At 46.0% G+C, this 72,089-nt stretch overlaps 1 long non-coding RNA gene across 1 annotated transcript; it reads left to right on the plus strand.

Annotated features, from left to right (window-relative positions):
• The first annotated feature begins 15,712 nt into the window (after nucleotides 1–15,712).
• LOC146817871 (uncharacterized) lies at nucleotides 15,713–16,246 on the plus strand. The gene is made up of 4 exons (XR_014962591.1): nucleotides 15,713–15,768; nucleotides 15,862–15,950; nucleotides 16,040–16,099; nucleotides 16,208–16,246. It is a non-coding gene; the product is annotated as an uncharacterized LOC146817871 (long non-coding RNA).
• The last annotated feature ends 55,843 nt before the right edge of the window (nucleotides 16,247–72,089 follow it).

Raw genomic sequence — 72,089 nt, forward strand, 5'->3', positions numbered from 1 at the left:
CCTTGGAGATCACTTGGAGGGAAGGCAGAGTCCAACTCTCCTTCAGCCGAGTCAGGGAGAAGCAGGCAGCAGGGCAACAAGCGTAAAAGCATTCCTTAAAGAAAAACCATCCAGTTGAGTCCTTTAAGCAGCACAGCAGTCCTCTGACAGAGGTTCAGTCGAGATCTAGAAATGTCTGATTTTAGGGGGTCAAAGACCCTGCACTTATACCCAGAAGTGCCTTTGATGTCGGAGGTGACTTCAAAGCAGCTCTCTGAAGCGCACAAGGATCCCTTTCAACCCAGTCGTGTCTGCCAGGCTATCTGTGGGTGGTAAGTCAGTGTGTGGAGACAACACTACCAATTGAAGTATGAGTAAGCCCCTCCCATTTCTCCCTGCCCAGGAAGACCCATCAGAATGCAGATAAGTGGTCAGAATGTAGAAGAGCCTCATCTACCTGTGTTTGTGGCTGTCTAGAGGTGATGCACAAAGTGTCGCTGTCATCCAGCCCAGACGTGTAATGTAGACAGGCTGTCAGGCACATAGAGCAGTAAGTGCAGAGAAATGTCCACTTTCAAAAAGTGGAATTTCTAAAACAGTAATGTAAAATCCAACTTCACCACTAAGGAGGAATTATCATTACCATTCCAGAGTTATGAAACATGAAAAAGCTACTCCTCTCTGATCAGGAATTACAGCTTTAACGTGTAATAAGGAATTACCAATACTAGCTTTGAGAGGAGTACGCCTCACAGTAGTGAAAAATAGGCTGCTTGCCAATACCAGGACATGTTAAACATACAGGTACATGTCCTAGTATTTACTTACATAGCACCCTGCCCTTAGGGTTACTTAGGGCCTACCTACAAGGGACTTACTAGTACATCAAATATGCCAATCAGGTATGCACCAATATCTTCATGTTTAGGGGAAGAGCACATGTACTTTAACATTGGTTAGCAGTGGTAAAGTGCTCAGAGTCCCAAGGCCAACAAAAAGAATCAGCTAAAACAGGAGTACAAGGCAAAAAGTCTAGGTGGAAGACCACCCTAAGGGTGCCAGGTCTAACATTGCATGATTTACATGCCACTAAAGTGTGGGGTGTAAATATTACTCCCTGTTAAACAAAATCAAGAATGACCACATCTAATGTGGAATGCTGAGGTATTTTTGAAAGCAGTTTTGGGGTTTGTAGCCAAGACTATTGTAAAAAATCTGTGAGAAAGGCCAAACCTTTTGTTCGCAATATATTATCCACCAGTGGATAGCTGAGCATGCACCCATAATAAATAGTTGTAATACAGTTTACCAGACAGATTCTATGTAGCGAGGAAGTTTTAAAAGTGTGGATGTTTATTTCCAGACATTCACTGATGATTTTGTGGCTTTGGAGAATGTTGAATAATGTAGAATGTAAAGGTGCCCCACTTAAAAGTGGTTTATTTTTGCGTGGGGATGGCAGAACTCTAAGGTTGTGCAATACTGTGCCCATCTCAGGAATGTGTATATTGTATCCGAGGAGTGGTTTCCATAAGGCCTAGAAAAAAAGTATCTTTACAGTGGTAAGTGTACACCTGTCAAAATCTTCACTTGCAGATCATGTGAATTATTTAAGTGGGTATTCGTATAAAAGTGAATGGAAAATTTTCCACGCCTGTAGTGTGTAAAATTATTTCAAGGCCTAAACACTATTGGACGGTGTCACAATGATTGTATGATGTGACCAGTCATATCATCAATGATGTAATTTAACCTGTTATTAGTGATGTAATATGTGAGGTCATCAGCAGAGCATGGAGTGATGTGAGTAATAGTTATCTCAGTAAACTATAATTGGTAAATTTCAGTGTGTGTGTTTTTTTAAAATAATAGTTTTTATATCATTACCATACCTTACTATAACATAACTTTAACCTCTGTTTTTTCAGTGAATTTCTGAGGTCATATTCATCACTGAGCATGACCATGCTTAGTAGACTGATAGACGCAGGGGCTATCCCCGCCACTCACAGCCTTTAGACATGCATGATTTTGGCTTGCTGTAGGCCAGGCCCTGCATTTACCCCTGCAGGCGCCTAGCCCCTCTCACGCATAGAACTTAGCATTTGTTCAGCTTGTGGCCAGGCCCTGTGCTCAAACCCCCACATGTGCCCAACTGCACTCGTATGGCCAATGCCCTATTGTTCACCACCCATTCCCTGTTCCATAGGACCACACAGGAAGGCTACTATGGGTCCTGCATGAGCTCTGTGGTTCCTTGCTGGGACTCGTTGCAACCAGCAGAAGTACCATGGGACCAGAGGCACAAAGAAAATAATTTGCCTAAAGCGTGGCTCCCTCTGGGCCTCCACTAGAGCCAGGGTGTCATGGTACCCCTATCCTGCTCCTGTAAGGCTTATTTTTCGTTAACCTCAGGACATGGAGATCGAGTACCAGTGTTTGAAAAAACATTTAGGAAATACAATGACAAAGTGGACCTATAGATATACAAAAACATATGTGAACAGTCAAAAGTGATACAGTATCAAAAATGTATGTTTATTTATGCCAATTGTAAATGTTATATTTTTTAGTAGAACAGAATAAATAACAATATATCATAAAAAACAGAGTTACTCAGCTATGTGCAATGTAATTCTTCAATGTCTAGCACATTTGTGAGGCCATGGTCACTACTTTAGGTATGCAGGCATGCTAACGCACTCATACTCTACCTCTTGCTTCCAATTATTTAGTGAAATTCTGATATATTGTTTATATAGCGGTAGTGACACAACATGGAGAAAACAGTAGAGTAACTATGAAACAATTGTCATCATAGCAGTTTTATGAATGTGAAGTATACATATTTATCATGGCTGAAGTTTTACATGTCCTACGGGCGATTCGGCGTTGCGCCCTCATCAGGTAGCCATGTGTGAAAAGATACCTAAAAGGATATATTTAAACAAAGAAACCTTGTAAATCACATATGGAGGGTCCTTCATTAAAATTCTGCTTCAAAAAGTAGTCAGATATGATACATAAAGAAAAAAAGCAACTTGTCACAGAAAAGAGATGATAATAAAAAAGTCCAAAAAATTGTCTAAATCATAAGAAACCTTAAAATCACCCAAAGATGTGTGTAATAGGAAGACGAATAAAAAGAGTCAAGGTGGAGCCCGCAAGTTAGGAAAGCACCGATTACATAGAGGGAATAGGAGCATGCATAAATACAAGGCCCTAGGAGTGTACATGTGGCACTTTAGTTACATTTATCATGATGCCATTGTCGAGCCAGATATGTAGTGGAGATGACCAAAGTGTGCCCCACGATTACTGGGAGCCACATATCCGAGCTAGAAGTAGATATCAAATCTAATGATGGAAAGGTGTACCTTATCAGAAATGCGGTGTGAACTAGCCTGAAAGGAACGGGGGGCTGATGGTTCCAGTGCTGGAATATAAATTGTACCTCTTTAGAGAGCCAAACAAGATCTGTTTATTGCCAAACAGAGAGAGAAGGATTAAAGAGAATGGAGTCAATCCTGCTTACCTCTAAATACGATATATGACCGCGCTCAGTATACATGTAAATAGTATGGCGGTGCAAGACGATCAGTTTGGATAAATCAAAACGATAAACTACAAAGTGAATGCGGGAAGAGTATGTCACTAAATACAATGACATGAAACTATGCAAAGAAACTATGTGAAGGAAAGTGAGCAGGCTTACCTCACTCAGGTGTAGGCATGTATATATAGTATCCACAGCTATGCACTGTCTTAAAAGTGAGAAAGACAGCATCCCACACTAAAAAAGAAGAAGAAAAAAGAAACCTGATAAGGATACTGATAGGTATCCCTAAATGATTAGCTGGTGGCTAGACGGTGAGGTCAGCTTTGGGACCGAGTTAATGTGCCCAGGCAGGGGATCGAGTTAGCAGCTCCCTTCCTGCTGGCCCTTACCTGCGAGACAAGAACAGATGGTGGTGTGCCAGTGGGGAGCCACTGTCCTGGATCACTCGACCGATTAATGCGGTGACGTCTTTGACCATGCAGGAGGTTCCATTGCCTGCTTAGAAGTGTCTCTAGCACTGCACGGCATACCGGGGAGTATCGATGATCGAGTACCAGTGTCCTGTAATGGCGGCTGCAACATTTCTGTTAATTTTGCCACCAACAATCGAGAATGCTCTGTAGCTTAGGAGGGGTACCAGTCCTACACTACCGAAGTGGTCAATTGCAAATCAAAATGTTCTAAATTTTCCAATCTGCGGTATGGCAGAAGTATCATGGGACTCCCACTGTACCAACCATCCGGCATAGCCTATTTTCTGAAGCCTAATTTCTCAAAAATGTCTGAACAGGCTTACACCAGATCACAACAATCTTGCTTTCTGACTAAAGATCCAGCAGCTTTCTGCCAAATTATCTTTTTGATATCCAATTGTATTGATTTCAAAATTGTATATAAGAAATCAAAAACAATATGATTATATTGCCAATACCCATGCCCCCACTTCGACATCCTGCAGAGGAATACATGCAGGGTAATCTATTTAAAGGCCCACAGTCCATAGTGGTCCAGCCATTTCACCCACACTAGTTCATGTTTATAAGGGCAGACTTGTGCTCAGTTGATGAGTTCTTCCTGTGAGGGACCCCAATTCATTCCTTTTCTCCATTCAGTGATCGTCGGTGTGTTTGTCAGCCTCCATCCATGGACAATGTCTCTTTTTACCACAACAGTAGCCATTCTGAATAAGTGGCTCATCACTATGGTACACCATCGTAACCTGAAATAGCACTGCCAGATTATGATGGCGGGGGGCTTCCCGGCAGACGCAAAGTCCGTCTGCCGCTTTTCAGCTGGTCGGCAATTGTTCCGATTGCCGGCCGGGCAGGGCTGGACCAGTAACATGGTGGAGGTGCCTAGCAGGTACCGCCCGCCATAATATAATGTGGCTTGCGGACAGGCCTTTCCTTGGCGGCGATGCCGCCATGAAAAGGCTGGCAGGGATTGGCTTTGGGGGCCCATTGCAGGCCCCTGTGGGGTGTGAGGGTGGGGGGGGTGCACTTGGGGGTATCCCCCTGCAGTTCCCTGCACCAAGTGGCAGGCACCCCGTGGTGCCTGCCATGTGGTGCACGGAAGTGCCAGGCATGCGATTTTGACATTGCAGCGGGTGCTGCTGTAAACAGCACCCGCCACAATGTTAAAATGTGGAATGCGGCCGCCAGCCTGGCGGTCGCATCCTACTTCATTGTGCAGGTCCACTGCGTGTCTAGCAGCCGGTCCCAACACAGTGAGAATGGCGGGCGGACTCAGGACCGCCCGCCATCCTAATAGGCCCCTAAGTGTTGTTCACTCCTAGCATTACTGAGGTCATCTATACCCAACAGTAGGGCCTCTTTGGGTGGCGAGGTGAGTGTGTATCCAAGGACCCGGGAGGACATGATTCGCTTCCAGTAGTCAATGATTAGGGGACATAGCCATGTCATGTAAGAGAAGCCTGAGTCTGGACCAGAGCAATGGGAGCTGGTTGAGGACTTTACCTTCCCTGCTCGCCATAGTTTCATGGGCATGATATATATACAAAGAAGGTAGTTTAGCTGTATCTGCCTTAAGTGGGAGGGAATGGCCATCTCGAGGGGTGCCATACTGGTTAAATGCCAGATAGTGTCCTCCAAGGGGCGATCCAGGCTTCCCATTTCCTCTTCAAGGAAGGTCCGGTATCGGAAGCTTTGTACTTAATGGTACCGTAAATGCACAATGCTCCACCTCCTCTAGTTTACCCATCAGTAGCTGGGCATCCAGTGGGTTGTATTCAAGGAGTGCGTCCAGGTCTTTTTTTTTTACACAGCTAGGGCATGTCTAACTTGTTGATTTTTGTGGAATTGGGCCTTGGAGAGGGGGTATTGTGTCTCAAGATCTTGGAAAGACCTAATATGGTTTCCTCTCCAGATGTCGCATCGAGTTGTTATGCCAATGTTGTCCCATGCCTGAAAGCCCCGAAGGCTGGAGGTGTGTCTAAGGCAACAACCATGCCATAGTGGGGTATGTTAGGCAAGTGTATCATCATGGCCTTCAGTGCCACCCGCCAAGTCAGGAAGACCACTCAGGTTACTTTGGGGAGGTGTATAGGGATGAGAGCTCTATAAAGTAGTCTCATTACTCTATCCAAGTGTAGTAGAGCTAGTTCAGCTCGAATTGTAGGGTTGCCCCACCCACCGGTCATCAAGTCATTGATCACCAATAGTTGTGTGGCTCAAAAGTACATTTGGAGATCCTCCATCATACATAGATTGCTTACATTCATTCCACCCATTACGAGGTGGATTGGTGACCCACAAGAAGTTACGGAGCTTGGAGTTGAGGTCTCTGAACAACCAATTGAGGATCAAGAGCGGGAAAGTTTGAAGGACATAAAAGAAGCACAGAAAGACCATTATTTTAAAAGGGCCACACTGCCCAATATGTTAGGCGGGAGGGCCACCCAGCGTAAAAGGTCTGCCTTCACTCGGGCAAGAAGGAGTGTCACATTAAGGCCCCAGCTCAGGTAAGGAATAAGAGAAATATGGATCCCCAGGTATTTAATGCTCAGACGCTTTGTTGGTAAGGAGGATTGCCATCACATAGTTTCATTGTCTCCACGGATCAGTACAAACAAGGATTTGCTTGAGTTCACCTACAGGCCAGAGCAGCCGCTACCCGTGCAGGTAAGAGCAGTGGGGCCGAGTTGGGGGGAGGGTTTGACAGACGACCACAAGGGAAAATTGAATAAATGATTAATTTTTCCTCATCATCGTCTGTTGAAATCTCCCCCCACTGTGCCTCACTGCCCCACCGCTTTTACCTGCACGGGTCACGGCTGGGCCAAAGGGCTCTTACTCTCTTCACATAATTCGGGGATACGGAGACATTGCGGTCCTATCAGATCAGAGTCAGCCAAATAAATGAGAACATCATCCTCATAGGGTGCGATTCTGTCCTCCACAGATCCCTCCAACCTCATCCCCACTTCTGGGCATCGCATCTCATAAAGCAAGCAAGGGGCTCGATGGCAAGGGCAAACTGAAGAGGTAACAGGGGGCACCCCTGTCAGGTCCTTTGACCTGTGGGGAAGGACTCTGATAGCACTCCTTTGACTAGCATTCAGGGCGAGGGCTGGAAATAAATAAGGTTGATGTAACAGCAGATTTGAGGCCAAAAACCCATATTTGATCAGCACTGCTTTCATGAAGTTCCAGTTCACTGAGCTGAAGGCCTTTTCAAAATCTAGGAGTAGAGCCCAGAGTGTTTGGGCATCTCCTGAGTATGGGCCAGTGCAATCTGTAGTCTGCGACTACAATGCTGAGTATTTCGGTTGTAATAAATAAACATGAATCCTGTGGAACTCATTCCAAATCTTGGCTACCTCTCAATGATTCAGAGGGATCCACCATCTAATGCAACATAGAATTCCTTCATCATTCAATGAATGTTAAAAAAAGAGAGCAATGGACTGTGTGTAGTTTCTATCAAATATCTATATCACCAATCTGTGTGCAATAGTATGTGAACAAATGATATTAGTGCAGACGACGCAGTGGTTTAAAAGTGAAGGAATATTTACAACATATATGACATAAGACACTGTACAACTCCCCCTGTTTTTTCACATAATTCATAATCATACACAGTAAGGTGCTGTAAAACAGTCAACAGTCCCTTTCAACCTAACTTTGTATATAAACCAAAAGGGACGGGTTGGGCGACATTTCAGCTCTCTAGGAATGTTAGGGTCTCTTCAGGACCAAGTCATCCGACAACTGAACCTGAATACAATGGAGACAGAAACCGGACAAAATCCTCAGTTCCATATTTAAATATTACTCTAATGTGCAATGTATCTATATGTTCCAAACTCACCAACATATGATTCCTGATATGCGTTTAATGTGATCCCCAGAATTTCCTTAGCAATGCTCACAGCCTAAAAAGGTATGAGATTAAAAGGTAATTCACTTTACAAGTACATTATCCTAGTTCACAAAAGCAGGCTCAATGGGTGCATCGTGTTAGTCATACATCATCTAAATCGTGATCTAAACATGCCCATGTTGGTCACCTTCCACAATCAGAAGCCGTACCACATCAGCCGTGATTGTCACCACTGGTGAGAACCAAACATAAGAAAAACTATTATCAACCGTGTTTCAAATGATGGTAGATACGAAGGGGCATATTTATGACAGGCTTGCATTGCATTTGCACCATGCAACGCTGGCACATGCGTGATCCAAACCTCTAAGTCAGATTTTTTAAGGCGCTCAAAGCTACTTTCCGTGACTCTGAGTGGCTTAAAAAAACTGGAGTAATGCAATGCAGTGAAATTTGCTGCGTTAAGACATTTCATGGGCGTTGCATGGGTGTTCCTACACATCTCCCATGGATTTTGATGCATTCCCAGATTTACAAGAAATTGTAAACCAGGGAATGCACCAATATATTACATTTTCAACTGAAAAATATAACTACATTAATATTTTTAATTTATAGTTTTTTAAAAGTAATAACATAAAATATAAATATAAATTCATCCAATCACATTTGGCTCCACCCGTCTACTAGGTGGCGGTCCAACAGGGCAAATTAGGATGTGACTGCCACTGTGGGGGTCGCATTGCCCATGTTTTGCATTGTGCCGGGTGCTGCAATCTGCAGCACCCGCCGCAAGCCAAAACAGACATCCCACACGTATCCTTGCACTAAGTGGCAGGCACCATGCGGTGCCTATCACATGATGTAGGGATATATAGGGGGCTCCATATGTGCCACCAGGGCCTATATCTCTGGTCCAGAGGGTTTGGGGGGCCTGCTACGGGCCCCCAAATCCGTTTCAACCTGCCGTTTTGCTGCGGGTTGACCGCCGTAGAACGACCGCCGGAAAGGGATATTGTAATCCCTATGGCGGTGCCTGACATGCACCTCCGCAATTCTCGGATTCCAGGGACATTCTTGTCATTTTAATTATAAGTATAGGGAGTCGATATTTTTAAATTGGATATTTTTGTCTCGGTATTTTTGTATGCAGATGTTTTTTCACTCTATATTATGTCAGTGAACCTTCAGGGTGGACTAGGCTAGTGATAATTCATCTGGGTCTAGTAGTGATGATCTTCACAAATATCTTCATCTCAGTGTTTATGAGTGATATAGGCCTGTATGGTCCATAGCGAGGTGGTGGTTGGCCTGACTCCAGGATCACTGCAATCGTCTCTGTGTCAAGGTTGGGCAGGAAGCAGCCACTTAGGGTTGTCTCCGTATAGGGGTTGACGAGATGGGAGGGATGTCTCTGAACTTACTATAGTATTCTAGGGAGTAGCCATCCGATCCAAGGGGTTCCCTGGCTGTAGTCCATAAATGGCCACCTGAATTTCTTCTACTGACAAGGTTTTGTTCAGATTTGATCTTTGGCTTGGGTATGTCTGCCAAAAGGGACTGTTGTTGCTTACATGGAGGGTGGGGGGAGGTCAATTTGATTATGGCAGAATTGGAATGAAGAACTCCAGCCAAGTCCAGAATTTTTCCGGATTACCGTAGTGCCAGTGTCTTTAGTGGCTAACCAGTAGAGGAGTTTATCAAATTTGTCTCTGGCCTCATTTGCCCATTTGGTGGAAGCCCTCCAACATTGTCAGACCTTATCAAGAGCTGTCTCTCTATGAGCAGACCAAGTCAGCTCCAACAGGCGTCTAATGTTCTCGAAAGGGTTGGAGATCTGTTGGCTCTCCAATGTGTCTTTTTCGATCCGTCGTATGTAGCCGTTGGCAACCGAACATTTGGTGGCCTATCTAGCAGCGCACAGTATGCTTGTGGAGTCTATGGATCCAGCATTGCCCTCAAACTAGACCTGTAGCTCAGTGGCAAGGAACTCCATGCAACAGTTCTTTTGTTGGAACCAGGAGTTAAATCTGTCCCCCAAATCGACGTTCAACAGGGGAGTGATTGGAGTTGCCACTGGGAAGGATGTCAGCCTGCGTGGCTTGTTGGGTGTGGGTCACAGGTATAGGAAGAGATCAATGCAGTAGAGTGTCTTCAGTGCCACTAACATGTGAGTGTGGCTGTGTCATGAGGGTGCCATAGTCTGATATGTCGCAGAGGCCTAATGAGTCTAGCCACCCTGTAAGTTGCTTTGTCCATGCTAAGTGATGTTACATGGGAGTTCCAGTAATGTCTATGTGAGGGTTTGGTGTAGCATTAAAGTCGACCTCTATAATTGGTGTGCTTGTGGGAAGGGCCAGGAGAAAATCTGTGAGGACCACAAAGGTTTGGGTCAGCAAGTGCAGTGGAACGCATACATATTTTATGGGCATCCCTCAAGAAGACCTTCTACCCCAACGTACCTACTTAGGGGGTCTGAAATCATGTGTATGACTAGGAGAGGGAAGGATTTGTGCAAGATTATAGCTACTCGTCTGGAACTTCTGGCAAACCCTGTGTGGTAGACCCTGTCATACCAAAGCGTTTCAGAAAAGGACAGTTTGAACCCAAGAGGTGCATCCCCTGCAGCAGCAGGATGGCTGGTTGGAGGTGTTTGGTGTGGCGAAGAGCAGCAGCTATTTTAATGCAATCTTGGAGCCTGTTAATGTTCTAGGTTAGGGCCATATGAACCACTATGAGTCTTCAATGTAACTGATGTGCATTAGTCTCCCACTGGCAGAGGACTAGTGGAGATAGGGAGGGGACCGAGAGGCTCTGTAGGGGATATCTCAGGCTGTCATCTTGCAGGCATCGTGTGTATGGTGCATAGCAATTTGGCAAGGCAAACAGAACCAAAACCTCCCAGAATTACAAACACCCCCACACCCCGTACTTCCTCCCTCAAAGCATCTGTGGCCTTAAAACAATCAAACTCAATTTTTTCTCAAAATAGGCAAAGAAGAAAAAGAGAGTTTTACAAGTTTCTGGGCTGACTCTTTCACTTGCTTCCCTACGTTAGATGGATTTGTGTATGCCACTGGCATTGCATGTTTACATATGACATTAGTGGTTAATTCGGGTCATTTGCTGACTGCTCAAGAATTATGCTGGTGGGGTCATGGCATTGTCTGAGTTATCCCTCCTCCAAAATTCGTCGTTCGGATGCCCAGTCACAAGATGAGTCTAGGCTATCTAAGAAAGAGGAGTGGCCATCTTGGAGCACCTCGATTTTTGCCAGGAAGAGGAACATGTGTTGGAAGTTGAGTCCTGAGATTTTGTTTAGCTTCGTCAAAGGACAGCTGTTGCTATTGTGTTTCCTAGGAGCAGTCTGTGAAAACTGTGATGCGAGATGCATGCAATGGTAATGACCCAAGCTTCCAGGCCTCACAGAGGATGCAATCTCTGGCCTGGTATTTAAGTATCTTGGCTATTGGTGGACACGGGGCATCACCCAGCAGGGATCGCTGGGCCGGGGAACGGTGCACTCTTTCAATCACAAACTATTGCAAGAGGGTGTCTGTTGGTAGTCATGGCTGCAGCTATTCATATAGAAAGACCAGAAATCATAGGTTCCGGACCGCTCATGGAAGCCTACAAATCAATGATTGTTGCGAAGAGGTCTATTTTCAGCATCTTCAGTACACCGTTCAAGAGGGAAACTAGTATTGCTACTTTGGTCTTGAGGGAAGTTACATCGTCTTCCACTGTGGAAATTCTCTCCTCTGTATCTGTGACTCTGTGGGCCATGTTGCGAGGGTCTTGACCGATGAGCAAGATATTCCCTTTAACCTCTCTAATTTTGGTTGCAACCACCTCTCTAGACACTTGAATGGCTTGCAGCACAGTGGCAAGATCAGTGGGTTCTGTCGAACCTGGGTTTGGGGGGACAGCTCCTTGTGGTCTCATATTCGTGGCCAGGGTGGTATTAAATCTCTCCATCTTCATTTAGGCATTTGTCACCGGCCTTCATATTTCTTCATGGCAGTGTGTGTGTGTGACCTTGAAGGCCACTGGGAAGGCCAAATACATTTCTCTGCATGGCCCGCTTGCCTGTTGGCAGTGGGGCCAGCATGAGCAGCCGAGGGTGGCCTTCAGGGTTGCGTCAAAATGGAGCCTCCTGATCATCAAGGAATTAACCAGCTGCTGAGCAGACTCAGGGTCACTATGTGCTGAAAACATTATATATATACGGGTTGCGACACCTTTCTTTACACAATTCATCCGAATTTTTGAAAGTCCTTCGTGACGTGGCGTGCTCAATGGTGTCGTGCCCAGCCCAACAGGCACGTGTTTGACTGAACTCCAACAATTGGGACAACTTTCTGCCCCTGACCACTGGCACAGCGAATTGCATTTGCAGTACATTTTCTTATTATCTTCATTGCTAAATCACTTTCTTTTCCGTCGTTTATTCACTCCATTTATTCACCACTCTTGTACTCAGAAACTTTCCAATCCGCATGCAAGGTATTATGGCACTTTCCCAAGTTTCTAATGCTCCTGCTGGGCCATCCGCACCTCTCATCAAGAACACGACATAAGCCAAATTCATCGATAGCAGTTTATTCAAACCCAATGTATTTCGGGCTTAAAGAGGCCCTTCGTCAGGGAAAACTGTAAATGACAATTGATCAACAATTAAAATTCCATACTGCCAATGTATACACAAACGTCTCATTTTTACAAATTTTATTTCTGGTCACAGGCTCAGCTATTCATGACCTTTTAATGTATTATTGACATTACTCGACACACTCACCCCCTCGGTGCCTCTGTCCAAAGCTCGGTCTCTTCACTTTAATATTATAAAACTTGGTTTCGCACAGTGATAAATTACTATATTACCCCGACTGCTTGTACCTCCAGTCTCATCCTTCCCCATCAGCTCTCTCCCAACTAAACCTTCCCTTTCCTCTCCCCCATCAAAACATCCCTCTTCACACTTCCCTTTGCTCACTCCACCCCGCTTCCTTTCATATCTTCATCACATACCTGCTAACAAACAAACTTCCTCCACTCACCATCACAGAAAATTCTCCTTTTCCTTTTCACCCACCTGTTTTTAAACAACTTTCGCTCCTCCCATCTAGCAGCCTACCCCCTAATCTCCACACAATTATCACCTGCGCCGCTTTCAAACTCCCGAGCCTCCTCAAAACAGGTATGTGATGAAGATATGAAAGGAAGCGGGGTGGAGTGAGCAAAGGGAAGTGTGAAGAGGGATGTTTTGATGGGGCGCGAGGAAAGGGAAGGTTTAGTTGGGAGAGAGGTGATGGGGAAGGATGAGACTGGAGGTACAAGCAGTCGGGGTAATATAGTAATTTATCACTGTGCGAAACCAAGTTTTATAATTTTAAAGTGAAGAGACCGAGCTTTGGACAGAGGCACCGAGGGGGTGAGTGTGTCGAGTAATGTCAATAATACATTAAAAGGTCATGAATAGCTGAGCCTGTGACAAGAAATAACATTTGTAAAAATGAGACGTTTGTGTATACATTGGCAGTATGGAATTTTAATTGTTGATCAATTGTCATTTACAGTTTTCCCTGACGAAGGGCCTCTTTAGGCCCGAAATGCATTGGGTTTGAATAAACTGCTATCGATGAATTTGGCTTATGTGGTGTTCTTGATGAGAGGTGCGGATGGCCCAGCAGGAGCATTAGAAACTTGGGAAAGTGCCATAATACCTTGCATGCGGATTGGAAAGTTTCTGAGTACAAGAGTGGTGAATAAATGGAGAGAAGAAACGATGGAAAAGAAAGTGATTTAGCAATGAAGATAATAAGAAAATGTACTGCAAATGCAATTCGCTGTGCCAGTGGTCAGGGGCAGAAAGTTGTCCCAATTGTTGGAGTTCACTATGTGCTGTGCCTTCACTGTCCTACCCACCTGGGAATTAGGCACACACAGGTTGGCCAATTAGTCGAGTGGGGGCGATCTGGGGCTGGCCCTGCATACAGCCATGCCATCATGATTTCAGATCAGTTTGCGGTGCCATGACGAGTCCAGGAAAAAAAAAGGGGGAGGGAAGCCTCAAAGGAGCCAATGACAAAACTTTGGGTTTGGGCTCAAATCAGTAAGGCTAAGCCTGCATTATAGCAAATAACAACAATGATACCAGTACTGATACTTTTCTTTAAACTCGCATTTAATTACGAGGGAACATATTGAGAGAAAACAACATGAACTTTAGACCTTTACTACCAAGTAAAAGGAGAAGCAATGGGATGTCCCTTCGCCCCAGAGCTAGCGGTTCTTTTTATGGCCAAATATGAGGAAGAATTCATCTATAACGATAATCCATTTTTTCAATTCATTGGAAAATTGACTCGTTATATAGATGATATATTCATGGTATGGATTGACACTGAGGAAAATCTTGACAAGTTCCATCATTGGTTGAACGATCGAACTGAAGATATAAAATTCAGTATGAATTATTCAAAAATAAAGATTGCTTTCTTAGATGTCAAGATATATCCAGCTGAAAATGGATTGGTCACAACTCTATTCAAAAAGTCAACTGATCGAAATAAAGTGTTACATTTTTCAAGCAATCACCCTAGGAATTTAAAGGAGAACTTGCCCTATGGGCAATTCCTACGAGTGAGACGTAATTGCTTCTATAAAGATGAATATATGTTACACGCAATGAAACTGCTAGAAAATTTAAAAAGAAGAGGCTACCCCAAAAAATTGCTAAAAAGGGCCATGAAAAGAGCATGGTGGACCCCTCGAGAAGTTCTACTTGATAACAACAAAAACCACCACTGGAAAGGATAGTTTGCGTCTCAACATTTTGTCCAAACTCGAATGTTTTGAAGAAAGTCATCAATCAAAATTGGCATTTGATGAAGAATTTAGATCATTCTTTAAACCTCAATCCGCTCTTTGCCTTTAAAAAAGATTGCAGTATTGCAAATTAAATAGTACGTGCAGCGATGCCTTCAATAAAACAGAACACTCTAAGAGAATATGTAGGCCTTCCGCCAGTACTTGGCCATCACAAATGTGGAACTTGCATCTGTTGTGAGTCCACTGAAGAAGGAGTGTTGTTCACACATAATTCAATCTATTGGAAACACAAATCCTTTACTAATTGTAAAAGTAAATACGTGATATATGGGATCCGTTGCCCCTGCAATCTACTGTACATAGGAAAAACGAACCAAGAGATCAGAATAAGAATCTCCCAACATAAATCGAGAATCAATAACAATGTACAAACGGCGCCATTGGTTAATCATTGGAGAATTAACAACCATGTAATAAAAGATCTGAAATGGACAGTGATCTCCAAAGTAGAACAGGATGCGAGAGGAGGAGATTTAGAGTCTAAATTGTCAAGGAGAGAAGCGATGTTGATAGTTAAATTCAACACGGCATTAATGGATTGAATGAGCTTTCAGAACTTTACAATTTGGGGTAAGTTCATTTGCATATACATCACTAGTTCCCGTGATTGTCTTCAAGCCAAAAGTAATCCATCCATAAAGGCAAGCCGTATCTAACTGTGCAATAAAGTCTCATTCATTTTATAACTAAAAAAATGATCACGTTAAGAATGTCGATCGCAATTGGATCCGGCCATTAAACATGGACTTATTTTTCATTCATTTTTTAAATTAAAATATATATTTTTTTAAATATATTTCACACAGTTGATTTATTGGTCCCTCAAGCGAAAACGAAAAATAAACCTTTAAAAACTACAACTCCCGTGAGCACGTAGAACCAGGAAATACATGCCGTTAAATACCTACGTTGAGAAGCGTGAAAACAGCCGGCGGAAATGAGACCGCCGTACACAGCGAGAAAGAGGAACATCCGCTGGAGAAAGAATTAAGGTACGAGAATCAGACACAAACGTTACTAAAAATCGCCATGTATATCATGATGCAGAACCGGCTAAAGCTCTGTTTGTATTCTCATCGTTACAGCCGGTGACAAGATCATTATCATTCACCTTCAACACGGTTCCCTGATTAACCAAGGAGAACAACCTGAAATAGCATCTATGCTCTTTCAAGTAAGTCTTGGCAATAATAAATTGTAGAAGAGATGCCTCAAATAAATTTAATTAGGTCAAAATAGTAATACGATGTTTCTGTTTTTTAGAAATTGGAACATTAACGACTATGCTGAACTAAGAAAAGAAAATATAAAGAAACCTATAATGTAAGCAAGTTACGAGAGTTTTGGAGTGAATGAGTGTCGATATCTTGACTTGAAATTGCCATCTGACTCTGCCCCCTTTTTTGTTGTGGCATTGTGTTTCCAATATAGATTTGTTCTGCGTTATAGATCGGCTGATCTATCCACCGTTTGATTGAGGTAAGCCAAGTTGTGAACAATGGCTTAACATGCATTAAGAGGCTCTGGGCGTCCGGTGTCACTGAAAAAGTATTTTTGTTTTTAGTTTACAGGTCCTGATGAGAGCCCCGTGATTGGAGGGGGCTTGAAACGCGTAGACCTTTACTTTGGCCATAAGAATCGCGAATTTAGTGAAATTGTTAAATCTAGTGGTGACTTTGTTTAGCATACTTCTATGGCTTGTATAGAAGAGAAAAAAAAATGTTTTTAAAAATTATGTTCTTGAGAAGTGAGAGGATGTATGGTTTGAGTGTTTAGCTTGATGTGGGTAATGAATGAGTTTGGACAGAAACATATGAAAAAGTATGGATGGAGTGTTTAAAGAATATAAGTGTAATGTATATAAATTTGTAGTAATCACTAGGGGCCATATGTATCAACACATTTCCCCATAGACACAGAATGGGCAAAACCCTTTAATACATCTTGCCCTAGGTTTCCTTTTTGAAGACTCGACAAATCATTCATTGAAGGTGTGTCAAATTGAATAAAGGAAATGTATCGATTAATTAGACGGAAAGAGAGGTCTAAAGTTCATGTTGTTTTCTCTCAATATGTTCTCCCCAAAGGAGGGCATCTCTGGAGCCAAAGTTGCCATCTCTGCTTCAGAGCAGGGCCTGCAATGTAATCAATGGAGTGCTTTCCAATTGCTTGTATTCCAGTCCTCTCCTCTCGGGGCATTCCGCTACAGTCAGCCTGTCTCCCCTGTCCTCCTCACCGTTGTCTCCAGGACTGTGTGATTAGGGCCACTGTGTATCTCTTCAGCTTCTTGGGTGACAGCAGTCTTGTGGAAATAAGCATGGGCACAGCCGCGCTCCACCTGGGGGCTCCACCACGGCCTCTAGGTCACAGTAAATAAAGACCGCCCAGCATTGGCAGTCCCTCACCATGGCTCCTTAGTTGCTGCGTATGTCACTGCTCATGCGGAGGCCAGCTGTGGAGCTGCGGGCCGGGGAACCACAAGGCCAGTGGGTCATCAGGAATGTTGCACAACCCTAGCGCAGACGTAGAGCGGCTCACCTGTCATCAGTCAGCTTTGTGGGGCCTTTGGTCAGACCTCCAAGTGGTCTTGCAGCAGGTGGTGAGCTGGATTATGAAGGATGGCAGGGATGGTTGGGAGTGCACTCAAACTGCATCCGCCATCATGATCTGGCAATCCACACTCCCTAGATTTCTGCCAAATTTGGTGTAATTCTGTTAAGATGTTTTTTCTAAAATGCTTCTTAAACTTCCTAAGGGAAATAGCATGATGAAAAAGCATTTTGGGACACCCTTGTTCTTGCCTCCTGCTTGATGGATCAACCCAAAGCTTTCCAGGAAGGAGCTGCAATGGATGAAATTTATTTTTGGAATGTTTCGTGAAGCTTCCTCAAACGACACCAAAGTTAAATGGCAAAATCAAAAAAACATCTTCCTATGGAAACACTTGCGTGTCTACAAAGTGGCCACCACCACTGGGATAGATAGATGGATAGATAGATAGATAGATAGATAGATAGATAGATAGATAGATAGATAGATAGATAGATAGATAGATAGATAGATAGATAGATAGATAGATAGATAGATAGATAGATAGATAGATAGATAGATAGATAGATAGATAGATAGATAGATAGATAGATAGATAGATAGATAGATAGATAGATAGATAGATAGATAGATAGATAGATAGATAGATAGATAGACAGACAGACGGACGGACGGACGGACGGACGGACGGACGGACGGACGGACGGACGGACGGACGGACGGACGGACGGGCGGGCGGGCGGGCGGACGGACGGACCGACGGACGGACGGACGGACGGACGGACGGACAGACAGACAGACAGACAGACAGACAGACAGACAGACGGACAGACAGACATTATTCTGGCAGATATATTGTCCGTGTAGTTATGGTCAGGTAAGAGATATAAGGAAAAGCTTGTTTTCATAATATCTTTTGCAATATTTGATGAATCTACGTAAAGCTTTTCGAAACAAAAATGCATCCAGGTTGGGTTCTTATTGGCAAGTTTCTTTCAGCTCCATCATTCGGGGTCCATAATAAGGTGAAGGTCCGAAAAGGGACATTTCTCATTTTACAGTGGCGGCTGCTCCAGGAAGCAGCGGTAGGTGGCAGGGAGGAAAGGGGGGTTAAAAAACAATCACTTACCTGCCTACCAGCCACCTTTCCTCCGTCCTCTTCCTGGCTTCTTCTGTGCAAACAGGAGCAGGAAGCAGAAGGCACCCTGACACCCAGGCTCCCCTCAGCCAATCACTACACTGCAATGCAGCGTTGTGATTGGTCTGAGCGCCTTAGTTGGGCGCTCACCCTTAAAATGGGAGCCTGGGCATGTCCTCTACCCAGGCTGAAATGCAGCCTGGGTGGAGAACATGCAAAGTACTCATGACTGTTTGGAATCAGTCATTGCACACTCACAGACTGCCCACCACTCCTACCTCCTTCTCTAAGAGCAGAGCAGATCTGCTCCACCCTACCAAGACACCACAGCAGGAACAAATAAAATGCTAATAACATCAAAGTATTATCATTTTCTTTTTTCTTTTCATGCACTATTAAAAGTAGTGGGGCGACAAGCCTCCACCTTAGCGGAGGAGCTGCCATTGCCATTGAAGAGTGGTAGGAACGCTCTACTGATAGTGGGCGCACCTATCCTCCTGCAGCTGACAGACACCATGGTAAGCCACCTCCAAAGTGCACTTGTGCCTAAAGGTAGTAGGCTGCGGCTTCCAGCTGCTTGCTGCCGGCCACTGATTTCTTGCCGTTTTCGACGATCACTGATAGAGTGCTGATTATGCACCGCATCCCGCCCCTCTCTGCTTTTCTGCCCTCTGTGCCTCAGGGCAGTTTGTATCTGGCATTTGCGACCTTCCCCAACCTTTGGGCTCCCTGCTGAGCAAAGTCTGAGAAGTGAGTGCTGGAGGGTGGGGTTGTGCTGCCATTCTAGCAGCATTACCAAGAGGTTGACAGGGGTGGTTGGGGCCTCATATAGTACATTGATATTCTGACGCTCTGGGCAGGCGGTGTCAGCGAGGCAAAGATTTGGGCAACAGTTCGACACAGCCTCTGTTTCAGCATTGTCAGTTCCTAGCCATTTCTCCTCCGTAAGGTGGCCTCCGGTGTGGGTTGCAGCTGCGGGGAGCTCCATAGTTTAACTGAACTCTTGCTATCAACACCAACATCAGCACCACTCTGCACCCAGCTACTGCAAATAAACATGTTTACAATCAACTGTAGTTATTGAAGAAATTTCAGTCACTGTGGGGTAACGTCCAGTGGATAGGATTTCCAACTGAACCTGCAGCAATGAAAATGCGCCGGCAAAAACAGCAGAAACATTATAAATCTGTCTCTGTCACCAGCAACAGCACAAATCTGCTATCTACGAGGGCCCAGGATCATCAGCTGTGGCAGCATTATCAGAGTGTAGGCTGGCATCTCCACTGGTCTCGCTGCAGGTCGCAGGACCTAAGTGAGCCTGTGGTTCAGGGAACAATTCTAATTAACAGCCTACCACATTTGCACTCCTTAAATAGTAGCCATCTGTTGTGATCCGAATAAAAACACAGGAGCATGCCAACAAAAGGACTCCATTCTTTCACATCAGTCACAGTCTGACTTACAAGGAAAATGCGAAGTGGGTCGCACACCGCTCGTCATACAAGCAAATAACCCCATAGGATTCTGGAGAATGTAGTGACAGCGGCGGGTACACCTATGCCACGAGTGTAAAGTTTAAAATGCCATCCCTGGACACGTGTTTCGAGGTAATTGCCTCTCGTCAGCAGGGAGCAGGACCGTATGCGGGGTGCCAAGTAGACTGCCAAAAAATAATATCAGGTATAGTACCTCTCAAGGCGCGCGGGTGCGGGATCCGGGCTCGTCAACCCAATAGCTCAGGGAGCTTTAAATACAAAATGCGAAGTGGGTCGCACACCGCTCGTCATACAAGCAAATAACCCCATAGGATTCTGGAGAATGTAGTGACAGCGGCGGGTACACCTATGCCACGAGTGTAAAGTTTAAAATGCCATCCCTGGACACGTGTTTCGAGGTAATTGCCTCTCGTCAGCAGGGAGCAGGACCGTATGCGGGGTGCCAAGTAGACTGCCAAAAAATAATATCAGGTATAGTACCTCTCAAGGCGCGCGGGTGCGGGATCCGGGCTCGTCAACCCAATAGCTCAGGGAGCTTTAAATACAAAATGCGAAGTGGGTCGCACACCGCTCGTCATACAAGCAGGTGTAGCAGTGTGCGACCAATCTGGTTTAACTTTATATTCAGGCTCCCTTGAGCCGGTGGAGTCGACGGACTCATGGTTACGCACCTGCGCGCTACGAGAGGTACTAGACCTGATACGATTTTAGCAGCTTACACAGCAACCCCACACATTTTCCTACTCCCTGCTGACGAGAGGCAACTACCTCGAAACACGTGTCCAGGGATGGCACACGCCACGCATACTTGCATTCACACTCGAGCATAGGTGTATCCGCCGACGCTGACCTTCAGGGACCATTTTCATTGGGGGAACACGCCTGGTAGGTGTAGCAGTGTGCGACCAATCTGGTTTAACTTTATATTCAGGCTCCCTTGAGCCGGTGGAGTCGACGGACTCATGGTTACGCACCTGCGCGCTACGAGAGGTACTAGACCTGATACGATTTTAGCAGCTTACACAGCAACCCCACACATTTTCCTACTCCCTGCTGACGAGAGGCAACTACCTCGAAACACGTGTCCAGGGATGGCACACGCCACGCATACTTGCATTCACACTCGAGCATAGGTGTATCCGCCGACGCTGACCTTCAGGGACCATTTTCATTGGGGGAACACGCCTGGTAGGTGTAGCAGTGTGCGACCAATCTGGTTTAACTTTATATTCAGGCTCCCTTGAGCCGGTGGAGTCGACGGACTCATGGTTACGCACCTGCGCGCTACGAGAGGTACTAGACCTGATACGATTTTAGCAGCTTACACAGCAACCCCACACATTTTCCTACTCCCTGCTGACGAGAGGCAACTACCTCGAAACACGTGTCCAGGGATGGCACACGCCACGCATACTTACATTCACACTCGAGCATAGGTGTATCCGCCGACGCTGACCTTCAGGGACCATTTTCATTGGGGGAACACGCCTGGTAGGTGTAGCAGTGTGCGACCAATCTGGTTTAACTTTATATTCAGGCTCCCTTGAGCCGGTGGAGTCGACGGACTCATGGTTACGCACCTGCGCGCTACGAGAGGTACTAGACCTGATACGATTTTAGCAGCTTACACAGCAACCCCACACATTTTCCTACTCCCTGCTGACGAGAGGCAACTACCTCGAAACACGTGTCCAGGGATGGCACACGCCACGCATACTTGCATTCACACTCGAGCATAGGTGTATCCGCCGACGCTGACCTTCAGGGACCATTTTCATTGGGGGAACACGCCTGGTAGGTGTAGCAGTGTGCGACCAATCTGGTTTAACTTTATATTCAGGCTCCCTTGAGCCGGTGGAGTCGACGGACTCATGGTTACGCACCTGCGCGCTACGAGAGGTACTAGACCTGATACGATTTTAGCAGCTTACACAGCAACCCCACACATTTTCCTACTCCCTGCTGACGAGAGGCAACTACCTCGAAACACGTGTCCAGGGATGGCACACGCCACGCATACTTGCATTCACACTCGAGCATAGGTGTATCCGCCGACGCTGACCTTCAGGGACCATTTTCATTGGGGGAACACGCCTGGTAGGTGTAGCAGTGTGCGACCAATCTGGTTTAACTTTATATTCAGGCTCCCTTGAGCCGGTGGAGTCGACGGACTCATGGTTACGCACCTGCGCGCTACGAGAGGTACTAGACCTGATACGATTTTAGCAGCTTACACAGCAACCCCACACATTTTCCTACTCCCTGCTGACGAGAGGCAACTACCTCGAAACACGTGTCCAGGGATGGCACACGCCACGCATACTTGCATTCACACTCGAGCATAGGTGTATCCGCCGACGCTGACCTTCAGGGACCATTTTCATTGGGGGAACACGCCTGGTAGGTGTAGCAGTGTGCGACCAATCTGGTTTAACTTTATATTCAGGCTCCCTTGAGCCGGTGGAGTCGACGGACTCATGGTTACGCACCTGCGCGCTACGAGAGGTACTAGACCTGATACGATTTTAGCAGCTTACACAGCAACCCCACACATTTTCCTACTCCCTGCTGACGAGAGGCAACTACCTCGAAACACGTGTCCAGGGATGGCACACGCCACGCATACTTGCATTCACACTCGAGCATAGGTGTATCCGCCGACGCTGACCTTCAGGGACCATTTTCATTGGGGGAACACGCCTGGTAGGTGTAGCAGTGTGCGACCAATCTGGTTTAACTTTATATTCAGGCTCCCTTGAGCCGGTGGAGTCGACGGACTCATGGTTACGCACCTGCGCGCTACGAGAGGTACTAGACCTGATACGATTTTAGCAGCTTACACAGCAACCCCACACATTTTCCTACTCCCTGCTGACGAGAGGCAACTACCTCGAAACACGTGTCCAGGGATGGCACACGCCACGCATACTTGCATTCACACTCGAGCATAGGTGTATCCGCCGACGCTGACCTTCAGGGACCATTTTCATTGGGGGAACACGCCTGGTAGGTGTAGCAGTGTGCGACCAATCTGGTTTAACTTTATATTCAGGCTCCCTTGAGCCGGTGGAGTCGACGGACTCATGGTTACGCACCTGCGCGCTACGAGAGGTACTAGACCTGATACGATTTTAGCAGCTTACACAGCAACCCCACACATTTTCCTACTCCCTGCTGACGAGAGGCAACTACCTCGAAACACGTGTCCAGGGATGGCACACGCCACGCATACTTGCATTCACACTCGAGCATAGGTGTATCCGCCGACGCTGACCTTCAGGGACCATTTTCATTGGGGGAACACGCCTGGTAGGTGTAGCAGTGTGCGACCAATCTGGTTTAACTTTATATTCAGGCTCCCTTGAGCCGGTGGAGTCGACGGACTCATGGTTACGCACCTGCGCGCTACGAGAGGTACTAGACCTGATACGATTTTAGCAGCTTACACAGCAACCCCACACATTTTCCTACTCCCTGCTGACGAGAGGCAACTACCTCGAAACACGTGTCCAGGGATGGCACACGCCACGCATACTTGCATTCACACTCGAGCATAGGTGTATCCGCCGACGCTGACCTTCAGGGACCATTTTCATTGGGGGAACACGCCTGGTAGGTGTAGCAGTGTGCGACCAATCTGGTTTAACTTTATATTCAGGCTCCCTTGAGCCGGTGGAGTCGACGGACTCATGGTTACGCACCTGCGCGCTACGAGAGGTACTAGACCTGATACGATTTTAGCAGCTTACACAGCAACCCCACACATTTTCCTACTCCCTGCTGACGAGAGGCAACTACCTCGAAACACGTGTCCAGGGATGGCACACGCCACGCATACTTGCATTCACACTCGAGCATAGGTGTATCCGCCGACGCTGACCTTCAGGGACCATTTTCATTGGGGGAACACGCCTGGTAGGTGTAGCAGTGTGCGACCAATCTGGTTTAACTTTATATTCAGGCTCCCTTGAGCCGGTGGAGTCGACGGACTCATGGTTACGCACCTGCGCGCTACGAGAGGTACTAGACCTGATACGATTTTAGCAGCTTACACAGCAACCCCACACATTTTCCTACTCCCTGCTGACGAGAGGCAACTACCTCGAAACACGTGTCCAGGGATGGCACACGCCACGCATACTTGCATTCACACTCGAGCATAGGTGTATCCGCCGACGCTGACCTTCAGGGACCATTTTCATTGGGGGAACACGCCTGGTAGGTGTAGCAGTGTGCGACCAATCTGGTTTAACTTTATATTCAGGCTCCCTTGAGCCGGTGGAGTCGACGGACTCATGGTTACGCACCTGCGCGCTACGAGAGGTACTAGACCTGATACGATTTTAGCAGCTTACACAGCAACCCCACACATTTTCCTACTCCCTGCTGACGAGAGGCAACTACCTCGAAACACGTGTCCAGGGATGGCACACGCCACGCATACTTGCATTCACACTCGAGCATAGGTGTATCCGCCGACGCTGACCTTCAGGGACCATTTTCATTGGGGGAACACGCCTGGTAGGTGTAGCAGTGTGCGACCAATCTGGTTTAACTTTATATTCAGGCTCCCTTGAGCCGGTGGAGTCGACGGACTCATGGTTACGCACCTGCGCGCTACGAGAGGTACTAGACCTGATACGATTTTAGCAGCTTACACAGCAACCCCACACATTTTCCTACTCCCTGCTGACGAGAGGCAACTACCTCGAAACACGTGTCCAGGGATGGCACACGCCACGCATACTTGCATTCACACTCGAGCATAGGTGTATCCGCCGACGCTGACCTTCAGGGACCATTTTCATTGGGGGAACACGCCTGGTAGGTGTAGCAGTGTGCGACCAATCTGGTTTAACTTTATATTCAGGCTCCCTTGAGCCGGTGGAGTCGACGGACTCATGGTTACGCACCTGCGCGCTACGAGAGGTACTAGACCTGATACGATTTTAGCAGCTTACACAGCAACCCCACACATTTTCCTACTCCCTGCTGACGAGAGGCAACTACCTCGAAACACGTGTCCAGGGATGGCACACGCCACGCATACTTGCATTCACACTCGAGCATAGGTGTATCCGCCGACGCTGACCTTCAGGGACCATTTTCATTGGGGGAACACGCCTGGTAGGTGTAGCAGTGTGCGACCAATCTGGTTTAACTTTATATTCAGGCTCCCTTGAGCCGGTGGAGTCGACGGACTCATGGTTACGCACCTGCGCGCTACGAGAGGTACTAGACCTGATACGATTTTAGCAGCTTACACAGCAACCCCACACATTTTCCTACTCCCTGCTGACGAGAGGCAACTACCTCGAAACACGTGTCCAGGGATGGCACACGCCACGCATACTTGCATTCACACTCGAGCATAGGTGTATCCGCCGACGCTGACCTTCAGGGACCATTTTCATTGGGGGAACACGCCTGGTAGGTGTAGCAGTGTGCGACCAATCTGGTTTAACTTTATATTCAGGCTCCCTTGAGCCGGTGGAGTCGACGGACTCATGGTTACGCACCTGCGCGCTACGAGAGGTACTAGACCTGATACGATTTTAGCAGCTTACACAGCAACCCCACACATTTTCCTACTCCCTGCTGACGAGAGGCAACTACCTCGAAACACGTGTCCAGGGATGGCACACGCCACGCATACTTGCATTCACACTCGAGCATAGGTGTATCCGCCGACGCTGACCTTCAGGGACCATTTTCATTGGGGGAACACGCCTGGTAGGTGTAGCAGTGTGCGACCAATCTGGTTTAACTTTATATTCAGGCTCCCTTGAGCCGGTGGAGTCGACGGACTCATGGTTACGCACCTGCGCGCTACGAGAGGTACTAGACCTGATACGATTTTAGCAGCTTACACAGCAACCCCACACATTTTCCTACTCCCTGCTGACGAGAGGCAACTACCTCGAAACACGTGTCCAGGGATGGCACACGCCACGCATACTTGCATTCACACTCGAGCATAGGTGTATCCGCCGACGCTGACCTTCAGGGACCATTTTCATTGGGGGAACACGCCTGGTAGGTGTAGCAGTGTGCGACCAATCTGGTTTAACTTTATATTCAGGCTCCCTTGAGCCGGTGGAGTCGACGGACTCATGGTTACGCACCTGCGCGCTACGAGAGGTACTAGACCTGATACGATTTTAGCAGCTTACACAGCAACCCCACACATTTTCCTACTCCCTGCTGACGAGAGGCAACTACCTCGAAACACGTGTCCAGGGATGGCACACGCCACGCATACTTGCATTCACACTCGAGCATAGGTGTATCCGCCGACGCTGACCTTCAGGGACCATTTTCATTGGGGGAACACGCCTGGTAGGTGTAGCAGTGTGCGACCAATCTGGTTTGACTTACAAGGAAACCCTGACTGTTTAAAACAGAAAATGATCAGCATTTGGCTTATTACATCGCCAAAGCCTCTTAACCTGAAGGAGGTACAAGATAAAGACATAGTGCATCATTAGGATGGCGGGCGGACTTTGTGCGCCCGCCATCCTTATTGAAAACGGGACCGCCCGCCATATGTGCGGGTGTCCCGCGGGGGAGATTAGGATGCGCCAACCACACTGGTGGGTGCATCACGCATTTCCAACATTGCGGCGGGCGGTGCTTTCAGCAGCACCTGCCGCAATGGTAAAAATGCATGTTGTGCATTTGCATGCACAAAGTGGCCGGCACCGCGCGGTGCCTGCCACATTGTGCATGCAAATGTGTGCACCCCCGCAACGGGCCCCCTATTGAGAATTCCGCATGCCTTTGCCATGGAAAGGCTGCTCTCCGCCTGCATACTAATATGGATGGACACCGTCACCGTATTAAACCCTTTTCCGTGCGGTCAACTTGTCGACCGGGCAGAAAAGCGGCAGACGGTCTTTCCATCCACCGGGATCCCCCCCGCCATACTAATATGGCGGGGGGAAATGGGTGGCGGGCAGGGTAGGATGTAGGGCGGATCGCCATCGCCATGTGGGCGGTCGCGATCCGCCCTACATCCTAATGGGCCCCATAGTCCCCTTGCTCGAGCCAACTGAAGGGACCGATCAGCTCCAGCTTCTGAGACCATATTCAATCCTTAAATCTCCTACAAAGAGTATCTCAGTGCATTAACCATCATTTGTAACCCAGGCTGCAGTTCATTGAGTGTATACTAGATGTACCCATCTCCGGTTTCAAAAGTGACTCAATCTATAGGAGCGAAGAGTTTGAGGGGTCCACAACTGATACCTCTTTGACCCCTCTCAATAGATCCAAAACAAGACTACTGCCAAGTCAGTCTTGCCAATACAACGACACTTAACCCAGATATAATTGAACAAAATGAACTGGTGAGCACTTTGGACAACTTGGACTCACAATGTGATATTAATGGAATTGTTTCAAATGCAACACATACATCATCCTTCCCTGTGATAGAAAGAAGAGACAGAACTTCATCCTTGGTTAAACAAAAAGAACGACCAGAAGAGGCTCAAGACACCCCTCTAGCATATCCTGTGCATTCTGCTATGGGCGCCTACTTAACACTGTTCTGCACATGGAAAAAAGCGGCTAAATGAGGCAGAATCTTTTTCCCACTACACAATTCCCAGGACCAAGTTTCCAACAGTTCTACAATAATATCAGCATTTCCACAAAGGGGTAACAACACAATAGCACTTCCTGGAATGGCGAGAACTGCACGGGAACTAAAGAACCAAGACGAAATTTCGAGATCAAATGTAGTTCATTTTGAAACAGTTGAATCCAATCCGTTTCACTTATGCTCAATGCCTATGATGGGGAGTGTCCAAAAGAACTCTTTGAGACTTATATTGGTAAACGGCGAATGAATTAATTGAAAAAGTTTAATACACATGTATACAAAGGGGAGAATAGGGAATCATGTAATGTTGTTGCAAGTAATACATCTGGGAAGGAAAAAACATTTCCAATTTTCATGAATGTATCAAAAGCCCACTCAAAGGCATCTCAGTTGCCACCCAAACCTGCCAATGCTCTACCTGTGGCCGAATCTACTCTTCCCAAAGCAGGCACATATAGTTGTGATCTCAACAAAGTCCCATTTTACAGTAATGGGGTAACAGGAATTATATTAACCCCTGACTCACAACTGCTTTTAACAGTATTATCAGAAAAGCATGACATAAGTGAATCATCCATACAGGATATAACCCCCTTCGAGGAGCCTCAAAAACTCCAGGACTATATTACATATCTAAATATGGATATGGCAAAACAGTCACAGGGGAATATGACAGTACAACAGCGCCCAGAAGGACTTCACGGTATAGGATACCAAAGTTCAGATAACAGCGAGAACGTGACTCAAGCTCAGTAAATGGAGCACCAAGAACCTAAATCTCCCATAATGGATTTGCTATATAGGGTGGACGATAGTTTCTTACAATTAGTTAACAAGATCGGCACACCTACTTCAGTAGAGAGACACTTACTGGTTAAAAACAGTGGGCCTCATTTATGAGGTGTTGCCGTGGGGCAGCACTACAGCCCTTCCGAAGGAACAGCCACCAATCCAAATCGCTGGTAAGTCTTTGACAAATTATGGGGTATCTGATATCATCACAGTAAATAAGCCTCACTACAATTTAAACCAAGGTAATCAAAATCAACACACCTGCATTCAAAAAGAGAAGTGCAAACCAGAGTTAGTCAATCAAGAATTGGTTTTCACTCCTCTTTGTCAATCAAGCGGTCTTCAGGATGTTCTTAATAGGCTGAATCTGTTCAAAATAACAAGATCTTTTCCAGATCTCAATACAGTGACTTCAGCTGACCTCTTGTCGGTCTGTTTCTTTGTTTATGAAAACAGGTATGCGGAATCAATTGTCTACAGAGGAGATTGTGCATGAAATCTGCACCAGGGAAAAAAAGCAGGGGAATGAGGCATCTCATTAACTCAAGTGGACAAAGTGAAATATCCTCTCGAGGAGCAGCCTCATTCTCAAAAGAATAGACACAAGAGCTCAGTACTCCTAATGTTAGAACTGCTCATTTCAATGATGAACAACAACTCTTACAGATTTGCTCATGGAACATTGCATGTATTGTTCGTCACTCAAAAACCCCTAAATACGAACTCAATTCTTTTTTAAATAGGTTTCAAGTGATCTGTCTGCAAGAGTCTTGGGAAAATGATTCCTTTATTCTCCCCAATTTTATAACTTTTGAGAAAAAGGCCATAAAGGCCATATTTGGCTGTTCATCAGGTGGTCTACTTACTCTAATTAGCACACAATTCTGACTTAACTGATTGACATCTCGACTCTCTCCAATCAAATTTTGGCTGTACAGGTGATCAATGTCAGAAAATTATTGGATGAATTAGAACATCTTATTGAGTATTGCAAAGATTCCCTGTGCATCTTTAATGGTGACTTTGATGAAGACCTTCTCGAAGGACCAGATGAAGCTCTTTTAATTCCCCCGCTGATGGTTCAGAGAAAAATACAGAGTTATTCCAGGAAATGTAAACTTCTGCAAACCTTTATTGTAGAACTGGGGCTCCGTTGTCTCAACGGACGTTTTCAGAAACACCAACCCGCAAGAAAAAAAAATTGTCTCATCTAATGCAAGTTCTACAGTCGATTTCACCGTTATTTATCTTTCACACTTTCACTTGTGTAAAAACTATGAAGATATCCCAAGGGAGGAAAGCGACCATATCCAAAGACAATACCTCTAAAATCTGCTTTTTTTAGGTCAAGCCTAGACAGCACATGTGCTGTTCAAAGACCTAGAGCAAAGACGATACTGAGTGTAATTCCGCTTGCTGCTTGGGATTGGTTCACTCCTCCGCTACTCTTCTTTCCTGGCTCCTTATTGGTTACTTGTCCCGATACATCATTTCCAGCTTTGCCAAGCAGCACCAACCAACCAACTACAGCTTACTTACGCTGTAGCTGGTTAGTTCTTCCCTTAGGGACTACTTGGTTTATTTCCTGCTTGTGATTCCCCATGGTTCCCGCTTAATGGTATGCTGTCCACATTACTTGTACGTACACGCTGATTCATCTTGTGCTGTTGATCAGTTTTCTGTTTACATGATGCTTGTTTATTGTTGCGCTCTATCTTTTAAATACGCTCCATTACGCGCCCTCCCTCCTCAACTGCTCTGACGCCCGCGAAGCTGGCACTGTCTAAATTATAGAAATCTGCTTGGAAGCAGGCTTCCTCCTTTGTTCCCTCTCTCTCCCCCCCCATCTATGCCCTTCGTGTGGAATGACAAATGGAAGAGTGCACACACATAAGTGCACATGAAAAGGATTTAGGGTGCCCGTGGGGGGGGTGCTTCACGCCACAAGCATCGTCCGTGGGGCACCCTTTCAACCCTCTCAGCTCCCCCTCACTCCATGCGTGTAAAACACGGTTACTTCTGAGTGCCCGGCGTGTGCACTGCTCCATGTGCTTGTTTATTTTACATTTTTTTCTTTCTCACTGTTTCTTCAGATCTCTAATTTTTCTTTCTTTTTTCCATGTCTTTCGTATATTTTTCACTTCAAAACCCTAAGCTTTCTACTTGTTTTTAATATCTATCAGCGTTCCTCCGTGTTTCTTTTCTTCCCTGTGATAATACTATGTTCCATTCATGCACAAGGCCCCTTTGCTGTACTGTCTGTGCACATCGGTCTTTGCTGCCTGCGTCTGCACCCCGTCTCGTGACGTGCAGATGGCGGCGCCCTACAGGGGGCTCGCAGAATCTGCCCCTAGGGGTGGCATTACTTTCATATGAAAGACTTGGCACCTCGGCTGAGACCCGAGGAGAGGCGCCAATGACCAGTTACTGCCACCCATTGTAAAGCAAGGAGCAGAGTTTACAACTCCCTTATGTGGGGGCGGGTGCGGTGGGGGTGACTTAGTAGCATGTTGTGGTACATGCTCGTGGTGGGACATTTCTGTTGGTTCTGCATGGGCTGTACACTTCCGGTTACACTTTGAAAATATTCAGCTGCACTACTACCAATTTCACCTCTCAACCTCTAAACCCCACACACATTTACTCACACAGACATTTTGAACTTTTTCTCAAGATGTCTATCACACACATTCTCACGCACACGTTCTTTCAAAAACACGCACCAAAGTTCTCTCACGCACAAATTTCTCTCACACATTTCTCTCTCACACATGCTTTCAGACGTGCTCCCTTCTCTCACAGGCACGGTTTAACACTCTCTCTCGCTCGGACTCGCCCTCCCTCACGCACACTCTCAGTTTGCCCTATCTGATGCGTCTCATCCCGTGTGACCTTGGATATATGGAACAGGTGCAGCACAGGGGCTGCTTCAATTAACAGCGTAATTCATATTACAGTTGCACTCTGGACATATTAGGAGTGGAATGACAGGATAAACTTTAGCAGATGGTAAAAGTGCAGAATATCCATCAGGGTATAGAAAATGTACAGCTGTCAAACACAGTACTAATACAGTTGCACTCTGTACATATTAGGAGTGGAATGACAGGGTGAACTTTAGCTGGTGGTAAAAGTGCAGCATATCCATCAGGGTATAGAAAATGTATGTCTGTCTAACACAGTACTAATACAGTTGCACTCTGTACATATTAGGAGTGGAATGACAGGGTGAACTTTAGCTGGTGGTAAAAGTGCAGCATATCCATCAGGGTATAGAAAATGTATGTCTGTCTAACACAGTACTAATACAGTTGCACTCTGGACATATTAGGAGTGGAATGACAGGGTGAACTTTAGCTGGTGGTAAAAGTGCAGCATATCCATCAGGGTATAGAAAATGTATGTCTGTCTAACACAGTACTAATACAGTTGCACTCTGGACATATTAGGAGTGGAATGACAGGGTGAACTTTAGCTGGTGGTAAAAGTGCAGCATATCCATCAGGGTATAGAAAATGTATGTCTGTCTAACACAGTACTAATACAGTTGCACTCTGGACATATTAGGAGTGGAATGACAGGGTGAACTTTAGCTGGTGGTAAAAGTGCAGCATATCCATCAGGGTATAGAAAATGTATGTCTGTCTAACACAGTAGTTGCCACAAGGCAGCTAGTATGATATAACAAGCATTTGCAAAGCAATAGGTCTCGCATTTGTGAGAGTTTGATCTATTGCCATTGTAAATGACAATGTCTTTTACTTATGAGTTGGTTTTGAAAGCATAAATAGAATGCATTGTCGTTTTTAATGCCAGGAGCTTAAACTCTCGCAAATGCGAGACCTATTGCATTACAAATGCTTGTCTCAATTCCAGTCACTACCATCTATGCCAGCTTCTCAGAGAGCCCTGCATAACAAAACAATAGTTTGGAATGTAAACATGTCAGATAAGATGGTCTCTCTAGCAAGAAATCCAATGCTTTGACAAGTACTAAATGAACTCAGAAATGTTAATGGGAGGAAAGGCTTCTAAAAATAAATGTGGGCTAAAGTTAAAAATATCATTATCCCGCCGGATCAGAATTGAGGGGTGACTGTATAGGCCTTGCTCTGGATATTGTTCCTTTACTATATATTGCTTTCGTATGTCCCCCTCCCATGGAGGTCGGGTGGGGTCTGCTGGGGGCTTCCCTCCTCCTCGGGGGGACTAGTTAGTACTTAGCTATGGGGCGACAGGCACACTGCACTTTGGGGGGGCTGTCTGGGCTCATGCAGGGGTGCAGGGAGGGGGGAGTTCTGTTGGGACCGGGGGGTGGGGGGGGTGTGTTGTTTGTTCGCACCGCAAGGCAAACCCGCAACTGTTTTGTTGTTTTTAAGATGCTCGGTGGGGGGCGACCGATTGTTTTGACTTATGATGGGGGGTAGGGATTTGATTGTGTTGTCATGGAATGTTAACGGCCTGGGGGATAGGATTAAGCGTGGTGTGGTCCTGCAGTATTTAAAACGTATTTCTCCAGATGTTGTCTTCCTGCAGGAGACACACCTTATAGGTAACACCTTTCATGCAATGAATCGGCGGGGATATCGTTTGGCGGCCCACTCCGGCTTCACTTCGGGCTCGCGGGGGGTGGGTATTATGGTCAAGAACTCGCTCCCGTTGGAGATTGACGAGGTGCGCCATGATGAGAGGGGACGTTACACTGTTCTGGTGGGACGAATGGAGGGTAGAGTGTTTATCTTTATATCAGTGTACGTCCCGCCTGGGTTACAAGCCACTACATTTGCGGACCTGGGGCGCCTCCTTCTGGACCTTCCGGGTGGCCTGTTGGTGGTTGGAGGGGACTTTAACGCGGTTGCCTCTGGGTCTATGGATCGCCATCCCCCTAGGGACCTCCCCCGGGCACAGGCGTGGCTGCCCGGCCTTTTAGACACGCTGGGCCTGGTGGATTGCTGGCGCTTAAAGCATCCCGTATTGCAACAGTACACCTTCCACTCGGGGGCCCATGGTAGCCTCTCGCGGCTTGATTACATCCTTGTCCCGGCGGCCCAGGCAGGGAGGGTGGGGGAGGTGCGCCATTTGGCACGGGGTATCTCAGACCACTCCCCATTGTTGTTGCATTTCGATGTCTTCCCGAGGGGGGATGGCAGAGTGGCCCCGATCAATGCATGGTATTTGCGCGACCCCACCATTCGTGCCGACTTGATCAACTCCTTACAGCGCTATTTCGATGAGAATGTGGGGTCGGTCCCGTCTGCCATCTCCCTGTGGGAGGCTTTCAAGGTGGTTCTTAGAGGGGAGGCCCTCTCCTTTATTTCCAATGCCCGGCGGCGCGAGCGGGAGGAGGTGACCCGGGTTGAGGCCGAGATTGCAGAACTGGAGGGTGACCTGGGGAGCGGGGTAACAGACGCCAAGTTGCATGTTTTGCACTTAAAGCAGGCGGCCTATCGGGCCCTCGTCACGGAGGCGGCCAGGGGCCTCAGTAGAGAGCAGCAGGGGCGATTGTATGATGTGGGTGACAAGGCTGGCAAATTGATTGCGTGGTTGGACAAGAGGGAAAGAGCGAGCCGCGTGGTGCCTTTGATTGAGAGCGTGGATGGTGTGTGCGTCACTGAGCCGGAAGCCATTGTCTCCTGCTTCGCGGATTATTTCCGCGAAGTCTACTCCCCGGTTTCTCCCTGCTCGGAGGAAGATTCCCATGCCTTGCTTCGGGACATCGCACTGCCCTCCCTTACGGTGGAGGACAGGGATTCGCTGGATGCTCCGCCCACCTCGGACGAAATTGCCTCGGCTATTCGCTCGGTTGCATCCGGCAAGGCCATGGGCCCCAATGGTATTCCCATTGAGCTATACAAGCTACGCCCGGATGTGTTGGCGCCCCACCTGCGCGCGATGTTCCTTGCGGCCCACTCGCAGGGCTCCCTCCCGCCGGACCAGCGTCTGGCTACAATTGTGGTGATCCATAAGGAGGGGAAGCCCCGTGAGCGGGTCACATCCTATAGGCCGATTTCGCTTCTGAACGCGGAGCCCAAAATCCTCGCCAAGGTGTTGGCCAACCGGTTGGTTGGCGTGGTGGGCGATTTGGTCCACCAAGACCAATCGGGCTTTATACCACACCGCAACACGGCGCTTAATCTGCGGCGCTTACACGGGGTGCTCGCGCGTGTCCCATTTGTGCGGGAGCCGGCCATCTTGGCGTCCTTGGACGCCACCATGGCGTTTGATACGCTCGAATGGCCATATATTTGGGCGATGCTGGCGAAGTTTGGGTTCGGCCCGGGTTTCGTCAGCTGGGTCAAATTGCTATATTCGGGCCCGTTGGCGCAGGTGGTGGTGAATGGGCGAGTATCTGCCCCATTCGCGCTGGGGCGGGGCACGCGACAGGGTTGTCCCCTGTCGCCTCTCCTGTTCGCCCTGGCCATGGAGCCCCTGGCGGAGTGGTTGCGGTGGCACCCTTCTATCCGTGGTCTCCGCTGGACCCCCGAGCATGAGGACCGCGTGTCCCTCTATGCTGACGATATCCTTTTGTATCTCGCCTCCCCGCGCAAGTCACTGATCGTCCTGGTTGATGTTTTGCGCTCCTTCGGTCGCAACTCAGGCCTGGTCATCAACTGGGCGAAATCCTGTGTCTATGTGCTCTCCGGGGAGGCCCCGGTCTTGCCACGGGACTGTCCGATCCAGATTGCCTCCCAGGGTTTCCGGTACCTGGGTATATATATCACTCTTGACCCGGAGGCCCGCTATGAGCGGAACTTGCTGCCCCCCCTCCAGCGTCTGAGGGAGGACGTGGTGCGCTGGCGGCGTCTGCCGCTCTCGCCGCTCGGCCGAGCGGCCTTATTTAAAATGATGTCCCTGCCGCGCTTCCTCTACGACCTCCAGAATACCATGGACCTGGTCCCGGCACGCTACTTTCGCGAGGTGGAGGGCCTCCAGCGGCGCCTGTTCTGGGACGGGAGGCCGCGTATTGCTCTGGCTAAATTGACGCTCCCGTGGTACGATGGAGGGGTCGCCCTCCCGGACATCAAACGGTATTACTGGGCCTCCCAACTAGCTGCAATTAATCATGGCCTTTACGGGCCCGCCTTGAACCCGGCATTTGAGATGGACAGGACGCTTCTGCCCGGTGGCGATTATAATCGAGCGCTCTACTCTGGCGCGCCCGACTCCCGTTTGACGGGACCGACGCGTGTCATGGTGCGTGTCTGGCACGCGGCTAATGCAGCTATGGGGTGGAAGGACCGTTTGACCCGAGCGTCTCCGCTGTATGCATCTGAGAGGTTGGGCTCCCTGTGGACGTCGAAGGGCTTCGAGAAGTGGGACACGATCGGAATCAGCACGGTGGGAGATCTCTGGACGAGGGGGGGATTCAAAACTTTTGAGACGCTGCAGGCGGAGTTTCAGCTGCAGGGCAGTGAGTACTTTCGGTACCTACAGGTCCGCCATGCGCTGGGCTCCGTCTTCCCGGATGTTGCATCCATTCCGGAGTCTTCCCCCCTGGAGGACAGAGTGCTAGATGGCCATGTCCCGGACAGCACGATCTCCCTCATATACAAAAAATTGATTAACGATAGATCGTGTCTGCTGACTAGTCTCCGCGAGGCTTGGGTTGCCGACGGGCTGGAGCTGGACGACGAGGATTGGATCTCTGCGGTGGCCTCTCCGAAAGAGGTGGCCATCCCGGCTCGCCTTCGTTTCGTCCAGCTCAAGATCCTTCACCGGGTCTACGTGACGGGGCCAAGGCTTTTACGTATGGGTTTTGCCGGTGATGGAATGTGTAAGCGTGGCTGTGGTGCGTTGGCGACTTTCATGCATATACTGTGGGAGTGCCCGAGGGTGGAGCGATTCTGGCGTGGTGTGCATGAGGTTCTACGAATGGTTACGCGTGTCGCGCTGCTGCCTGAAGCGAGGAGATGCTTGCTGAATGTCTGGGAACCAAATGACTACTCGGTCCCGCAGGCGCGGTGGGTGACTTTGGGATACATGATAGCCAAGCGTGATATTGCCCAATTGTGGGGATCCCAGAGGCCCCCTGCGGTGTCGGCCTGGAAAGAGCATATGGATTGGTGTATGTTTCGTGAAAAGGTGGTGTATGTGGCGAGGGGTAAGCCTGGGGCGTGGATGAAACTCTGGGGCCCCTGGAACGCCTACCGCGGGGGTATTTGTGAGCCGCCGCTGCTACCGGCGGCCTCGCCGGCTCCGTCTCCCTAGATGGCGCCCCTCCCTTGGCCGCGGGCGCGCGGTCCCCCAGTCCCTGATCTACTCCCGTCCCCCTCTTCAGAATTTTGCTGCTGGTTTGGATCCCCCACTTATGGAGCACGTGTTGTCACTTTGGATCGAGGGTTGCCTTGCGGTTGTGGTTTGTTTACGTTGTTTTGCTTTAAGAAAATGGAACCGTACTGTGGGCATGGAGCTGTGAGGCCTGCACCATTGATCACTCCTGTCTTCCTACTGTGCACCGCTGAGAAAGTTTTTTGCTGTATGTATGTAATATGCTTTTGATGCTCTAGCGGCCGGCCGTGTGGTTGTAGGCCCATACCTGTAACTTCTATAAACTGCAATAAACGGTTTCAAAAAAAAAAAAAAAATATCATTATCGATCATTTGACTTCACATCACAAAACATTATTACAATTTTACAGTTTTTCAGGCCGTTCAACCAAATATCAATTATAAAACAGAAATATAGGAGATCCTTGCGGCATCTGCTTACAATCCGACAAAGAATTGACCGATCCAATGCAATTAAGGAGTTAAAGGCAATTTACAGGAAATCTGTAAAGAAGGAAAACATTGAAGAAGCCAATAAAAAATTGGCTAAATTATATACAATAATAGCAACAAATGATCCAAAAGATTTTGGTATTTAGTCGGGAACAGGATCTTTCTCTTACAGACTAATAATGGATTATGATTTTCCATCAGATACCTGGGAAATGTTTCTTAAGTCATGACTGCAAGCCATGACTCTCCACTGTGCACTCTAAGGGCCTAATTACGAGGTTGGTGGTCCATAGGATCGCCAAACTTGTGGTGGAGGTGCAGAGGCGGCCGAGGACCGCCACACCAGCGGTCTGAACACCGTCTTACGAGTACAGTCATCGGACCTCCTGGGAACGCCGTAACCAACAGGAATCCATGATCCTGGCATTGGTGTGGCGGTCTTGAGGCTACAATATATATGGTGGGACTGTTGCATCACCGCCAAGCATATTACGAGTTTCCTCCCCACCAGCAGTCTCATGGCGGTTCTCACACCATGACAATAGTGGCAGTGAGGAAACTTTGGGGGCCCTAAGGGACCCCGTTCCCTCAGGGCTTAGCGATGCATGAAGGTTGCACATGGTGCGCCCCGCTGTCTGTATGCACCCACGGTTCCAGCACGGCATAGATTTCTGAACCAGCTTGTGTCTCTCTTGCAAGGAAATCAATATTTTTCTCTGGGGTCATACTCTCCCAAATATACAGGATCTGCTGAAACTGTCATCATCACCTGATAAGAGGGTTATTAGAGAAAAACTTCAGAAGTCCTTTTATCAAAGGGATTTATTCAAAGCGTCACAATACATAACCTCAGAGCTTCTCATGGAATCTTAGTTCCAGTCAAAGCAGCAGTATATTGATTCTAATTTAGAGGTAGCAACAAAACAAAAATGTATACGATTCTGTCTACGATACATGCACTCGAAAGAGTTTGAAGGCTGCTGGAATTCTACATTAACCCCTTCAGCGCGGCGCGGATTTCCGCGCCACGCTGAAGGTTCTGAGCGCGGGCGGGGCCATGACGGAACGGTTCCGTCATAAGCACAGCCCAACCGACGTGCATGACGGAACCGTTCCGTCATGCGCGTCGAAGGGGTTAAGTACCCCAAATTGTAGACTTTGTAATCCCTGCAAGGAGTCTTTGAACCATATTATCTGTCCAGAGATGAGTCACATGTGCAGCAAATATTTACTCCCTTCCTTCAGGAAGCTGTCTTTGCGCCCTGTAAAAGAGGCAACTATAGCTTGTTTTAAGACTATAAATGCATTTATAGGGAAACTAATAAAGTTGATGGATATAATGTATGCAAGCCTTAAATTAATAAAAGATATTAAATAATGGGCCTGTAAAAGGAGTTGAACATATTTTATGTACTTTATTAAACCACGTTAGTAGCTGAAGAAAGACACTTATTTTATTAATTTTAACTGTTACTTCTAGCTTGTTTTATGACACACTCACACGCTTTTAGAGGGAAGCTATTAAAATTATTGAACATAACGTATGCACGTCTCGAACTAAAATATTAAATAATGGGCCTGTAAGGGAATTTGACCATATTTCATGTATTCTATTATATGCACTTTAGTAGCTAGAAAAAAAGACAGTCCTATTTTATGAATATTAATGCCAGTCTCAAATTAAAGATTGTTACTTAATGGGCCTGTAAGGGAAGTTGAATATATTATAAGTACTCTTCTGAATGCCTTTTAGTAGCTGGACACAGACAGTCTTATTTTATTAATATTGACTGTTTCTTCTGGCATGTCTTTTGTTTCTACTGTTTAGGGTGTTGATTTTAACAATATAAATTATTCATTTTATTAGTCTGAATTATTTTCTGGTATTTTGTACAGAATGGCAAATTCTACACACCAAAATAATTTACTACTAAAAATCAATTCAATGATATTTAAAACATTAGTATTTAAAACATTTTTGAGCTGAGCATGAAGAGGGTACATTTTAGAGATATCTTGATAGTTGAAAAGGAGTATTTTTGACTAGCCTGTGCTGTTTGATGAGTTTGCACAACATTTAGCAGATGTTTATCATGTTTTGCTTAATCTCAGTATTTTCAAATCTGAGCTGATTCTTCGGGCGGACAGAGTTAAAAGGGGGTCACAAAAGTACTCAGGGGCATATTATCAAGGAGGGCCTTAAAATTATCCCCGGTTTAGCGGCAGAAAACAGCTGCTAAAGCGGCGATAATGAGCTTGATAATATGACCTTGAGAATTCCAATAGAAGTCCATGTTCACAGCAGAACATGGACTTCTATTGGAATTCTCAAGGGCATACTATCAAGCCCATTATCGCAGCTTTAGCAGCAGTTTTCTGCCGCTAAACCGGCGATAATTTTTAACGCCGTCCTTGATAATATGCCCCTCATTCCCTAATATTCCTGACATCATTTGATGAATCCACATGACATTTTGCAGATATTTAGCATGTTTAGTGTTCTGTGGGTATGGCAAGTTTCATGCAGATCTTTCAAGGGGGCCAACGATACAAGGGAGGGCAAAAGCAATTTCATGTGTTAATACTTTGGTTTTCTTTAAAACATCTTCATGGAATTTGGCAGTCTGTTTGCATGTAAAGCCCAGTGTAGAAATCTCAGGTTTGACACAGCTCCTTCAAGGGAGGGGGCAAGTAGAATTTGTTAATGACTTTTGCACAATTTTATGGATCCGTACAGCAATTGTTCTTTATTTTTCGAGTTTTATGCAGATCCCTGAAATTGAAAACACTTAACATGGTTGTCAAAAAAGCAGCATTTTCCATGTTAACTTCCATAGGAATAATTGCTCTCCACTTCAGAAAAAAGCCATGAACTGAGTTACCCTAATCTTTGTATGAGACTAGAATTTTATAGAGAGAATTGCCTTCACGTGGTGTGATGTAAATCAGTTCAGTAGTACTCATAAAATTAGCATCACAAAAATGTATCAGTAAGCTTGAAAGGATTAATAGTTAGATATATCTTGGCCATTAGACTGGGACAGATCTCAAATACAGTCTACTAGCAGAATTAGATTAAAATATGAATCCCCTCCATTGGACAAGTAAGCTTTTAGCTCTATCACCCATTTCAGGTTCATCGACCCGAAGTTGGATCAGCAGTCCCTTGCAACAGGATCCGCAAATCCTTACAAATGTAAAACAAATACTGGGTCTGGCCACAACTCAGGCCCCATTGACAACCTAGGCTCCATACAGCCAAAGGCCCTGCACAGAAGGGGTAGGCAGTATGCAGGTGGTTGGACACATGGCCTAGCCCAAGACAAAACCTGACACCAACCCCCATTGTGAACATCCTTCAGCCCCAAAGGCATATCACAGGGTGTAGTTACACCCGCTGTGCACAGACTTCACCCTGCAGACATCCCAAACAGCCTAGCCAAGCACTGCTCCAAACAGCTCCATTCCCTTTGCCCATCCTTTTATCTTTGTCCCCTTGTCTGATCTTGTTGAAACCTGAGATCCATGTATCAGGCGTAAGTTTCTTAAAGACTTTTAGCCTTTCAGATACCTTGCTGGTTGATTAACCAGTGCCAACGTTATTAGGAAATTAACAATTCCCTTCCCCCCGAAACTGTGCCCACTCTGGATGGACTATGCTAGGATTATAGCGATGTGATGTTGTTCGGGAATGATCTTAACTTCTGGACTCCTAACTGGTGGCCTGCCTCCCTGGGGTCACTCTCTACACCCTCTAAAAAGGTGAAACATTTGGAAATAATATTAGATGAGAAACTCTTCTTTGGGGCCCAAGTTAATGCAGTAGCTTCAACAACAGCACATGTCCTGAGAACTGTTAAGAAGGTATTGCGGCTTCTTCCTTTGGGGAGCCGGCAAGCAGTGGTTACAGCATTGGTCTTGTCGAGGCTGGACTACTGCAACAGCCTCTATCTAAACATACAACAAAAACTCCTGCATAAACTTCAGCTGCTACAAAATGCCTCGGCCAGATTACTTACGGGCACATCCAAGTTCTCCCCAATATCCAAAGAGATAAAAAAATTGCACTGGCTCCTGGTCAGGAACCAGATGCATTTTAAATCACTTTGTATGGTCTTCAAAGCACTTCAAGGCTTGGGACCAGATCATTTAAGATGCCAGTTTCAGTGGTATAGTCCAACAAGAACTCTCAGATCACTTGGAGCCAAACTGGTCGTAGTCCCAACCACAGAAAAAGCTCAGTGGGGTGGCAGAAGCTTCTCTTCATGCACAGCAAAAGCCTGGAATGGCTTGCCATTCCATCTGAGAAATGCCACCAATCTTCTAGCTTTCAGGAAAGGGCTGAAGACCTGGCTTTTTGCTAAATAAACCTTCTTTTTTCTAGCTCTGCATTAGGGAGAAGTAAATAGTGCCAGGACACCTCTGGGTAATCATGCGCTCTAAAAGTTTCCATAACATAACATAACATTATGCTGAACATACAAAGGAGTCTGCCAAATTCCATACAGATCTGTGATAGGTTTCAAAGGTATTAGCATTTATTCACCCCACATTAATTTTTCCTCCTTTGAGAGCTCTGTCTGAAACCTGGGATTCCTGCTCTATGCTTTAACTGCTGACAGCCTGTCAAATACAATGTCGCTTTATTTACCTGTCTCAAAGTATTCGCAAATTACATTTTGTTTCTTGGCATACCTCATTTAACTTGACCACTCCTTGACATTCACATCAAGCTCAGTATATCAACAGGAAGTTAAATATGATAAGGGTCTGTCAAATTCCTGCAGATCTGTGATAAGGTACCAAAGTTATTAGCAAATCAAAGTTTTTTAGAATCCTCTATACATTTTTCATCCCTTATTGATCTGTATACAACTTGATATTCCAACAGAAATCGAAACTTGCTAATGTTTTGTCACAATTCTGCAGATTTGTGAGACGATATCACAGTTATTAATAAATGAAAACATTTTGACCCCGCTTTTAGCATTACCCCCTTTAATGAACCAGCACAAAATTGGACATACCTAGAGTGAGATGAAGATGTTAAATGTATCCCAAATTTCAAGCATATTCGGATACAAGCACTAAAGTTATAAGCAACTCAAAATACATATATATGTACCTATTACACAGCAAGTGATAGTAGCTTTTCAGCAGGGCTGGACTTGCCATAGCGGGCATTGGGTGTTTCCCCTGGAGGCTGGAAGGGCGGGGGTTGGTTTTACAGTGGTGGGGGCCAGGTTTGTTACTGGGTGCCAGTTTTGCAGCAGTGCTGTAATATCAGCCCCCAGTTACAAAAGCAGCAGTGCTTCATACTTGTCCTCTCCCCACCCCCAGGGGCTGGTCTGAACAAATTGCAAGGGATGCTTTGGGTTCCCTGTCCGGCCCTGCTGTTCAGTTATTGTTAGGTTAGAGTTTTCTTAGGAAACATATTTTCTGTTTTTAATTTTCATAATAATTCTGACACCACTCGATGAATCTGCAAGATGTTTTTCCTAAGTAAAGGCTCTTGCAGATCCATCAAGTGGGGGCCACATAACAGGGAGGGGAGTGAGTGACAGGGCCCAAAAGTGAAATTTGACTTTTTATCTTCCATGATACAAAAAAGATTAAACATAATTAGACTAACATGGCATGGAATTAGAACTTTACCTCAAGGTGGGGACTTCGCTTGGGTTGGTGTAAATCCATCTAGTAGTTTTTGAGAAATTAGCATTTACGAAGTATTTTAGTCTTGGCATGAAATGGGTACATTTTATATGGAGGATTTGCAAATCCAATACAAAATAAATAAAAGCATATAATTTGACAAGGGAACTTTTCTCTCCCATCGTTCATTGCAGATTTAAAATTCTGGCTACCGTTTCACAAATCCATATCTCTTTGATTTGCTGGCTCTCTCAGAAATACTGATGACACTATACACAATACACTGAACACTGTGATGGGAAAAATTATAATAAAAAGGACTAGGTGGGACGCTGGTGCTTACCCTGACCACTTATGTCTATATAAAGAATTATTTTCATCTCTGAATTTACAAATTCTATATGAAATTAGCAAATTCTAGACCCTCCCAGTGTCCAGTGAACCTTCTTAGCTTTTATGATTCCAAATCTGGCGCAGGATCTGTGAATAATGAAAAAAGAAGGAATTTGGTGCCCTCTTGCCCTGTGTTCTATGAGTCCACTCCTCTCCCCTCTCTCCTGCTCTGTGTGATCCATTGTGCTGTCACTGCCTTTGCCGCTTGGCCTCCATTATTAGCTTGCTGCCCCTGCCAATCTCCCCCCTGCTGTCTGTTATCTAAATCTATTTCCCTTACTCTTTCCTCCTACCCTGCATGTTCTGCTGTGCCGCCACTGCCCCTCCCACTTGCCCTCTGTGCTTAGCTCAGAGGTTAGCTTGCTGTCCTGCCCTGCCCCAACTGCCCTCCATTGTTTGAGTCTTTCCCTCTGTCCTATCTTTCCTGCCCTACACGGTATGGCCCGGTGTGCTGATACTGCCTCAACCAGCTTGCCCTCTGTGCTTAGCTTTCTGTCCTGGTCTCCCTACCCCTGCCCTACATTCTTTGAGTCCCTGCCCTTGCTCCCTCACTTCAATGCTGCTTGATCCATTTTCTGAGTCAGTGTCCCTGTTCCCTCTCTCCTGCCCTTAGTAGGCTGTTGTGCTGGCACTGCCCCTGCTGCCTGATTAGCTTGTTGCATTTAACCCCCTCCCGCAATCCTCTGTTGTCAGTGTGCATGCCCCCTCCATCCTGCTCTCGGTGGCCACTGCTCCTGTCACTGCTCCTGCTGCTTGCCCTCACTGGTCGGCTTGCTGCCCCTGTCCATGCCCTCCCTCCTACTGCTCTCTATTGTCAATATGCGTGCCCCTGCCACCTTCCTCCTGTCCTCCATTGTCTGATATGCTGCCACAGCCCATCCCACCTGCCCATCATGGTCAGCTTACTGCCCCGTCCGCCGCTTCTCTCCAACCTGCACTCTGTGGTCCATGTGTATGCACCTGCACCCTCCTTCCTGCCTTCCACGGTCTGTTGTGCTGCCAATTCCCCTCCTGCCAGTTCTGTGCGGTGAGCTTACTACCCCTGACCCCCTGCCCTCCAGAATCCATGTGAATGCCTCTGCCCCTCCCTTAGGTACTTCCATGGTCCACTGTGCTGCCACTTCCCCTCCTGCCTGCTATGCATTGTTGGTTGTGCTGCCACTGCCTCTCCTACTGTCCCCTGTGCTTAGCTCGCTGCCCCTCGCTCCCCCCACCCTCCAGTGTGTGAGCCTATTCCCCTGGTCTCTCCGTTCAATGTTGTGTGGTGCTTTTTGTTACCGCTGCCTCTCCTACCTGCCTTCTATAGTTAGCTCCCTGCCTCTGCCCCCTCCCCCATTGTCTCAGTCGGTGCCCCTTCCTCCTCTTTCCCGCCCTTGGTGGTCCATGGTGCTTCCACTGCCCCTGTTGCCTGTTTTGCCTGGTCAACGTGCTGCACCTAACCCTCCATTATCTGTGTGCATGCCACTGCATCCTGCCCTCTGTGGTACATTGTGCTGCCACTGCCCCTCCCAAATGCCCTGCATGGCCCGTTGTAATGCCACTGCTCCTCTCACTTACCCTGCATGATCAGCTTTCTACCCCTGACCCTCTGCCCTCCATTATCCACGTGAATGCCCCTGTTCCTTCCTCCTGCACTCAATGGTCGACTGTGCTGCCACTGCCCCTCCCGCCTTTCATGCATTGTAGGTTATGCTGCGCTTCCTGTCGTCCCACTGTAGTCAGTTTGCTGTCATCACACCTGCACCCCTGCCCTTTGTGTTGCATGTAGTGCCCCTGCCCCCTTCTTGCTGCCATCAGTCAATGTGCATCAAATGCCACTCCCACCTGCTGTGCATTGCTGGCAGTGCTCTCTCTGCCCCTCCTTTCTGACCTCTATGGTCAGCTCTCTGCTCTAGCCCCTGCTCCCCTGCTTTCTGCCCTCTGTTTTCGTTTTCCTGCAACTGCTCCCTCCCTCCTGCCCTCCATCATCTGTTGTGTTGCCAATGCTACTCCTGCCTGCCCTCCATGGTGCTTTCTGCTGCCACTGACTCTCCCACTTGCCTGCAAGGTCAGCTTGCTGCCCTTGCCTCCGCCCTCCTCAGTCCTGACCTGTCTTCCGTGTTTATGCCTCTGCGCTCTCCCTCATGCCCTCCATGGTCCGTTGTGCCGCCACTCCCTTCATGCCAGCTGACATGGCCTGTTGTGCTGATACTGTCCCTCCAGCCGGCCCTTAAAAGGCAGCTTGCTGCCACTGCCCTGCATCAGCCCTGTCCCCTCCATCCTTTTCTCAATAGTCTGTTGTCCTGCCACAGCCCTTCCCACCTACCCTGTGTGGCAGGTTTTCTGCATCCTCCCCAACCCTCGTCCATATATTGCCCCCTCCGTTTGCCCTCCATTTTTGCCTTGGACTCACTCCAGAAGAGAGTGAGCTCCAATAAATGAATGCGATGCATCCAGTGCAATCAGGGATTTCATATTGTTTCCCAGTATGGAAGTATAGAGGGAACACATTCGATCCTGCCTCAGTCAAGCACAAGGATTTAGGATTGTTGACATTTGCAGAAGTGTTGCTTCAACCAGGCACCTGCTATGTATATATTTATTAATGCTTACCATTGAGATTTAATTTCTGAGTATTGAGCATCTGTGTTCGAATGGAAATCTGCCTTTATATTCCACAATTTAGCATCTAATGCCCACTCTAAAGAAGTTATTTCTTTTGCTTGATGAAAGAGTGCTACCTGGTTCAGAGAATATCTAGTGCATACTTTTGAAAAATAAATAGTATTTGCCGTACCACAACAGGCTCCGTGCTGGTTACTGCAGTGCCAGCTGTTTGGTACCATGGTACTCAACACCCAAATTTTTTTTTTAAATGTTACATTTCAAACAAAAAATCCACTGAAATTAACGAGTAATAGCTACCTTGGAACTATAACTCATGCCCCAATGACCCTACATATCACATCACTCATAAAATGTTCTATGGCATCATTGGTAACGTCACTGATTACATCTGAAATCACATCATTGATGATAACACTGTGCATGGCGAGGACATGAGTATAGTTTCCTCAGTGAACTATAACTGGTGAATTTAGTGTTTTTTTTAGTTTAAAACACTTTAACTGACATTTTTACCTAACTACAACATAATTTTACCCTTTGTTTTTTCAGTCAATTTCTATGCTTTTTAAATGTAAAGTAAGATATTATTACCATACCTAAGTATAACATTACTTCAACCTTTGTTTTTTAGTGACTATATGTATTCACTGAAATAACAAACATTAAAGTGACAATAAAGTTGAGTGAATATGTCAGTGACAAGATTAACATTAACATTTTGAACAAAAAAAACCACCGAAATTCACTCGTTATAGTTAGTAGAGCAGACTATAACTGGCATCCCCACCATGGACTGCTTATGACCTCACATATTACATCACTCATGACATGTTCTATGACATAACAGAATATATCTCAAAATACATCATTACTGACATCACTGATTACATCATCCAATGAGTGTGCTGGTTTGTTTCATAGTTTACATAGTGGCAGATAACTTCCTTATTACTTTTCTACCTATTTTTGTATAGCGTGCGTCCAGCTAATGGGCGCAAGTGTTTACAAAAACCATGTGCTCCTAATGCCTTATAGGTGTGCAGAGGTATTGAACACGTTATAAATCTTTGTATTGAAGGGTAACTCTGTGTGCAAGTGAAAGTTGACGACTTGCATTCACCATGTTCCACACAAGTTTTTTGGCTCTCCAGAAAAAGTTCCCAACAAGGTAAAGATTCTATATTTCACATACTGAGCATTGTAAGCAGCCTTGGGTTATTAGACAGAACCGTCTCATCATGACAATTTCTACATAACTTAGAAGACTGAGGGCCATATGCATGAACACATTTTCCTATAGACACAGAATGGGCAAAACCCTTTGATGCATCTGTTCTTGAGTGTACCCAGTATGGATCTATGTATATATGCTTGTTTTGCTTCAGAAGATGGGTTATCTCTCTACCATAGTATAAAGGATACAAGTAGAGTGATCTTTAGCACCTTCAGACCTTGGTTATTTTAAGTGAATAGTCTCTCTTTAGACACGTTTTGCATTGAGTGTCCACTGTTCTTAGTAGATAATTTTTAAGACTGTTGTGTATTTCTCATGAGAGTTTCACTGTCTGCAAACAGTCTGGTACTTAGTGGACTCTCTCTATAAAGTTAACACTTTTCTTCTTAAATCCACTTCTATTATGTAGGCTCAGTGAATGTGAGGGGGTTGTTACAGGAAAATACTGTCTGTAGAATGGCAAATATGTAACAGGGCTTGAGTATCTAGAGGAACTTGGTTTTTCCTGAAACGTTGTATACAATTGAACATCATAAGCAGTACAGCTTACTCTTTTATCGTTGATTGATAGTCAATATGAACTCAGCTACTCAAGGAGTGAATGGTATAGGGTCAATGTGGCACATAACCCAAGCACCTGTGGGGGTTGTATGGCAGTAATGATGCTTCATAATATTCTGAGCTATTTTGCACTTACTTTCAAAACTCTATGCCATACTCATTTATAGGGCAATGAGTGCAAAAGAAGCTTGGGTGATGTCATCAGTGATTTCATCAATTATGTCCTTTGAGATGTCATCAGTGATGTTATAAATGAGCTCATAGAATCTGTCATGAGTGATGTCATATGTGAGGTCATGAGCAGTGCATGGCAGGGGCGCACATTATAGTTAGCTCTGCTAACTATAACTGGTGAATTTCTGTGTTTTTTTCGTTCAAAATGATAATGTTGTCACTGAGATATTTTCTGAACCATAATGTCACCTTAACCTTTTTTTCAGTGAATTTCTAAGTTTCTTGTAAACAAATCTGATCTGATTTTATCACACCTAAATATAACGTTACTTTAACCTTTTTTTCGGTGAATTTATAGGTGTTTTTTAACATTAAGTATTATTTTATTACCATACAAAAATCCAACCCCCTACTGCGCACAACCTTTGGCCAATCCTCCAGCAGGCTGCAAACCCCATGATGCGCACAGCCTTTAGACGTGTACAGCAGGGGGTTGGCCACAGGTCGTGGCCTGCCGCCATGCCCTGTGTCTAAACCCCCAGTAGGCTGCCAACCCCACACCACACACAGCCTTTGGCATGCATGGTGTAGGGTTGGCATTTGGGTCCCGGGGACCCCATCCCCTGAGGTTAAAATGTATTTTGTAAGGAGAGGGAGACATGCAGCCCCCTTCCAAGCAGTAATTGGCCCCAGGGACCCCATCCCCTAGGGCCAGTTATAATAAAAAGGGGAGAGGGCCAGCATGGTCCTCCTTACCCAAGAGTTAAAAGTCCCCTGGGACACCATCCCTGGGGCCAAATACACTTAAACAGGAAAAGGCCATGTGGCACCCCCCCCCCCAGCCTTCCTGGACCCCGGGAACCATATCCTCAGGGACCAAAATAGAAAGGGAAGGGGCGTGCTGTCTCCTGCCTGAGCTTTAATAGGCCCCTGGGACCCCATCTCTAAGGCCAAATACAGTAAAAAAAAAAAAGGGGAGGGTGGCTGCTCACCCCCCCCTTCTCAAGCCTTTTTGGGCCCAGGGACCCCGTCACCCATTGCCAAAATCTAAGGGGACGGGTTGTCCAACCCACCTCCTAAGCCCTATAGGCCTTCAGGACCCCATCCCACAGGGCCAAATGGAATAAAAAAGGGGTACTCCTCCCCGAGCCTTGTTAGGCTGCAGAAAAATCCATCCCCCAGGACTGTGTATTTTTTTTAAACGGTAGGGGGGCCACCTGGCTTTCTCCCCAAGCCTTCTCGGGCAATGGTCACCCCATCACCCGGGGCCTTCCATTTTAAAAAAAGGCAGTGTGTCTCTGAGGTCCCCCTCCCTAAGTCCCTTTTGGACCTGGGGACTCCATTTCCCTCGGCTGTTCATTTTTTAAAAGAAAGGGAAAAGGGACACATGGATCCCCTCCAAAAGCCTTATTTGGCCCTGGGGACCCCATCCCCAGTGGCTGCATTGCATTATAAAGGGGAGGGCAGCCACAAGGCACCCTTCTCAGGCACCCCATTCCCGGGGTCTTACAACATTTATAGGGGCACCCATAAAGCACAATGTGGAGGGCCACAAGGGGAGCCCCAGGGTCCCCGTTGCCCCTGCCAGCTCCCCACATGGTGCAGGAGCAATATGTGTTCCTTTTCCCTGCCCAAATCAGTGTGGGCAGGGAATCAGAACACAAGTTTGGTCCCAGGCGGCGAGAGCTTTTTTAAAGTTCCCGCCAATTGGGAACAGAAATAGGGCCCAATTCACAAAGCTAAGCTTAGACCTGAAGTCTAACTTCAGACCTGATGTCTAAGATAAGACCTGAAGTCTAAGGGCCCAATTCAGTAAGATAAATTTAGACCATAAGTCTAAATTTACCTTTGCGAATTGGGCTCTTAGACTTCAGCTCTAAACTTAGGCTTAAAGTCTAAGTTACCTTTGTGAATTGGGTTGATAGGGTTTGCTCCCATTAGGCCAGAGATTTGAAAAAACTCCTGCTAGATGGGAGGAATCACTTGTTTCCCTCTCTGCTGTAGTTAAGGCAGGGAAACTAGTGGTTCCCGGGGTGGGCTTCCTGGGACACGGTAAGTTAGCCGGGCCCAGGGATGGTGTCCCCGGAGCCATTAAACATTCAGGGAGGGGGGTCCGCGCAGCCCCCTCCATTTAATTAAACTGACGGCCCTAGGGGAATGGGTGCCAGGGCCTTTTAAAGGTTTGGTGAGGGAGCCATGCAGCCTTAAAAAATACTTTGTGCCCCGGGGGAGGGGGTCCTCATGCAAAAATGACTCAGGGAGAGGTGCCACATGCCCCCTACCCTTCATGTATATATCAGGCCCTGGGGATGGGGTCCCTGGGGCCCAAAGGGGCAACAGCCATTCTGTTTTTTCCCCCCGCAAACTGTTGATTTTTTTTTATTCTTGGCCCAAGTGAGGGTGCCTCTGGGTCTCCCCCAAATAGGCCTGGGGGGCAGGGTATCCCTACCCTGCTCCCTTATATCATGATTTTTTTTTAAACTTAAGGACAGGGGACTAGGTCCACCGGTCCTGTAATGACTGGCAGCAACATGTTACTGGCAGTCAGTGAAAGTGCTCACTCCTGCAGGAGTCTGACTCAAGCAACAGCTAACTGTCCCAAGGGAATAAAGCCCTCTGAGCCAATCAGAGAGCCACATATTTTAATTGGCGCTCCTGTGAGACTCCCAAGATAGTCTCCCGGGACAAATGTCCAGATATACAATTATTTGTAACCTTTATTTCTCAAAAAGTACTGAATAGATTTATGCCAAATCACAAAAAACACAATCTGTGGACCAAGATCTAACTTCCTGTCAAATTTGGTGTAATTCCATCCAGCAGTTTTTCGAAACCGCTTCTTAAAGAAGTCTGTGGAAAATTAATGCGGATTTTGCATTTTGTGACTCCCTTTTTCTCAGCTTCTGCTACACACTTCACCCCAAATCTTCTATGTAGATTGAATATTACTACAAGAACTCCTTTTAATGTGTAACAAATATGACTTCCTGGTTAAGGGCTAGGTATAAAGTACTGGTCCACACCAGATTCACTTTGGACTCTAACGCACAGATAACTCCCACAGACCATAAAACAAATTTGACTGACCCAGAGAGATACTATGCAGCCAAACTGGTGGACTAAAACTGAAGCAGAATGATAGTAGCAATATATTATGTTCCACCAGGGCTCCAAATATGAGCATTGGAAAGGGTGTGGGGGTGTATCTTACATGCTCCAGATGTGCTACTGATTTTTGGTTGTAGACAGAATTCTGAAGTGCAATCAAGAAGTGAGGACAGATAATATATTGAGGGATTTTGTAACTACTTTGGGGTTAACGGATCTCTGGAAAGGGGGGCATTACGACATGAAACATTATGCCTATATGTCGAACAGCATGCAGACAATGTCAACACTTGATTACTTCTGAGTCCCATTGTATCAAGGGGGTAGATATCACAACACAAGGTTTTTACTCCAGGGGATTTTCACTCACTCCCTATTATGCACAATATGGCAGCGGGTGAAATGGAGGTTGGATACAAGGGACATAAAAGGCTGGGACACCAAAAAATACCTAAGAGAGGCAACGCAGACACAGTTCGCTAAGAACGGGCGATCAGTACAATCAGGTGTAACTGTCTTGAAATGGAACAAAACAGTCATTACAGAGATGCCAGAAAATGCAGTGACAAACTCAGGACCATTAGGGAATTGGTAGCTCACTTAACCCAATCGGAGAGTAAATACATGGCTACTCCAGATGCAAAGTTGGCACACCAAATACTGTTAGCTAGAGAAAAGTATCAACAGATACTAGAAGATGAAGCTAGGGAACTCTGTCATGCAAATTTCTATGGGTAACAATGCAAGTAAACTAATGGCCTGGCTGGCTCTCAGGGACGAAGGCCAAAGATGTGTTCAAAGAGTCAGAGCCCCCACTGGGGAAATGGTTGAATGCGCACCAGATGTTGCAACTGCCACCTGGAACAACTATCTATTCCAGAAAAAGGAGCATTGTGGCACAAATCTGAGAATGTTTTTGAATTCCTAGAGCGAAGGATGCCTTCCACATGTGATTAGAACAGCAAATGTTGTCCTTATACATAAGTGGCTAAGCCTGCAGAGGAGTGCGCCTCTAACACACCCATTTTATTCCTTAATATAAAGGCCAAACTCCTGGCGATGTCCAACAGATTAGTACATGCTGTTGAAAAATGGATTTCTCTGTATCAGTCTGGCTCTATGCAACACAGATCCATCGGAATGACCTTAGACACCTCTATGGAGTACTGGCTAGGAGAGAACTGATACAAGAATCTATGGTTCTCTTGTCCCTCGATACTGAGAAGGCATTCAGCTCCCTTGAATGTCCCTATCTGATGGCTGTTTTGCAGAAAATGTGTCTGAACTTTTGAGGCTGGATCCAACTGCTATATGCAATCCTGATGGCCTGAGTATGGGTGAATGGCACACTATCACAAGTGTTCCTGCAAGGCCACTGTACAGACAGAAAAGCACAACCTCCCCTCTGTTATTTTTGCTTGTGATAGAGTCACTGGTGGAGTGGGTAAGAAGGGACACTCTCATATGTGGTATTTAATGAAAACTGGGATGAGAAGAAAAGAAAACAAATGGTGTAAGAAAGAGAAGCCCACTAGGTTGGACCATCATCATGAGGGAGACCACATGACCCATGCAACCCTGGTGCATATGCGAACAACGGATACATCCTTCTAGGTAGAAATGCCACAGAACTTGATGAAGGTACACAGTAAGGTAACCCTAGCGTACCCTACTGTGAATGATAACAGTTTAAAAACACGCAGGAATAAAGTTTTCATTTAGAAAGAGGAATATTGAAGGAAGCCGTAAAAAAATGGAAACATCATATTTGTTGCCAATTTGACATCTATAGAGGGCTAAAAATTACATAACTATGTAAAGCTTCCTTGTCGAACAGTGCGCCTCAACAGTGCAGCCCACCTTTGGAAAAAGAGCTGTGTTTTTTTAATCATTGGCCTTGGTTGTCTCATTAATAGGCAGCCAACCATCTCCTGCTCCTGCCACAGCTTTGAAATGGTTTGTAAAAGCAGAAAAAGCTAAAGGGATATCTCCTCGGAACACTTATTAATGGAGCCTGCTTAGATGTTGAAAGTTCATTGACATCTGCCATCCCCACTTAGCATATTCTAATGGGAAATGTAGATTCACATCTCAGTCAAGAGTTTACCTAGACACGTCCATTCTCTTCTGTTTCCAGTCCGCAGTTTTCTCTTTCCGGTCCTCTTTGTCTGTATGAAATGCCAAGAACAAGGCAATTCTTGCAAGAACTCGAGAAGAGGGTTGGTTGTACGTCATTTAAAAAAGCCCCATTGATTTGATTCAGGAATCATAGGCCGTGCTTATGGTATTTGGTAACAGCACCACCCAATACAGTTTTAGTCTTAAACATCCAAAGACGAAAGACCTGCATGAATTTCAAATAGACCAGAGTAAAAGTTTGAGTTCACCAGAAAAAATAGGGAGCATTGCATTTTGGCCCATTGATTACATTTCATCCGTCCCGAGCCAGAGAGTAAGGCCCGAGCTGGAGAGTACGGCCTGTATGCGGAGAGTACGGCCCAAGTCGAAGATTCCGTGCATGTAAAGATACAACTCGTAAATGATCTCTGTGAATGCCAAAAGTCTCAGATTGCCTTTGTGAATTGGGCCTGTAATCTATAGCTTTCCCAAACAATTAAGATAATTGACTTACTGTTTTGTGGTGAGCATTCATGTTGTTATTCACAGAAATCAGTCCCATATCAGCAGCGGTACTGAAACTGAGCAGACAGGCACTTGCTGCCATAAGTAGGATTATATGGATGGGTGCTTGCACCTTTGTTTTCTTGTGCTCCAATGTTGCTAAAAGTGAACCTTGACTTTTTATAGGCGTCAATGCATCCCAAGTGTGCACTTTGGTTTTCGAAGGTATAAGTCGAGGTAAGGGAGACAATTCATGATATTTCTCCTCAGGCATTATATTTACCAATGCTCCACTGTTGATGAGGAAAGGTATTGAGCAGTCATTTATTTTTAATGCTATTTTCAGAGAAGGATTGTATGACTTTCATGCTTTCCCATGTTGACTTTTCTTTGGCTGACATTTTTCCTCGCATACGGGCCAGTCTGACATGCACTGCTTTCTCTGAGGTAAACAATGACATGGCGCAACCGTCTTCCTCACTTTCACTGGATTCCGAGGCAGACTAACTGTTTGACGATGATTTAGATGACAACCAAAATTGTTCAGTGTCAATTTGTCTCAATTGTTGTTACCGCTTGGCCTTGTGGGGTTGCATCAAAGGTTGCCTCTGGAATGCTCGGATGGCTATTTTGACTGCCCGCAGTGGCAGACTTGCTTTTTCTTACGCTTTACAAACTGTCACAAAATAGTTCTCTTTGCCACATCCTTTACTGTCCAATGGTGGGACATTTACCTTCATGTGGAAATGAAAAACCACACATAAAACATAACTTCTTTTTACTTGAAGATAGCACTTTGTGTCCTTCAGTCTTTTGTTTTGACTTACTTTTTATGCTCATGACTGATTCACTTTGTGCACCTCTGGCCTCCATGTCAGTGGATTGTCTTTCAGGATGCTCCACAGCTCTAGCAGCCATCAACACTCGCTCCAGACTAAGAGTTTCTCTCAGCATTCGCTGTCTTAATTAATCTTACAAGCATCCATCAATAACTCTAAGTCACATAGCTTCCTCATCATTAAGTTCATTGAACTTACAGTGTTTGATGAACGTATCAAGTCTCTCCACAAATTCATCAATGGTTTCACCAGCTCTTTGGCATTCTTGAATTAAAATATATCTTTTGTAATCAATGTTTGGTGCTAGATTGAATTTTAGATTCACTGTTTCTTTCATCTAACAATATGCAGTTTCTTCATCACTTCATGGCATTTTCTTTATGACTTCCTTTACACCATCATCAGTAAGATTTTTGAGATATTTGATATTCTTTTTGTGATCAACCTCTTGTGGTGCATCAAATCAATTCATCAAATGCCACTAACCATGCAGACCATTTGCCGCCAATATTTTGTGTTTTGGCAGTATTGAAAGGGGTGGTGGTTTCAAAAAGGCGACAGCATGGTAAGTAATTATGGGAGTGGCTGACCTTGAGGGTGGAGCTCTTTCTGCTCCCGTCGACTGTTCATTTGAGCCTGCGCTTGTCATACTATTGCTGAGGCCTGGCAGTGGACCAGCCTCAGGGTCGTCATGGACAATCGGGGAAACAGTGACCTTCTCCCCGGTCTCCATCAGAACCCTTCACTTGCTGGAGACCTCTGAAGTTGTTCTGAGCTGTCACCTGGCAGCTTTGGTAGTGGGCTTCTTCAGTTATTGGACAGCTCAGTAAGCACAACCCTCAAGCTTTTTCCAGGGTCTCCTCGTCCGGTCCTGAGGTTGTAAAACTCTGCTTATCGAAGCTCTGATAATTACAATGAGAATATACTTCTTTCTTGCTAATTCTGTCAGCCCACACTTCTGCTTGTATCAGTACGCAATCACCATTTGCAGTATCGCTTAGTATAAGGTACATCTTTATATTGCGTGGCACAGCCATACATTTTTGTATGGCTTAACCATCAGGTTCTCAAACATCAACGTGTAAATTCTTTGCAACACTTCCGTTGTCTTCATGTGCTTTACAGCAGCTGAAATTGCGCTTAGACTCCACATGCATGGACCGTTGACGCCAATCTTGACAGTGACACATGTGACATGCACTCGCAGTTTGCTTGGACCACTGCAAAATCTCTGTTAGAGCATGGTCATTCTTCTGATTACTTATCCCCTATCTTGTCGCCATCGGAAGCATCTTTCCAGCCTGGGTACGCCACTAACCATGCCACCCAAAGAGCTTAGTATTACACGTATTTATTCTGCTGCGTGTAACTGGGTATTCACCATTCTAAAACAAGCTGTCATGGCATTGCGCTCTGACATCTATGTCACAGCTCTACAGAGTCCTTTAGGAGCCAAAAGGGTTATGTTCTAAAATATCGTAAGGCACTACAACATGTACACATATAGCCCTCCCTCATATTTTCCAGTCCCTTTCAACCCCTTGTTAATGGCCATTCTCATTTAACCTCCCTTATACTCTCCCCACTCTGTTTAAATCTTTCTGCCTCACCTCTTATGTCTCACACATGTTCACTTTTTCACTCCCTCTGACTTACGGAGATGAGCACAAAAGGATCGGTCATATTTTGTGCTCTCTGTGACCAATGCAAATGCTGAAAGAGCTTCTTTCAAACTTACACTGCTAAAATATAGCTGTGTTCCACAATTGGGCAATATTGACAAAGGGTTCCTGCTGATGAGTTTTATACTGGAAATTATGTGCTGGATTGCAGATTTATATCAATACAGAGATAATTTCATGATGAAACATTAATGTTAGGTAACCCTGTTAGTTGTGAAAACAAAGAAATAAAGGTTTGACGCCATTTAAAAACTGTTGCGCTCTATGTTGATTCTGTGCCTTTCTGTATATTGAGTAACCTCTCTAACCTAATTAAGCTACTGTAATTTGGAGCAGCCCAACCACCTTCTAAGTGATAACACACGTTAGACACTCAAAAACTTACCTCTCTAGAAGCTTTGCTGGGCTTCATTTAAAATATCTCAAAACAATATAAGAATGTCATTGGGTTGACTATATCATTCGCTAAAAAAACAATGGCCATGAGATGGGGTAAAGGTTCGAGGTCAAAATGTCATAGACTGAATAAAGGATCCCACTTCATGTAACTACCAATTGAAAACACATGCACCACTACTAATTTGCACAACTAGACTCAAAGATATATGGGGCCCTCTAGATCTTATTTTGCTGAGTTTTTGAATCAGAAGTCTAAGAGTGTTTGATGTAGAACCCCAACTATCAAATGTATGCCAAATATATGTTGTCATTGATTGCATTGATGTGCTTGTTGAAGAAACGTTGGGAAGCAGCCTTTACTTTGCAGCTCAAACCAGGCTGTGCCTTAACAACGTGGTCTGAATCACGAATGCATCTTTACAACGCATTCCTTTTCTATGTAATTTGTTACAACGACTTGCCTTAAGGAAAGTGTTGTTGGACTGATGTCGGACTTTAAGACCAACATTTTCCCTACTGTTGCACAGACTGGAGTCGGAATAGTAAATTATACTATTACAAAGTCCAGTTTTTTTTTTCCTAAGGCAAGTCGTAACGACTTGCGTGGTAAAGGAATGCATTGTAAAGACACAATTGTGGCTCAGACCGCGTTGTTAAGGCAGGCATGGTAAATGCCTGCGTGGTTCCGGCATACATCGTAAAAGAAAATATGGTGGGTAACAGCAACCCTTTGATACCCTGCTGGTGAAAGTGCACTGTACTAATATGCATATTAAGTTATCCTAACAAAGAAAGACTGAGGAAAGAACGGGACATCTTTTGATCCAATCAGAACTAGAAATGAGCCGGAGTCTCCCAGATCTAGCAGCTATTATTGAGCCAGATATGGCCTCTTTGAAATGGGCTGACTTGGTCCCAGTGCAATTGACCAACACCCAGACACATTCAATGATGCCCGCACTTTGCCTGTTTTGTGTTCTGAGCAACAGCCTGCAGGTGGTCCCTTCATTTCTTTTCCACCTTGGCCCCGATCAAACACCTCACTTAGAGGCCATCAGCACTCCATTTGTTAAAGTCTCATCTAGGAAGGGGGTTAGCTAGAGTTTAACATCTTAATGTCAATCATATTCAGCTTGTAACTTCTCAGGAATGTGTGAGATAAACTAAGATTTGTAGACAGGTTTTTGAGTTTTCCAAGCTCTGTATGTGAGGGATATGTATGCACTTTAAGAAGTTCAGCCATGTCTGTCTTTGTCAGTAATTGAACTAATATTCATTTTTAAGCAATTTCTAATAAGAGACTGACTTAGAGTTCGATGGATGGGTTACTTCATCACAAACGTGACGGTTATCCCTTCTGTCCTATTACAAGTGCCATAAGGAGTAATGCGCTTGTGATATGGTGGATGGAATATCACGTTTGTGACGTAGTAACCTGTCCACTGAACTCTAAATCAGGAGTGATGTCTATTATTACCCACAGGTTCTCTTTTTAGAAACAATAGAATAAATAACGGAAGATTTCGAAATGTCCTGTATTTTGCAGGTTGCAAGCACCATCTTTATGTCAGTTCATACCTCATTCCAAGCATTGTACCTTGTGACCTGCAATTAAATACCAGGGGGCAGATTTACAAGCCGCTTGCGAAACATTTACGCCGCCGTTGCGTCACTTCTGCGGTGGCGTAAACCATGCGCCATGTTGCGCCTTATTTACAACGTGTCGCATCTAGGGAGATGCGTCACGTTGTAAAGCCCTGCGCTACATTAAACCTGCGTCAGGTTTAATGTATGTAGGGTGGGCGTTCCGTCGGAAAAAGCCTCGGAAAAGTGACGCAGTGAAATCTACAAGATTTCACTGAGTCACTTTTCCGACGCTGCTGCGTCAAAACCCTGCGCCTGCTTGATGCAGGCGTAAGGCATGACGCAGCATGTTAGGTATGGGCAGCCCCTCAGCATTGCTGGAGTTGCGTCGTGCTTGCGACACGACTCCAGCAATGCGCCGCCCTTATGCCATCAGATGCGTCACGCATCTGTTTATCCTTGCGCCATGATGCGCTGCATTGTAAATGCGGCGCATCAGTGGTGGCGCAAGGGTAAACTTGCGTGACGCATCTTTCCTGGCGCATCCCTGCTGATTTGCAGGGATGCACCAGGAAACATAAATCTGCCCCCCAGGATTTCTACCTAAAAAGCAGTAACCAACTGAGCTGTGTAGATAAAAGACAGATCTGTGACCTGCGTGTTGCAGGTTGTAGCAGGCACGTTAACCCTTGATGTTATTTTGTGATGCGTAAGGACTACTGTGACCAGACTGAACACAGATTGCTTCAAGAGCATTAACCATCAGCGTTTTCTTACCGCTATCAACCCCGAAACTGCAGAGATGAATATTTTCTTTCACACCGCAGGCACACAACTTCCCTCAGCAACTTACAACGCGTCTGAAAAACGACTTTGGGACTTTCCTTGTAAAAATGAATGTAATCAATGTATTTGAGCCAAGCACGTTATCCCATGCATCAGAAATGTACAGTGTAGTTCCCCACAGTCAATATATTTCATAGAGGCTAATGTTTCGCCTGTGGCTCTGAGTGTAAATGCTAATGTGACATGATGCATGGTGGCTTGATAAGCAAAGGGCCATTTCCAGGAACACTGAAATGATTCCTGGTGTCGGGAAGCCTGAAGCGGCGACTCAGTCACGCTTACCTTTAACAAAGCAATTAGGTTAAGCAGTCGGCAGGCCTATAATTTATGTGGCGTGGTTCAGAAATTGCAATCAATGGAAGAAGCCTTCTGCACATATATTACGTAGGCACGTGGGCGCATGTCGATTGCTCAGAAGAACTTACAAACATAAGTGTTTTAAATGCACGTTTTGCATGTGAACTATGGCAAAAATCAAGAAATACCGGTGAAATTCAAGTCTCAAGTGTTTTGTCCCATTCCTAGGTTGTTTATGAATATACCATTAAAGAGCACATTACAAGTGAGGCAGATTCGGGTTAGTGGACACCAATGGGGGTGGGGTCGAGCAGAATCTCTGATTGCTTAGAGAAGGTGGTAAATTGCAGTGAGGAAATGCCTTGATTACTTACTAGCAATCTTTGTTACTCTCAGTCCTATCCATTCCCATGCCAGATGGCGACCTCACTTGTTTGATACAGGAAAACACAGCAAGTATGCTTGAAAATCAGCCCCGCACATCCACATCAGGAAGCCATAAGAAGGTGCTTGATTCCCAGCATCCTTCTGGGATGCCAAGTGTTGAAAATTGGGTTACTGGTTGAGGGAGGTGAAACCCTACTCAAGCAGCAACCACAATGTCTGTCAGGGAGAGACACAAGCCAACCCAAAATTAACCTGTGCTCAACCCTATAGTAGCGTGGAACAAAAGCTGTCAGGCTTAACTTAGAGGCAATGTGTAAAGTATCCATGCAGCACTTCAAAAAGTGAAAAAGCAACATAAGAAAAATCCCACATCAATTTGTAAAAATAGAGTAAAATGTAATACATTATTTGAGACCAAAACAACAAAAATGCAAACAGTGGAACTGGAGATATGAACTTTAAAAGCTTTAGGTAAAAATAGAGCCTAGAAGCACAAAGCGGCAATTGAGGTTATCTGGTCACTGTTGACCAGGACAAAGTTACAAGTTCAGACCAACCACGATGGAGCACCGGCCTGATACAGGGACTAAGTTAAAATAGATTTAAAAAGTACTTTAATCCTGGTTGCTGAGTGTTGCGAGATCACACGTCTAGGATGGGTCGCGCAACAGCAGTTCCAAGGAGCTACAAGACTGCGATGCTAAGTCCTGCATCATCGCTGAGGATGCCGTTGATGGGGGCTTGCGATGCAATGTTTGTGTCATTCATGGGTGCTTCTGAAGAAGCTGCAGGGCTGCGATGCGGAGTCCTATGTTGTCATCGAGGGTGCCATCGAAGAGGGGCTTCCAATGCAAAGGCTTGTGTTGAGGATGCATTGCGCTGAAGCAGTTCTGAGTAGACTGGGGGTAGCGATGCAAGGTCATGCGTCGGGGATGCGCCACACAGCGGTGGTTCCGAAATGGTGCTGCATGGAGATGCATCACACTGCATCACATCTGCCCACAGGACCACAGCTGGGCTGGCAAAGCTCCTTTAGGCCCATTTCCAAGAGTACAGAACTGGGGTGGCACCACTAGGGGGGCAAGACTCACAGTAGACTGAGTCCAGGTAGTGGGTTCAGGATGGTTGTATCCTTTGCTGTCCCAGAGGCTCTGATCAGGAACTAGCCTGTGGATTCACTCTGGTGGTCCTAGGTTCAAGTTGCAGGTCTAGTCCTTTCACTCAGGCAGCAGGGCAGCAGGGCAGCAGGGCAACAGATCAGCAGTCCTTCTTGCCGAGCAAAAATATTAACTTTCTATAAGAAGCATTTTCGGAACTGTGACTCAAAATCTAACTATATCATTGAAGAGGGCTTACGATTCCCTAGACACCAAACTCAATATTCTCCCCTGCTCCCAATTGAATGTTATCACTTATAAAATGTAACAAGTTAACCCAATGTTATCCTCTGGGAGAGGCAGGTTTTGCAGTAGTGAAAAATGAATTTATGAGTTTTTCACTACCAAGGCAAGTAAAAAGTACATGTCCAACATTTTAAATACACTGCACCCTTCCCTATAGGCTGCTTACGGCCAGCCAAGGGTTACTTATATGTATTAAAAAGGAAGGTTTAGGCCTGGCAAAAGGTTTATATTTCCAGTTCAAAATGGCAGTTTAATACGGCACACACAGGCTGCGAATGGCAGGCCTAAGACATGTTTAAAAGGCTACTTGGGTGGCACAGTCAGTGGGCGAATGCTGAACAATGCAAACATTCACCCCCATTCACAAGGATCTGGGTTTATTCCATCGTTATTTTGCATGGCTTGTCCGCAGATGTGCTATGCTTAATTGTGCATGTGTGCCATTGTGCCCGTCTCCACCTGTCCCCCCAGTCCCTGGTCGTTACTCACCCTGTTTCTGTTGTGTCCGGTCATGTTGAGCAGGGTCCGTGCCCCCAACTCCTGCCACCGTCTCCCCACTGATGACTGTGGATACCATTTTCTCCATCTCGTCCTGCTCCTCCTGTGGCGCTGGACTGCCACCTTCAGTCTGCACTGCTGCCTTCCGGTTATTTGCGAGTTTCTGCTTGATTTTGCGCTTCACATCATTCCAGCGCCTCTTAACCTCTTCCATTGTCCTCTTCAGCACTCCGACTGCATTCACCTTGTCCACGATGGTCTGCTATATTCAATTTTTGGTTCTCAGTGACACAGTGGAGGTGACGAACAGTAGTTGATGGTGTTCTATTACCTCCGTTATCAGGATTCTGTTATCCTGCGGACTGAACCGCTTCTTCCTACTCTTCTTGTCCTTGAACCTTCCCTGGCCCTGAGGTCCCAGGCTGGTCCTCTGGGGGGGCATGTGGGGTTCTGGTTGTCCTCTGTACTTGCTCTGGATGCCTCTATTGTGCTTCGCTTTTTTTTGTATGTTTTTTTTCTACTTTTATAGTCCATTTTCCTGCATGACGCATGGGAATTGCAGACCTGTGGCTGTTTTTCGCTGATTTTTGTATTGCGATCTATTTTCGCGTTTGTGTACCACGTTTTTGCGACGTCGCTTTTATTTTAACGCGTTCATTTGATGCGTTATCGTGAGACTATCACATGGTACCACAGTGTTGGGAATACCACGTTAACACGGCGTTGTTTTCCCGCGATAGACTGCGATGTGAAGAGTTGCGTTAACCTAATTTTGCAGTAGTTATCACACATTCCTGAGAATATACCCCTAAAGGTACAGTTTCTTGTTATTTGCCATAAGGTGTAAGCCTCTAGTGATCCTTCATCGGCCACGTCACTAGATTCAGGTATAACCCCTGTAGGAATTGCCTTAAATCCCATTATATACTCTGCAGGTTGATACCCTTCGGAGCCTACCTACATCAGCGGTACAGTTCAAGAAGCTACTAAACAAGCAAGTTGAAGTTATCTCAAACTCAGCAGAACTGAATGTCTTAAAATTTAAAAAGATCTCCTTTTGCACAGCCACTTCCTACACAGATAATGCGATGCAGGCTTATCTGGTATGCAGCCTATCTAAACCTGTTAGACATTTTACTCTTTGTCTACAGCTCTTTCTATCGGTTCAGATCACGGCCGGCGCCGGCCATGCTGCCGGTAGTGGGAGAGGTGAGGCCATAGGTTGAACGTGAGATGATTTGATGCGCCTCCAAGGCTCAATTTGCTCAGGGGCACACCAGATCGATTTAGCTAAATAACCACTTCCGCATAGATGTCGCGTATGCGGTCAGATTTTGAATCAGGTCAAGGCTACCAGTATTTATTTATTTATTTATTTATGGCATTTATAAAGCGCTCTGTAACCCTACGGGCATCCTGGCGCTGTGTACATAGCTGAGAACTCTGTGCATCAGGGGGGAACAGGGGGGGACAGCTTATGAGTCTAGATGGTTAAGTTTTAGGAAAAAGCCAGGTTTTCACCTTTTTTCGGAAGGCCATCAATTCCTCTGTTTTCCTGATATCAATAGGTAGTCTGTTCCACAGATGTGCCGCCGCTATACTAAAGGCTCTCCCACCACAGGTGGCTTTCCTGATCCTTGGGATATCGATAAGGTTGGAAAAGGAGGATCGAAGGGACCGAGCGGGTTCGTACCACTTAAATTTATTTTGAAGTGGACGGGGACCCATCCCATGTACTGCTTTGAAGACAGTACATAGGGATTTAAAAAGGATCCTCTGGTGTATAGGTAGCCAGTGAAGATCTGCCAAGGCAAGGGTAGTGGAGGCTCTTCGCCCTCGAGAGAGAGTCAGTTTGGCCGCAACTGCCTGAATGGTCTGAAGTCTAGAGATCAAGTAGGCAGGGGACTCCAGTAACAGAGAGTTACAGTAATCTAGGCGGCTGAGGATGGTGCTTCTTACTATAGTGGCTCTAACCTGTGTTGGTAGAAGAGGCAGCAGCTTACGCAGTCCTCTTATTAGAGCAAAGCAGCTACCTACCTGCTTGTTGACGTTAGTCTCAAGACCCAGATTTTCATTAAAACTGACTCCGAGGTTCCTTACTGACTTTACCGGGGTTAACGATTCCCTAGGCTCCAGAGGCCAGAAGTCCAAAGGTAGACTTCTGGTGATTCTGCCTGCTTTGCAATGCATTATTTCAGTTTTATCACTGTTGAATTGCAAAGAGTTCTGTTTGAGCCATGATGCCATTTCCCGCATACAGGTGTGAAAAGTTTCGAGTGAGTCTGCCTGGGCACCGTCAAGGGAGATCATCAGTTGCGTGTCATCCGCATAGTTGACCACGCTGATGCCGTGAGTCTTGATGATGCCCATCAGAGGTTGCATGTAAATATTAAAAAGTATTGGACCAATCGCGGACCCCTGTGGGACCCCGAAAGGAACTGGAACAAACTCTGACTGGTACGGAGGAATTGCTACTGCCTGCCATCTGTCTGTTAGATAGGAGTGAAACCAGCCAAGCGCAGCTCCCCCGACTCCGATGTTCTGTAGTCTGGTCAGCAGAATGTCATGGTTCACTGTATCGAAAGTATGAGAAAGGTACCTCCCTGGGGCTTGGCGAACGATAAAATCAAGGTGTGCCTCGTAAATTGTAGATCTCTGCCCAAGCATGTGGAGGATGTATAGTCAATTTTAATTGAGGCGATCTGGGATGTTATGTTTTTTAACTGAAACCTGGCTAAACACGGATGCGGTGACAACAATCGCACTAGCTATCCCACCAGGTTTCAAAATGTGCTACGCCAATCGAGAAGCCGGGAAAAGGGGGGCGGGGTGGCTATTATTTTTAGAGACTCGTGGGAGCTAGTTTCCTCGGCCCCTCTCCTTGTACAGGGCATTGAAGGTCTAAATTTCTGTATACAAATCAACCCTTCATCCGCCCTTGTGGGCATTCTTATCTATAGACCACCCGACTGTGTAGCGACTGCTTCGCAGACTCTGTGCAATTTTATTGCACAAAAATCGATAGTGTATACCAATTTTATGGCCCTGGGAGATTTTAATCTGCATGTGAATGACCCGACCTGTTCACACAGCGCAATTGGTTTCGTCCTTAGCAGGTGCCAATCTCATACAACGGGTGTCCTCCCCGACGCATATAGCGGGGCACACCTTGGATTTAGTCTTCTCTAATATCATTGCCATCGATATGGAGACCCCATCCCCTTTGGTCTGGTCAGATCATTACCTGATCCCTTTTTTGATTACTCTGCCCAAACTGGGTCAATCTAAGGGCAGTAGAACTATTCAAAAGAGAAATTGGAAGAACCTGTCCGAAGTATCATTAAGCCCTATTCTGCAGGACAATTACCCCCGCCTATCCTCTGACCCCAATGCAGATGCAGCTGCTATACATCAATGGATTGCCACTGCTGTGGAGTCAGTCGCGCCGGTCAGAGTAGTTAAATCCACTAGACTGTCCCCCCTCTGCTCCCTGGTTCTCCAATGCCCTCAAAGAAACAAAAAGCAGGTGCAAAAAACTGGAATGCCAGTGGAGGCTGTGCTACTGCGATCTAGCTAAGGGAACTTACAAAAAAGCATTAAAAGATTTTCATAAGGCTCTAAAAGCAGCCAGGCTGGACAATATTGCTTCACGCATTCATAACGCCGACCACTCCAGTAGAGAGGTTTTTAAAGTAGTCCGAACCTTTTTCAAACCTAAGGCGATAGAGACTGAAGTGATACCGTCTCTAGACTTGTGCTAGTCATTTTGATAATAACATTTTAAAGGTCTACGACTCCTTCTTGACCTCTGAGGCAACTGAGAAAGCAGATATATCCCCGGGTGCGGTGGAGGTACTTCCGTTTAACAACTTCACACCGATCTCACCTCAGGATGCTCTAGTTGAAATCCAAAAATGCCGTTCAGGCGCCCCAGATGATCCATGCCCTCCCAAATTGTGGAAAATGTTATCCCTTTCCCTGACGGGCGGGCTACTTCATATATGGAACACCTCTCTGGACACGGGCATCTTTTCTGATAAATGGAAACATGCGACACTTCTCCCTTTGAGAAAGAAACCGAATGGTGACCCATGAGACCTTAGCAACCTTAGACCCATCTCTTTGCTCCTCGCACCAGGAAAAATGCTGGAGAAGCTGGTCCAGCGCCAACTGACCACTTTTATTGAGCAGAATGGCGCTTTGCACGACACACAATCTGGTTTCCGGGCGGGATTCAGTACGGAGACCGCTCTCCTTGAGGTGGCAGTGTCGGTAATATGGTCGGTGGATTAAGGAGCATCAGCATTGCTGGTGCTCCTGGATCTGTCCGCTGCATTCAACACTGTCGACCACACCATATTGGTCCAGAGACTACAAGGTGTGGGCTTTGGTGGGAAAGTGCTGACCTGGCTGACATCCTATCTGAGTGGGCGTACTCAGAGAATTGCCCTTCAACCATTTAAATCTAAACCAAAACAGCTCTGGTGCGGTGTCCCCCAGCTTTGAGCCCTTTACTTTTTAACCTCTACCTAGCTCCACTGTTCTCCCTGATTGCCAACTGGGGAGTGAAAGTGAATTCCTACGCTGATGACACCCAGCTGTTTTTTCCGTTTAAGGAGCGAACGGTAGATGCCTTCAAGAACTTCAAGGGCTGTTTGTGCGACATAGCACTGTGGATGAACTCAAATAAATTAAAGCTTAACGCTGGGAAGACAGAAGTTTTGTTCTTCATTAAGGGCCTAGTGCCAGATTCAGATTTATGGTGGCCGTCAGAAATGGGTCTACCACCATCCCCTGCCACATGTATCCGAAATTTAGGGTTGAGATGGGAGGTGGACCTCTCTTTTTCAGCCCCAATACAGCAGGTTTCGGCAACTTGTTTTAGTAAACTAAAAAATCTCCGGAAAGTTCTACACTTCCTCCCGGAAGATTGCCGCAAATCAGTAGTGCATGCCACAGTTACATCTAGGCTAGACTACGCAAATGGCCTATATCTGGGTCTTCCCAAATGCGCCATTCGCCTCCTTCAGATGATACAGAATGCGGCTGCGAGACTGGTTCGTCGAATTCCATTTCGACACTATGTCTCTCCGCATCTACAGAAGCTCCACTGGCTTCCAGTGGAGAAAATAATTAAATTCAAGGCCATGACGTTGGCCTAGCAGGCCCTTAACGGAAAATGCCCTGGTTATCTGAAGGAAAGACTGTGTCTTCATAAGCAAAATCGTGCGCTGCGATCCAATTCTCATAATCTGCTGCACACCCCACGCTTTGCGAAAACACGTCTGGGCGGCAGAGCATTCACAGTCTGTATGGCTTCGCTGTGGAATGCCCTACCAGGGTCCCTGCGGCAGGCTAACTCAGAAACCTGTTTTAGAAAGGCCTTGAAGACGTGGCTCTTTAGGGCAGATTAATATGGGTTGTTAATACCGTTACTCCTTTCTGAACGTAATTACCTGCTGCTTCAGCGCCGGGACACCCCCGCTTGGGGTAGCTGTCGTGCTTTGTAAGCTCCAGAATTATTATTATCTGGTATCCAGCATATCTAAACCTGTTAGACATTTTACTCTTTGTCTACAGCTCTTTCTAGTTCCACGCCTAGAATTCCGTCAAGCGTGGTCTACCCACATTCCTTCCCACATTAGTTGCCATCTATGCGGATACAAGTCCAAGTCTTTGACACACATTGCATGTATATGTCCCCAGCTACCACGTGATCAAATTGAATGGTTAAAACTGGGCTTCCTGGAAGGCGACTGTCGCAGGGCCAATGAGGCCGTGCAGTATGCCTTAAATGGGGATTAACTTGCAAATGCCATATGCTTAGTTGAATACAGGCAACTGCAGAGGAGGAAGGAAATTAATTACAACCAATCCCTACCCAAACTACAGGCCCCCTCCTTTTAGCAGAGAGTTTCTACACTTAATGGCCTGGTCATAACTCAATTACTATCTGAGGGCCAAATCAGAGGCTTTATTACTATACTGAAGTATAGACCAATATCATGGAGTATTTTAGCAATCATTTTAAGGTTGATTTGTATCCTCTCATTTTAACTTTATTGTATTGCTGACCTCAGCGTTTGTATTTTTGGCATCATTGTTTTGGAGGTCTGCTAAGAACATTTTAATTTAAAATTGAAATTTCTGAATGTTTCCTGTTGTGTGTTGGTGGTTTTACACCCATTTATAGCTTTAATAAACTTAATAAAGTTTTTTTTAATCATTCTTTAAAACATTATTGACATGTGTATTATTGTGTCGCTTTTCTTTGGTTAAGGGTGTTCCACGCTCTGTATTCTTGAACGGAATTGGAATGTGTTTTAATGTTCTAATATTCCATACAGTGACAGCTGATGAGACAGAACCTGCCGTCTTTTCTATTGTACCATGTGAGCTTGTATCCTTTGCACATTAACTAAAGGAAAAACACTTGTATTGGCGTTGGTTGCATCCCGTGTTTTTATTTAGTGGCATTACCATCAGGAACCAGCTACATGGGACCCCTAATTTCGCAGCCCTGCACTATGCAGCAAGTAATTGGGCCTCCAGATTGTTTATATTTGTATAAACAACGCATGCTCCCACAGTGAAATGTTAGCTCTTAGGTTTTTATAATTCCAAATGGTACTTTTGAAAACAGATAGATACTGTTCTCCAGATTCTGAAAATTCAACAAACAGAAAAACACAGAGATTAAAATTCAAAAATATCCATCTTTAATAGAGTTGATGTCCCAAGCATGGATGAATGTAACATTGAAATCAATTAGGGAATCATTATCGGTAGCATCAGCTATCCCTGACTTACATTTGGTTTCCTTATTTCAGGGATCACTGGAGGAAGCAGCAGGAGGAGGACGCAAACAGAGCACTGTAACCATTTTTGTTACGTTATGTCATTTCCACTAGTCACCTTTCTACTCCTCAGCAACAAATAGAAAGGTTTTCGGGTCCAAAGGAGGGAAAAAAGGCCATGCACGTGATGTCATGGGGGTTCAAATGGTGTGAGATCTTTATTTCCACTACCCATTTTATTTTGGTAACTCAGCAATACATGGTAAGCAAGCCAGTGTGCTATATGTTTGTTAGTTCCCCACATATTAGGCCTTAGACAGCAGCGGGCGATATATGAATGAGCACCCAGACACTGGTTGCGATTGCGACTTTAATGAACCACGAAGTACGCTTCCGGGACCCTTATTTACTCAGGTTATTACGTCATGGCAGTCACTATGGCTGCCGATAAACATGGGGTTCAAACACTACATATCCCTGGGCAATATTCACAGTTGGGATGGTCCATCCCCAAAATAACAATGTTTACGATGTAGGATTTAGGGGCACCTTCCTGCACAACAATAATCCCCTGAGGCATTTTCCTCTTTTTGTCTGTGTTGCACAATGCAGCAGACATAGAAAGAGGAAAAATTGAGGAGCAATAATGATATTTCTCATTGTTACGCCTCACCTGGAGAGGTGTATCTTTGTAGCGTGTTTTCAGGTTTGCCACTTTTGATAAATCTGGGAATGTGTCGAAAACCATGGCAGTTGCATAGGAACACACATGCAACCCTTGTGGAAACCCCTCCCTGGTGCATAGTAATGCAACACAGCGATTTGCACTTCATTGCATTAGTCAAGATTTATGAAGCCACTCAGGACCAAGAAAGATGGCTTCATCAATCTCATTTTGAAGGCACATCGCTCTTGCACCATGTTGAGAACTGCAAGTGCGATGCAAAGGGCATTGTAAGTATGCCCCTGAGGATCACTAAGGTAGCACAAACAGCTGTTAATGGAATCAACTCCAGTTTTGGGTTCTGTCATTTGGCAAAACAGTCTTCACGTAGACAGGAAGGAAGTGCTCATCTTGAAACCCAAGCTCATGGTTCCCTGAGGTGATCAAGATAGCAGATTCACTAGTGCTTTGGAACACATACAAACAGAAATGCTGAAGGTACAATAGGACCCAATTACTCCATGCAAACTTGGACAAAAATAGATTGAAGAATTAAAATGAATCTCCACTGAGCACTGCAAATGGCACCTTCTAGATGATAGCCAAAGATAATGTGACTCGATTGCACACCTGCTGCACCGGCAACTAAGTCAACGGTTAGATGCAGCACTAATGGTTGGCGCAGTTAGTTATGTTCAAGCAAGAATTTTCCATGTTGCTTCAGTCCCCAGCAATAACTCCAACACCTTTGAGTGTTTTCGTCCTCCTCAAGCATTATCACTGTAGGCATTTATACTGAGAAAATCCAACTTTTCTGCCACTTAATCAATTGTAGAGAATTGTGCTTCACAAGGACATCAGCAGAAGACCTAACCATGAGGAGAGCATGCTTAAATCTGAGCTCTTACCCGTGAAACTTGTTTTTACTGTCAGAAGTCCCTGCACCATTCTGTGGCAGTTTTCATATTCTTTGAGTTAGTCACCCCACTGTAACCTTATACAGCGGGTCCAAACTCTAGAGCATGACACATCCTTAAAACAGTATTCCTCTCTTTCACCCTGCTTTGCTAAAAGTCTCATGGTGACACATAGACATGTTTTGAAATATTGTTCTGTTAAAGTAGACTTTAGTGGGCTCCTAAGTAAACGCCTCATAGAATATTCTGTGCCTGATTAATAAATGTAAACGTCCACCTTTGCATAAATGTATTTATTTTTTGGTCTTCACAAACTATGAGTTGATATTAATTTTACTACTGTGGAGACTCCGCGATCGGGGCGGAGAACTCTGCACATAAAAAGATAGGTCTGTCTTATTGTTTTTATGAAGACATCTGCCTTAAAATGGTGAATGTCTGATCTGTCAGCTTTGCCATTCCCCCATCTCTGATGGCTACGTCTCACTTAGCTCTGCTGTCGGGAACTCATGGGGGGCGGCACACTCACCACAGGGAAAATCCTCCATGGTTATAGAAGCAGGGGTGGCTGCTCCGCTAAGACGGAGGAGCATTGTCCACTGCTCTCGGAGCAGAGCAGCAAAAAAAAATGATTTTAAAGTCGTTAATATCATTTTATTTTTTGTAGCTGTGGGCTGAGTTAGGGTGGGGCGGGGCTGATGGCACAGGGAGAAGTGGTTTTCACACTCCCTAAGTGCACATGACTGTTTGTCCGGCCCTCTTGGGTCGACCAGACAGTCATGTGCACTTTGCATTTTCCCCACCAGGCTGCATAACACAGCCTGGTGAGGAACATGCAAAACCTCCCTGTCCCGGTCTGTGCATCGAACCACGGCGCTCAGACCAATCACAACGGTTCATTGCAGTGTTGTGATTGGCTCAGGGGAGCACGGGAGACGGGTGCTTCCTGCTACTGGGACAGCAGGAAGAAGGAAGGTGAACAAGATGGAGGAGGGGTGAATAAAAGCAAAAGGTAAGTGGTATTTGTTTTTCTGACCACCCGTGCGCCCCCCGCCTCTCCACTGCCGTTCCCTGCCAGCCGCTACTGGTTAGAGGGCGTGCCTTCTACAAAGGTATAGGCCTTGGGAGCAATATCACTTTTGTGCCTCTGTTACCATTGAAACATTAAAGTTAGCAAAACCTGCTTGTGATAAATAACCATTACGTAACTCAGCCTAGTAGGTGTCAAAATGCACTCCCACATGACTTCTTTATTGTCAGTAGTAGGCCTAAACATGACAAAAAGGTTCTTCTGACAAATTAACACTGGAGGTTTGTTTCCAGTGTTGAAAAGCTGCCTGTTAGCTCATCTATCATGCTTATAGAACCCACATGTGTGTTGTGTAAGGCTAATGAGTCATCCAGATAAGGCATTTAAATTTTATGCCATGTGTGAAGTCCTGGCACAAATTTAGGGGGTAATTACGATGGCGGGTGGACTAAAGTATCGGAGCCACCCACCATGCATGCGGCGGTCTCGCACTCCAAATTAGGATGCGACTGCCACCATGGCGGTCACATCTTGCAATTTAACATTGCGGCGGTGCTGCTGACTGCAGCACCCGCCGCAATGTCAAGAATGCAGGTTGTGCATTTAACTGCACTAGGTGGCAAGCACTGTGTGCCACTTAGTGCAGTGAGATGTAGGAGGGTAACATGGGTACCCCCCAGTGCACCCACACCTCCCCCAACATAAGGGGGGCCCGCAACGGGCCCCCAAAACCAATCCTCGCCAGCCTTTCCATTGCAGTTTCACCACCATGTAAAGGCTGGCTGTAGCCAGTATTGTAATTTGGCAGACGTTGCCTGCTAGCCACCACCAACATTTTAAGTATGCAGACCGCTCCGCCAGGCAATCGTGACAATTGCCTGTGGCCAATCCGTGGCGGGCGGTCTTTGTGCCTGCCACGGTCGCAGTCTGGATCCGCCCACCATCCTAATCTGGCAGGAGGTGAATCGTCATTCGATTGCGGAGGATCACCATCGCACAGCTGGCGGTGGCGGTCCTTCCGTCATCCTAATCGCCTCCTTAGTGTGGATTAACAAAAAAGCCCAAAATAGCCAATTAGGATTTCCCAATCAATCACTGCGTTTTATGGAAAATGTTTGTGCAGTGAATGGATGGTCACAAACATCTTACTGCACAAAGATAACAAATACTAGCAACCCAGATCGATAAAAATGAAATAACACACAAAACATGTTTTTCTACATTGTCCGGATGAAATATTAGCATGGAATGTGTGTGTGAGAAGTTGGCCTGATATATGCTGTCCACTAACTATAGTGGGCACCCTGTATCAGTCC

The sequence above is a fragment of the Triturus cristatus genome, chromosome 6 (genome assembly GCF_964204655.1).
Source record: "Triturus cristatus chromosome 6, aTriCri1.1, whole genome shotgun sequence".
NCBI classification, from domain to species: Eukaryota; Metazoa; Chordata; class Amphibia; order Caudata; family Salamandridae; genus Triturus; species Triturus cristatus.